This window comes from Phaseolus vulgaris, chromosome 1 (assembly GCF_000499845.2).
Source record: "Phaseolus vulgaris cultivar G19833 chromosome 1, P. vulgaris v2.0, whole genome shotgun sequence".
NCBI classification, from domain to species: domain Eukaryota; kingdom Viridiplantae; phylum Streptophyta; class Magnoliopsida; order Fabales; family Fabaceae; genus Phaseolus; species Phaseolus vulgaris.
In genome coordinates this window covers 6,677,551-6,749,639 of record NC_023759.2, presented here as the reverse complement: position 1 = coordinate 6,749,639, position 72,089 = coordinate 6,677,551, and the positions used below count along the sequence as shown (strand labels likewise).

General features: G+C 31.1%; 5 protein-coding genes and 2 long non-coding RNA genes across 21 annotated transcripts in view; 3 read left to right on the top strand and 4 right to left on the bottom strand.

Moving 5' to 3' along the window:
• Positions 1-7,982: 7,982 nt before the first annotated feature.
• On the top strand, positions 7,983-12,801 carry LOC137815380 (uncharacterized). Its single transcript, XM_068618521.1, has 6 exons — positions 7,983-8,835; positions 8,893-8,997; positions 10,626-10,869; positions 10,953-11,008; positions 11,314-12,504; positions 12,752-12,801. The coding sequence occupies exons 1-6, from the start codon at positions 7,983-7,985 to the stop codon at positions 12,799-12,801; spliced, it is 2,499 nt and encodes an 832-aa protein (XP_068474622.1).
• A 2,708-nt stretch (positions 12,802-15,509) lies between these two features.
• On the top strand, positions 15,510-18,530 carry LOC137813402 (cytoplasmic 60S subunit biogenesis factor REI1 homolog 1). Its single transcript, XM_068615626.1, has 5 exons — positions 15,510-15,796; positions 16,725-17,318; positions 17,414-17,583; positions 17,694-17,906; positions 18,018-18,530. The coding sequence occupies exons 1-5, from the start codon at positions 15,692-15,694 to the stop codon at positions 18,175-18,177; spliced, it is 1,242 nt and encodes a 413-aa protein (XP_068471727.1). The 5' UTR covers positions 15,510-15,691; the 3' UTR covers positions 18,178-18,530.
• A 3,404-nt stretch (positions 18,531-21,934) lies between these two features.
• LOC137813401 (uncharacterized) lies at positions 21,935-30,586 on the bottom strand. Of its 11 annotated transcripts, none has more exons than XM_068615618.1 (6): positions 30,391-30,581; positions 29,183-29,258; positions 28,717-28,963; positions 23,131-24,133; positions 22,529-22,565; positions 21,935-22,358 (listed from the first exon to the last, which is right to left on the bottom strand). In XM_068615618.1, the coding sequence occupies exons 4-5, from the start codon at positions 24,018-24,020 to the stop codon at positions 22,529-22,531; spliced, it is 927 nt and encodes a 308-aa protein (XP_068471719.1). In that variant the 5' UTR covers positions 24,021-24,133; positions 28,717-28,963; positions 29,183-29,258; positions 30,391-30,581; the 3' UTR covers positions 21,935-22,358. The 11 variants fall into 11 exon arrangements, with proteins under 11 accessions (XP_068471719.1, XP_068471715.1, XP_068471717.1 ...); XM_068615614.1 differs by having other exon boundaries at positions 28,862-28,963; XM_068615616.1 differs by having other exon boundaries at positions 28,862-28,963; positions 30,433-30,560.
• A 13,227-nt stretch (positions 30,587-43,813) lies between these two features.
• LOC137813400 (protein ACTIVITY OF BC1 COMPLEX KINASE 1, chloroplastic) lies at positions 43,814-54,073 on the bottom strand. 4 transcript variants are annotated; one of them, XM_068615610.1, is made up of 14 exons: positions 53,539-54,073; positions 50,776-50,982; positions 50,616-50,705; positions 50,361-50,507; positions 49,664-49,828; positions 49,372-49,512; positions 49,096-49,275; positions 48,297-48,492; positions 47,567-47,694; positions 47,221-47,292; positions 45,071-45,183; positions 44,833-44,971; positions 44,679-44,748; positions 43,814-44,127 (listed from the first exon to the last, which is right to left on the bottom strand). In XM_068615610.1, the coding sequence occupies exons 1-14, from the start codon at positions 53,803-53,805 to the stop codon at positions 44,063-44,065; spliced, it is 1,980 nt and encodes a 659-aa protein (XP_068471711.1). In that variant the 5' UTR covers positions 53,806-54,073; the 3' UTR covers positions 43,814-44,062. The 4 variants fall into 4 exon arrangements, with proteins under 4 accessions (XP_068471711.1, XP_068471712.1, XP_068471713.1 ...); XM_068615611.1 differs by having other exon boundaries at positions 53,535-53,946; XM_068615612.1 differs by having other exon boundaries at positions 50,616-50,691; positions 53,539-53,946.
• Positions 54,074-60,281: 6,208 nt separating this feature from the next.
• LOC137815423 (uncharacterized) lies at positions 60,282-61,743 on the bottom strand. Of its 2 annotated transcripts, XR_011081737.1 has the most exons (3): positions 60,912-61,743; positions 60,629-60,811; positions 60,282-60,463 (listed from the first exon to the last, which is right to left on the bottom strand). It is a non-coding gene; the product is annotated as an uncharacterized lncRNA (long non-coding RNA). The 2 variants fall into 2 exon arrangements; XR_011081738.1 differs by lacking the exon at positions 60,629-60,811.
• Positions 61,744-61,973: 230 nt separating this feature from the next.
• LOC137815422 (uncharacterized) lies at positions 61,974-64,388 on the bottom strand. The gene is made up of 4 exons (XR_011081736.1): positions 64,044-64,388; positions 63,791-63,882; positions 63,195-63,386; positions 61,974-62,270 (listed from the first exon to the last, which is right to left on the bottom strand). It is a non-coding gene; the product is annotated as an uncharacterized lncRNA (long non-coding RNA).
• A 4,999-nt stretch (positions 64,389-69,387) lies between these two features.
• Positions 69,388-72,089, top strand: part of LOC137813399 (replication protein A 32 kDa subunit A) — a 4,357-nt gene continuing 1,655 nt past the window's right edge. Inside the window, exons 1-5 of the mRNA XM_068615609.1 lie at positions 69,388-69,704; positions 69,925-70,035; positions 70,562-70,659; positions 70,804-70,845; positions 70,919-70,996. Of these exons, the coding sequence (XP_068471710.1) occupies positions 69,600-69,704; positions 69,925-70,035; positions 70,562-70,659; positions 70,804-70,845; positions 70,919-70,996 (434 nt within the window). The 5' untranslated portion in view covers positions 69,388-69,599. The remainder of the gene's footprint in view (positions 69,705-69,924; positions 70,036-70,561; positions 70,660-70,803; positions 70,846-70,918; positions 70,997-72,089) is intronic.

The window sequence follows — 72,089 nt, the reverse complement described above, 5'->3', positions numbered from 1 at the left end:
TTCCTTCATAGTGATTTTTCTCTCCTAGTAGATCATCCCAGGAACTTTGACCCTGCAAACACTGCACATCCTTTCCGTCCAAAACAATTGACAAAATTTTGTAGTTAACAAATCAAAGAAAAGAACTCCCTCCAGTCAACAAAACACAAACTAGGATCCTCCCGCATTCAGCAACCTACTAGAAGAAAAACAAAACCACGATTTTGTCTACCACAAGTCAAATAATACTATACATAAGACACAACACACAAAACAATTCAATTACCTTTTTCTAATGTAGCTCATATATTTCAAAGGTTCCAAATACCAATCCGAATAAGAAAAATCGATTACATGTTCCTTTGTTAATAACCACGACCAAACTTTCATTTGTGCAATAGTGAAAACTTCCACATGATTGACTCTATCATTTTTAAAAATACAACAATTCCTATGTTTTCAAATCTCCCCAATTATTGCTATCCAAATTCTATTGCTTGTAACATTCAAAAAAGGAAATTTGTTATGCATAAAATGTGATTTCGCATCATAATGATTAACCGTCGACACTCCTAACCAATTATAACACATCCCCCAAATAAGTCAAGCAATTTTGCAATTAAAAATCATATGATTTATAGACTCTTCTTCCACACCACACAAAACACACAAATTATTTAATAAAACAACACCACGTCTAGAAAAAATATCCTTTATTGCTAAAGCCTTTCGTAACACTCTCCAAACAGTTTATCTATGTAGATGGGATAAGCTTACGTGGTTGATCCTAAAGGTTTGTAATTTTCATTAATTAATTTTCTGTTTTCCTCCATTCCTTGTTTGTCAAAATATCAATATTAACTTTTAATGAATATTTAATTGTAGTGTAATAAACAATTGGGAGGGTATAAGTAAGGCTACTATGTTATGCAATTGATTGTAGCCATTATAAGACTTCGCATTAACAGAGGTTGGGAGCAGGTAATCATATTTAAATTATTGTTTATAATAAACTATGTGTACTTTAAACACTAATTTCAACTTATTATGTATTGTAGTATTTTATGGATGATGAACCACTAAATTCGGCCTTATTGGACGATGTGAGAAATGTTTGGGTCACATATTTGATTAGTTTTTATAACACTCTAAGATAGATGATGAATAATATAGGTTTAGTTTATATCTTCTTAATTGTTATGTTATATTATGTGTTTCTAATGTATAAGAAATTAGCCAAATAGATAGGAGTAAATAGGAATATATATTGGTGGATGTAAATGATTTATCTAAATGTAAATCTAGTTTTCTGGATAGCCTTTTAAAATGAACAAGTTAACTAAGACGAGAAAACACATTAAACAAATTGAACTAAAACCAACTCATCATAGACTACGATTATAACCAAAATTGTAATCTATGACACACTATATGCAGCAATTATAGGCGGCGGTTATGAACAAAATCGATGCCTATAATATAATTGTATGTGTACGAGTCAATGCACGAGTCTTCCAGAAGTAGAGTCAAATGTATATGTACTTTTTAAGCTTTGTTATGATCAAATGGTTTGATTTTATATAATGTGAGAAGTGGTGATCGAGACATAGTATTTTTAGAAAATAAAATACTGTGTTGAGATTGTTAGGATGTGCATTGACTAAGGATTCATCTAGAAGAAGGTATCCTGACTCTCTTGATATATTGAAATTATATAGATGAAGATTATCATGTGTTGAAAGCCGAAGGAGGTTCATATGATTTTATTTGTGGTTTGAAATATAATTTGATCTTACAGGTCATATGAATTAACCCTATCATATGAGGTTATCTGCTATTGAGATTATTATGCGCATAGATGTGTGAATTCCACAGTGGGGTAGTATGACATGTGCATATCTCTAAGTCTAAATCAATGCACGAATCTTCTGAAAGTAGAGTCAAGTGTCTATGTATATTAGTCATTAAAAATCTGACAAAAGAAATATGGATTATCATTAATTATTATGGACACTTTATTGCTTTGTGAAAGTGTATGAAAAGTGATAAATTTCTGTTTGTGATTTAAAATTTCAATAATATTAGAAGTTTTAAAAGTAATTTGCTTACCCTTTTGTTTGTGTTGTGTTTATTTTATTTATCTATGATGATCGTGTATTTACTCATGAGAAATGATGTTTAAAGTGATAGAAATTTATTCAGCGTTGATAGAACATTTGATGTTTTGTTTGGATATTTTATTTTAACATATGTAAATATTAAAATTCTTATAAAAATATATATATATATATATATATATATATATTTTGAAATACTTAATGACTAAGATGTATATATGTAAATATTTAATTTAATATTTTATGCATATTATAACTTTTATATCTGGTAAATAGGATCTTAGATACTTTAACTAATTGTCTTAAAAAATTTATTAATAATTAAATTTTACTTTATATTATAATTTATATATTGAAAATTATGCTTGGCATGAATTTTATAAATTACATAAAAAGTATTACATTTTAAAAACATTGAAAGTGTGGATGGAAACTGATCCTTATTAGCATACCCCACTTGGATCCTTGAAATAGATGATGCAATGTGAAAAGACCCTAACTCTCTCTCTCACATAAGTGTCAAGTTCAATGAGAGGGCTTAGATTTAGGGAAATGTCCCTGTTTTAGGCACTTCATAAACAGTGTTTTTTTAATTGCCACTTTGATTTGCTTAAGGTATTCAAACACACATCACAGTGATGGATAATTGAATTTTTTGATAACTTCCATCACTTATAAATAGATTTTAGAAACCTAACATTTGGTTTAATTGTCTATATATCACTCAAAATATTCTTGCTTCATTTCCTTTACATTGCTTTTTTGCTGGATTCGTTTTATCAGATATTGGATAATTTATGGGCTATTAGGTAAAGTTGACTTTGATATAAAATAGTTTTAAGGTTCATGTGTCTATATTTCTTTACCACAATTTTACATTGAAATGTGTGTTTAAGTTGGGATAAACTTAATTTGGATGTAAAACAAGCACACTAAATATATTAATTTTCAAAACTGAAGTTGCATGAAACTTTATGAAAATAAAGTTTTTTCATTTAAAACTCCATTACAATATTTTTATTTTTTATATGAGTATATGTAATAAATTAGATGGATTGAATAAATTTTATTTTTATTAAAATGGATCGGATAAAAAAATTATTAACTAATTTTAATCATTAAAAATTCAATTCAAACTCATCCATCAACTATTCTCTTATGGATAGATATTCAATCCGTATCTATAAAAATAAATTTGAAAAACTAAAAACTAGAATATATTATTTAAAAAATTAAAAAAAAACAAATTTAAACATTTATCTATAAAAAAAAAGTAAAAGTGAACATAAGAAAGATTTAAGTATGTAAAAAGTGGTTGGATATTATAGTATTGATAGGATAATTTATTGGATTTTGAGAAATAGTATATGAATCATTAATCATTCATAAAATAAAATGAATAAATTTGATTTAATGCATTTTTATATTATTTTATTTACAATGGATAAATTTGATAGATTTTCTCGTAAGTCGTGTAGATGAGTGATAGATAAATAGATTATGTTGGTAACGAAAATGTCTTAAATTTTAAAATAACTTTTTTGTATCTTTAATTAATTTTTTTGAAAGCATTGAAAAAGAAATGAGAATTGAAGACTTTTAACGGGGAGAGTTAGATTGGTCACGAGAAGGTAACAGTTTGAGTGTGACGAAAACCCAAAAGTAGAAGATGAGTTGTGAAGTTCGTGAGCGAGTAGTCACAAGATGGAAAAGCACTAAACACGAGACAAATAACAATTTTGAGAAAGTGAAAAACATTTGATGCTTTCAATCACTCCACTCTTCCACATCCATCTTGTCTTGCATTATGTGAAAGTTCCCCATCACACTACCTATTCTATATCCCTAATAAAAGTAAAGGATCCCATCATAGATCTCATATATTTAACAAATTTTGTCTTCTCATAAACTTCCTATACTTTTGCATTTGCTACTTTCAAATTATTTTTTAATGATATAGAGTTTATGAGTCTTTTTCTTCTCTCTATATATTATTTACTTCATTCATTTTTATTCAAGGTAAAATTCTCAATTTCATACTTTTAATTTTTAATTTTTCTTTGAAGTGTGAATTATCTATATATTGTAAAAAAAAATTGAAAATAGTAAGAAGTGAATTTTCAACCTTACACGACTTCTTTATAAGGTGAGGTTTGTATTCACTTGTATTCTATAAAATGTGTTTATCTCTAGTCGACGTGGGATTTTCTTCAATACACATTCCTTACACTAATACCTGTCAACTCATGCTTTGAACTATATATTTATGGGTGTTTCAATAACGACCCGATAGCAGGTGACTTGATAAGTCCAACAAACTCTGACTATGATAAGTTTTAAATGACTCTGATTTCATATTAAGAAGTAGATTTTAAGCTTAACTCAATCTTATAAAACTAACTCATAAGGCTATGTTCTGATCTTATATAAACTAGAGATACAAACATTTCATAATATATTAAAAAATGTAAATTTCACTTTATGAGCTGATTTTGTAAGATTGAGTTAGACTTAAAATACATTTTTAATAAAAAAAATATTTTGTCTACGAGTTTCTTACTCGTATACAAAGATAATATTAACGAAATGTAATGTACATATCATATACAATAAATTACGACTAGACTCTCTACAATAGACGGTCTTATGTATTCTTCATCGGTCATGATTTGAGAGTCAATTCTCGTAAACATCATCTTATAATAGAGTGAATTTTAAATTTAATTCAAACTCAAAAAAGCATTTAATCCACATATGATTTCTAACATTGCATAATCAAGAATATAGATTTGTCTCTCATAAATTCATGTAGATGAAGAGAACTCAAGTATGAAGTAATTTGGATATAATGTTATTGTGGCCACGAATTTAGTTCTAAGAACATAACCCTCCATTGGAAAGAGAAAGGATAGGGGTGTCGTGGATGTGTGGTCTAAGTGGCATGTGAGGTTGTCACACACATACTATTAGGGTTGCACACAAACAGGTCCAACACCATTAAGGCGTGGACCGTTTTGCTTCTGAAAATGTCACTTTTTAAATCACACAAGAATCTAAATCTTAGGCATGTTGGTTTGGTGGTGTCAATGTGTGTGTGAGAGAGAGTCATGGGAGTAATAATTTCTATGAGAATCCACAAAAACCCACTATAGCCTAAAATCCCACTAAAGCCATAACAAAAGTGCCTTCATGATTTGGTGAGTCTTGTTTCCCTTGGCCTTTTGCTCTCTTAGTGGGAAGTGATGGTGAACAAATTTTTTAGCCTACGTCTCCTCAAGCCCTAGAAATCATTATAACCTCTGAATTATCATGCAAGAGATAATGACATAGAGAGACTTATATATATGTGTGAGTACTAAAAATTTGCATGTGAAAACCATACCAAAGGGGTGTTGAAGACCAGAAATTTCATTCCCTAAAGAGTCTTCTAAATTTTCTTGTTTCTCTATCAACCACACAACATATAGTTATAGATACGTATCCAAATTCATCATTTGTATGTGCGGGAGAGTTTGATAGTACAATTTCCATCACTTCTTCTTCGGTCGGAGACTTCGACTAGAGATAAAAATATTTCATAATATATAAGTGAGTATAGATTTTACTTTTAAAATCAATTTTATAAGGTTAAATTAGGTTAAAGTACACTTCTTGATATTTTATTCTATCCATCTTTTTATTTTATTTTTATATTTATTTATTTGGTGTTGTTTTCTGACTTTTCTCCCTTTTGGGTTTCTTTTATTTTTTTAATTTACTATGGACATCAAACTTGTTACTTTGTGAAGCAATTTGTCAGTGTCATTTTCACGTGTTGATAACGACTGCCACACCACCAAGAAACTTTATAAAAGCATTTGCAGTTTTAGAATTTGAAGAAAAAGGCATAAAAGTTAGCTTAAAACATAAAATAAAATTTATCCCAACCATATCACCAACAACATTTAAAACGCTCAATATTGCATTTTAAAGTACTGTATTACTTTCTAACAAAATTCACTTTTCTATGCTCAGCTTTTAAAGTATCATTCTCAACTTGAATAATACTTTTTAACATTAGTTTCTAAAATCCATTCTACATCAATGTAAACCAAACGAGGCCTAAAATAGTTTTTAGAAAGAATAGAAAGGATTTTTTCTTTCTGCACCTTCATATTTGTAACTGTACTCCCATAAATTTTATAATAATTTTACCTTTAGTAAAAGTGATTTTTAGATTACCAGTTTCTTAAGAATTTCTAACATAGAACTTTTAGAAAAAAAATTCAAAACACGTTTTTCATAACATATATAAATACATTTCAGAACAAGTTTTCTGAAATAGTAATTTTGGAACAAATTTTTAAAACATACATGATGATACCTTTCAGAATGAGCTTTTTGAAACAAGTTTTCCAAAATACATTCTAGAGTAAGCTTTCCAGAACAAGTTTTTCAAAATGATAGTTTTTAAAACGAATTTTCCAAAATAACTTTTTTTAACGAGTCGTCTTTCTCTTCTTCTTCTTTTTAGAGAGTGCAGTAGAGAAGGGAGATTCGTACTAGCAATGATAACGACAACGAAAGCATAGTAGTGGCACGGTGGAAAAAGGAGGGTATATCTGTCTTTTATGTTAGTAAAAAAGGGGTGCATGAAGAAAAAGCTGAAGAAAGTTATGCAGGCCAAAAGCCCAAATCAAACAGAATAAAGAAAAGCAGTTAGCATTTACCCAATATGTAGCCAAAAAGAAACAAATAAGGCTTCTTCTTCCTGCACCTCTACGATTTTCTTCTTGCATCCCCACAATTTTATAAATCCCAACACTGGCCTTGATCTTTTATTTGAAAAAGGGCACCGTGGTTCAATTTATATGGCATTGTTCATCTTCTTCATTCATCTCAGGCGTTGGTGGAGAGTCATTTTAGATGTGCAGAGCAAGGTGGAGGAGTGGATTGCATTGTCGAAGTCTTGCTTGGCTTCTAAAGGTAAGAATTGAGTTTTTATTTTAGGAGCATTGGTGGTTATGGTGTTTTTGTGGTTACTGGAAATCAGGATCCAAGAGTGTGCTATGGATTCATCTATCCAAAATTGAATCATTTTGTTCTTCGGATGAGAGAGTGTTGTGGAAGCAAATTTTTCATAAATTGTTAATTTCCATATTGCTGAATGCGAAAGCCTAATTTTTGTCATGGATTGGTGGATCCATAATGCTTTTTTTGAATTATGGATTTCTGAATTTGAAATTCTTATTTCTATTACGAATTGGTGGATCTGAAATGCTTTTTTGAATTATGGATTTTTAAATTCGAAATGCATATTTTGAATTACAGATTGGTGGATCCAAAATTTTACCCGAAGCGCCAATCCATAATTTTTCCGAATTCTATAATCCGGAATGCATAAAAATAAATACATGTTCTCTATTCCATAAAACTATCGGATGTATTGTCCAAAATAATGCGAATGAACTACGGAAACGAAAATCCAAAGAGAAAATGGAACAGCAAATTCGAAAATCAAAAATGTACTTACCTTCAAGAGAAACCACCTTTCTCCCACCAAGTTTCTGAGAACCCACCCTAAACCACCAACAGAAACGTGAGATGGAACAATGTCGCTGAGAGAGTAAAAGAAAGTTCTACAGCAGTCCAAACAAAATAATTTCAACCCAATCTATTATGCAGTGTTTTCTAATTTTTTAGATCTTTCTAGAAAGAGAATGAGGTGTACCCATGAGTTGTATTTTTCTGTTATTCTCTTTTGTCTTTTTCTTTACACAAACAATGTGTATATATTCTGAATATTGTTTGCATAATAATATAACAAACTTTTCCATCATCTTTTGCTTTGTGCATTTCTGTCTTTGCCTTGTTTTCTCACAAAGGAGCTCTGCAAATACCTTCTCCATGTCTGAGGTTCACTCTACTGATCCTGGAATTACAGATTCCAGTCTTCATCCCTCCAGTCCTTATTACATCCATCCCAGTGAAGGACCCAGTTCTGTATCCATTACCCCTGTCCTTACTGGCTCAAACTATCATATGTGGTCTCGACCCATTCGTATGGCTTTAATCTCCAAAAACAAAATGGGTTTTTTGACAGGTGCTGTTATTGAACCTGCACTCATTGATCCTTTGTATCCAACATGGGAACGTTGCAATACATTAATCATGTCTTGGTTGTTCAACTCTCTGTCTCAACCTATTACCCAAAGTGTGATTTTCTTTGAAAGTGCTATAGCCATCTGGAATGACCTTAAAGAACGTTTCTCTCAGGGTGACCTTCTTCGTATTGCAGAGCTCCAAGAAACCATCTACAGCTTAAAACAGGGCGACTGTTCTGTCTCAGAATACTACACCTCCCTCAAATCTTTATGGGAAGAGCTTGATAATTACCGTCCTTTCCTTCCATGTACCTATTCAGTCAAGATGTATCATCAACAAGACTTCATCATTCGCTTCCTCAAAGGATTGGAGGACCGATTCTCCGTCGTTCGTTCCCAAATCCTTCTCATGGAACCCTTGCCGCAAGCTTCTCGTGTTTTCTCCATGATTGTGCAGCAGGAACGTCAACGTTCTCTTCCTCTTGTTGACGCAGAAGCCAGCGCATTCATCAATTTCAACTTCATCCCTTCCGATAAGGGACGCGGTGGTGGACCTCCAAAATCTCATCCAGCAAACAATAATCGCAACAATAGTAAGAGATGCGTTTACTGTCACCACACCGGCCACACCATCGAAGCGTGTTATGCGAAACACGGTTACCCACCGGGTCATCCCCAATACCCGGGTCGTCCATGATTCAACTTGCATGAAGGTGTCGTCAACAATCTCGCCAACAATGCCGTCAACGATCTGACCAACATTGAGGGTTCTGGTTCTAACACCACCAGCGTTGAAGGTTCTGCTTCTAATGGACCTGGTATTCACTTGTCACATGCCCAATATCAAGCTCTCGTTAGACTCCTCTAGCAACCGCAACAGCATCTTGAGACCTATGGTTCTGGTTCTGTCCAGCTCTCACGGGCCAATATCACCCAAACAGCTTTTGTTGACCCAATGGGTATTAGCATTTCTTCTACTTTTTGCACCACATCTCTCACACACCCACATCATATTTTGTTCAATAGCCACACTATTCCTATCACACACTCACAAAATAATTCTTGGGTCATCGATTCTGGTGCAATTGATCATATTACCTCCTCTTTAAATTTTTTTCTTTATTACTCTCAAATTAAACCTGTCCAAATCAATTTATCTAATGGTACCCATGTGTTTGCACATTTTTCTGGCTCTGTTCAAATCAGTCCAAACTTTGTTATTCATGATGTGCTTTACATTCCCAATTTTAAATTTAATCTTCTTTCAATTTCTAAACTCATTACTTCTCTTAATTATTTTTTGATATTTTCTAATGAGAATTATTATATACAGGAAACAAGATCATTGAAGACGATTGGTTTGGGTAAATTAAAACAAGGGCTTTATCACTTGGACATCAATCATCCTGTGAGTTTGACACCTCTTGACATCCATAAACCACCACCCAAAGTCTCCATCAATACTTTCACCACCCCCCTATCACTAACACCAATCTTTGGCATTTTAGGCTAGGACACCTTTCCGGAAATCGTCTCAATGTTTTGCACATGACCTTTCCTTTTATTTCTAAGAATATTGTTGACAATTGGGACATTTGTCACTTAGCTAAACAAAAAAATCTTTCATACTCTCCAAGTATCAATAGATCTTGCAAATTATTTGATTTAGTCCATATGGATATTTGGGTACCCTTTTCTAAAATTTCTATTCATGGTCATAAATATTTTTTAACCATTGTTGATGATTTTAGTCGTTTTACATGGGCTGTCTTATTAAAATCAAAAAGTGAAGTCCAAATGCATGTCCAAAATTTTGTTGCTTTAATTGAAACTCAATTTCACACCACTATTAAATGTATTCGTCCGAACAATGGGCCTGAGTTTTTTCAAAAGAATTATTTTTCATCCAAAGGTATTTTACATCAAACAAGTTGTGTATATACCCCTTAACAAAATGGACACGTAGAAAGAAAACATCAACACATCCTTAATGTTGTTAGGGCATTCATGTTTCAATCTAATCTTCCAAAACATTTTTGGTCATATGCTATTAAACATGCAGTTTTTTTGATAAATCGTGTTCCTTCTCCTGTCATTCAAAATAAAACTCCTTTTGAATTATTGCATAATGAACCTCCTGATTTTTCCATGATTAAAAGTTTTGGTTGTCTTTGTTATGCATCAATAAATGCTCCTCGTAAAAAATTTGATGTCCACTCAAGACGTGGAATTTTTTTGGGCTTCCAAACAGGGACCAAGGGCTATGTCATTTTTTATATCAACAACAAAGAAATTTTTATATCTCACAATGTGCAATTCAATGAGAAAATTTTTCCTTTTTCATCCTCTCAATCCATCAGTGAACCCATTGAAAACCACACCAACCCTCTTCATATTAAAACCAATTCAACACCAGATACACCTTTTCCTCTACTTATACCTCCAGTTTTCCTTAAGCCCACTAGTCCTACTTCCTCTTCATCTATTTCCCCATCCCCGTCCCCTGACCAACACACCTCTCACTCACCGGATTCCATAGCTTCAGCACCACCTCCACCCTCACCAACACCACGACATTCCAACCGCCTCACCAATCGTCCACGTTATCTCAATGATTACTATTGCAACACTTCTTCAAGTGATTCTGCCTTTACTTTAGCACACCCTAACCAATCCTCTTCACTGATCAGGTATCCTATCCAGTCCTTCATCGATTATTCTCATTTGTCTTCCTCCCACTCTCATTTTCTAATGTGTCTCCATACTGAGCAAGAACCAAAGACGTATCAGGAGGTTGTTACCCAACCTTGTTGGTAGGAAGCTATACAGGTTGAAATTGCGGCCTTAATTGACAACCAAACTTGGGATATTGTGACTACACCTCCCTCTATCAAACCCATCGGATGCAAATGGGTTCAAAATAAAGAGAAAACCTGATGGGAATGTTGAACGCTACAAAGCTCGCCTGGTCGCAAAAGGGTATTCCCAAATTGAAGGGGTTGATTATCTAGAAACCTTCTCCCCTGTTGTAAAAATGACCACTGTCAGAGTAGTCTTAGCCTTGGCATCCATTTACAATTGGGAATTACAACAACTTGATGTCAGTAATGCATTTCTTCATGGATAAATTTCAGAGGATGTTTATATAGTGATACCTCCTAGACTATCCAATTATTCTTCTAATCAATGCTGCAAACTCAAGAAATCTCTCTACGGACTGAAACAAGCGAGTCGCACATGGTATGAAAAATTATATCTTTTACTGCAATCTTCGGGATATGCTCAAGCCCATGCTGATCATAGTTTATTTATAAAAGATACTGGTTCTATTTTCACTTCTCTCATTGTTTATGTCGATGATATTGTGCTCACTGGAAATTGTGCTTCTGAGATCACTAAGATTAAAGCCACTCTCCATTCTCATTTCCATATAAAGGATCTTGGCCAGTTGAAATATTTGTTGGGAATAGAAGTAGCTCACTCCAGCCAAGGCATCTCTCTTTGTCAACGCAAATATTGTCTGGACTTGATTAAGGATTCTGGTCTCATGGGTTGCAAACCCTTTTCTACTCCAATGGATGACTCCTTGTGTCTTCATCAGGACTCTAGTGAGCCTTTTCCTGACCCTTTGTCATATCGACGATTGGTGGGACGTCTCATATATTTAACTACCACTAGACCTGATATAGCCTTTGCGACCCAACAACTCAGTCAATTCATGGTCACACCTACTCAGACTCATCTTCAAGCTGCTTTAAGAGTAATTCGATATCTGAAAGGATGCCCTGGAAAAGGTTTATTTTTTAGTCGCAGGTCTTCAACACAACTTTTTGGATTCAGTGATGCTGATTGGGCCACATGTATTGATACACGACGTTCCATCACTAGTTACTGTTTTTTTATTGGCAATTCTTTGGTGTCATGGAAAGCCAAGAAACAACCTACTATTTCTCGATCTTCCACAGAAACCGAGTATAGGGCCCTTACCTCTGCCACTTGCGAGCTTCAATGGCTCTCTTTCCTTCTTGATGATTTGAGAATTCCTACCACGAAGAATCCTGTCCTCTATTGTGATAACCAAAGCGCTTTATACATTGTTGGCAATCCCGTCTTTCATGAAAGAACAAAACATTTAGAGATTGATTGCCACATTGTTCGTGAAAAACTACTTAGTGGACTCATGCATCTTCTACCAATTTCTTCCTCACATCAGTTAGCATATATCCTTACTAAAGCCCTTCCACCACGACTGTTTCACTCCAATTTATCCAAGTTGGAGCTTCTTGACATCTTCAAACCTCCAGCTTGTGAGGGGCTAAAAGAAAGTTCTACAGCAGTCCAAACAAAATAATTTCAGCCAAATCTATAATGCAGTGTTTTCTAATTTTTTAGATCTTTCTAGAAAGACAATGAGGTGTACCCATGAGCTATATTTTTCTGTTATTCTCTTTTGTCTTTTTTTTTACACAAACAATGTGTATATATTCTGAACATTGTTTGCAGAATAATATAACAAACTTTTCCATCATCTTTTGCCCTGTGCATTTCTGTCTTTGTCTTGTTTTCTCACAGAGAGGAATGGAACGACGCTGCTGAGAAAGAGGAATGAACGGCGTTGCTGAGAGGCAAATGAAGAAAAAAAGAATTAGTTTAAGTTTAAGTGCATTTTAGGATTTTTAAAAAATAATAGGGACAGTTTTATCTTTGCATATTATGGGGTGAAGGGAGAAAAATGTATGGGTGCACCAACAAATAGAGGCATCTCCGGTGGAAGCCTGAATCAGCTTTCAATCAAGGATTCAGGTTCAGATGTTTCTGTGTTGGACATGTTTGCTAGACATAGTAAATTGAAAAGGATACAGAAAAGGGAAATGAGGTAAATGTTTAACAATCTACAAGAAATTGACCATAAATATTCAGCTCTATGACCAAAAAACAAAAGAAATAAAGTTCACCAATGCAAGTCACCTTGACACATGAGAGCATGCACCAGCTCCTGAGTAATTTTTGCCCTGTGCCATGTAATCATTGAAATTGCAGATTCTTCTTGCAGTTCATTTTGGTATCTGATGTGCATAAATCAGAAAATGAAAAGGTCAGCATTGAGTGGCATCAGTGTCTGAGTCACAAGAATTGAACAGCATCAAATGAATGACTCATCTTGTCATGCTGCAAAATTCTAAAGTTTCATGTGGAAAAACATGGCATTCATCATCATAATAGGACAAGAGTGATTAAAATTCAGCCAGCAGAATTCCAATTCATACATTTGAGTCATGATCATGACTCGTGGAAACATAAATGCTCCTAGCAGATACAAGTTTTAGAAACGTAAAAGATTAAAAAAACTAAATTTAACTTATACATAAACTAATTCTTAACTAAGGGATGATTTTTATTTTATTTTATTAGTATTTATAGAGCAAACTTATCAAACAGATCTAAAAGCCCCTGTTATGTTCTTCTAGATTAAGTATTCTATGTTAATGGTCTAAGTTTGTACTAATTGTAGTACAATTTGATCTACAAATTTGAAGTTGGTTCATACATAACAATTATTCAGGATCTTATTAGTTCAATTCTCCTCTTTTCCCATTTACCATCTAATCCTTTATATCAGCATGGTATCAAAGTATTAACATCTTGCAAACTTTTTCTGCTAGCAAAACAAATTCCATTAAAATGGAATACATGAGACTAGAAGAGAATAAGATATCCTCCAAAAGAGACAAAAAGAAAGCTGAAAGAAAACACAGGAAGAAATCCTACAACCAAAAGAGAAAGGAGAAAAGAAAACCAGCATAGGCTTCCCAAAACACTTGACATAACACTCCCTAAATATAACATATGCTAAGTTGGTGCTCACTTTTTTTACATGATCTTGAAGAGATTTGTTGGAATTTTTCTGTGGGAAAATGTTGGGATGATTTGGAATTAATTAGCCATAGCATCTTATATAAGAAAATCAAGATACCACTTTTTTAGTGTGACATCAATATCCTTCCCAAACTTTCATTATTCTCATCACTTTTGTAGCAAGGCCTACTGATGGCTATAATTTGAGTCCTTCCTTTTCCATTTCTGGTCATCTACTTGAAGAGATTGACCATGCTACTTCACATGCAACTTGTCTGCCACTGAACACAAGTCAAATTTCCTCTTATCAGTTCTTTCTTTGTTGACAATATCAAACCTCACAATTTTCACCTTTTAAGCCTTTCTGCATCCTTTGCTATGGAACCAGCAAGAAAATGCAAGCTCATCATCACAACTCATCATCATAGCTCATTTGACCAAGCAGTTGTATTATGCTACTGTGTAAGGCATGCACAAACCAGAAGTTACCAATTTGCATCTACAGCACTAGTTCAAACATCACAAACTTTCATCAATTATTCTCTTCTTTCTTAGTGAAAATAACTACTTACTGATCAATCTTACATTCATACCCCTGCTATAAGGGCTTATAAAATCTTTTCTTCACAAACATGATAAAGATAACATATACATGATATGTAGAACCAAAAGGGGCAATGTAAGACCTCAAAACCATGCATGTATTAACCATGTTGACATATAGATATATAGCCATGAACTAATTATGCATAAAAATTCTTTTGAGCATATAGTACTTTGATGTTACTCTAATATTTAGTTTATAAAATTTTATTTTTATTACTATTATAATAGTCCCTAAAATTTATAACTTATCATCATTACAGTGTCTAAAGAAACCAACTACCAAAATCTAACTTCACTAACAAAATTTCAATTTCAGATATTTATTTGCCATTTTTCTATTTTCAGCTACAACTATAAGGGTATAAGGATGTCTAACAAATTCAGATACCAAAATAATATATTTGGAGGTGCATCATGAGTTTTTTTGGTGCAGGGTATTTCTTCCTGCACCCCATTAAAATTCTTCCTGCACCCATCAATATCTGAAAAGACTATTTTATCCATTTTTAAAATGACTTTTGTATTAGCATTTCTGGAATCTTTCTGAATGGAGTTTATAAATGTATTCTGAAAAACGTTTTTTGAAATTTCGAAAAAGCATTTTTTGGAAAGAATTTCTCGAATAATATTTCCGAAACGTATAAATACATTTTGGAATGTGTTTTTCGGTATAAATTTTATAAAATGTATTTTAAAAAGAGATTTCCAGAATAAGACCAAATTAGATGAGACATTTTGGTTATTTTACCTATTTGATGGGTGCAAGAAGAACTTTTCCGGGGTGCAGAGAGAAACACCCTTCGGTGCATGAGGAAAAGCCCAAAATTAAAAATAAAAAAATAAAAGGCCCAATAAGAATGTTAAACAAGGTCCTAAACGAATGACGCAAGCGCTGAGAACAAAACCTTCTTCGTCTTCATTTCGCCGACGGTTCTTGAATCATCTTGCTCACGCGCGTGTGTATATATACACACTCTGGTTCTGCTTTCGCCTTTTCAGTTTCATCAAAAAATTGAAACAGGAAAAAAAAATTGTGAACATCTTCGAAGCATGCCAGGGTTAACGTGCAACGCTTGTAACGCGGAATTCAAGGATGACACAGAGCAAAAGCTCCATTACAAGTCCGAGTGGCATCGCTACAATCTCAAGCGCAAGGTTCTGTTCCTCTTTTCAACTTTCACAATCAATTTGTTTATGTATTTATTTTTATGGTTCAATCCAGAGAGATTGAAAGGTTTGAGAATATGCAATGAAATAGAGTTTTCGCTGTTAGGGTTGTTATTTTACTAGTTGAATTCTTTGGAGAGATGTGTCTTGGGTTTTGTGTTATTTATTTATTTATTCATTTATTTGTTATTATTTTGTAAATTTTGTTTTTTGGGTTGGGTTGGATAAAGCTGCTTCGAAGCAGTTGTGTTAAGAACATTTCACGGAGTAATTGTTGTGGTATATTTATGAGGGGCTCTAGGCTCTGTTTGGATAATATGCTGGAGCGCTTATGAGAAGAAAATAAGAAAGTATAATTAATTGAGTTTTCTTGTAAGCTAAAATCAACTTACGTAATTCTTTATTTGGAGAAGTTAGATGAAAAAACTGAAAATATAGAAGTTAAGTGCTTAGGTTGATTGAGTTTAGGTTTTTGGAGAAGTTCAATTCATTTTAACTTCCAAGTTTACTCAATTATTTGATTAGGGTTGTCAAGCTTGCAAATAATTAACAGATTAGGGTATATTGCACACACACGTATATTATGTATATGAGATGTCAAGTTAGAGGAGTAAATTTATCTCAGATGATTAGGATTAAGAGTTAATTTAATGATCATATGATCACTTGAAAAAGAGATGATGTGAGGAAGCAAATTTCAACCATGTAATTGATATGGGTGATTAAGATTAAAAGGAATTAAAATAATTTTAACCATATATGCGTGATTGTTGTATGACTAAGATATACTCCTATCGTACCTTAACTATATATAACCCTCCAACAAGGGAAGGGAAGGATTTGGTGAGTATTGGGGGGAGCTTGGTTTGTTTCCTTGAAAATATTAAATTGATGTCAACTTTTGTGATACATATAGGTGGCTGGGGTTCCTGGGGTGACAGAAGCACTATTTCTGGCCAGGCAGTCTGTTATTGCTCAAGAGAAAAATAAATTGAGTGAGACACCCATGCTCTATAGCTGTGGTCTTTGTGGAAAAGATTATAAAAGTTATAAAGCTCATGCTGAGCACCTTAAATCACGTGGTCATATGATGCGGGCCTCTGAAGGAACTAGTGGTGCTGATGAGAAGGCAATAATTAAGCCACTTCCACAACGTGTTGTGAATAGGCCTCCTCCTAGAAGAGAGGTGGATAACTCTGAAACTGAAGAAAGTGAAGATGAATGGGAGGAGGTTGATCCGGAAGATGATTTGGTCGATGGGGCTGCGAAGTCTTTGACTGATTTGAATGTGAATGGGCATGGTGAAAATGTTGATATGGATGAAGATGAAGATGACAATGATGAGGATGACTTTGAGGAGTTAGATCCCTCATGTTGCTTTATGTGTGATCAAAAACACAAAACAATTGAAGACTGCATAGTTCACATGCACAAGCATCACGGATTCTTCATTCCAGATGTTGAGTATTTGAAGGATCCAAAAGGCCTCCTCACATATCTTGGCCTTAAGGTATATTTCTGTTCTCCCCCCACCATCAAACACATACAAACAAAAAAAAAAAGGTTTGGTTTGATCTGGTTGTAATTCTCTTTTCCATTTTCTAGGTCAAGAGGGACTACGAGTGTCTGTACTGCAATGAACGACGTTATCCTTTCAGCAGCTTGGAAGCAGTCAGGAAACATATGGCAGCAAAAAGCCATTGTAAAGTGCATTTTGGTGATGGTAATGAGGAGGAGGAGGTAGAGTTAGAAGAGTTCTATGACTACAGCAGCAGGTTAGTACAGTTCCAACTACTTTGATTTCAATCTCCCTTTTTTGTAAACTATCTCTATAAAAATGGCAAGGCTTATACATCAATCTCCAATGTATATTTTTTTTGCTCAGTTATACGGATGATCAGGGCAAGCAGCTCATTGTGTCTGGTGAAACAGCTAACAATGTAGAACTTGTTGGTGGGTCTGAGCTCATAATCACCAAGAAATCTGGTGATAAAATTTCAACCAGAACACTTGGTTCCCGTGAATTTTTGCGTTATTATCGTCAGAAGCCCCGGCCATCACCAAATAATATGGCCATTACTGCTGCATTAGCTTCAAGGTTCACCTTCTAACCACTGTTCTATTCTTTGTAATGCTGAAGGACATTTGATGATTCAAGCTAATCGTAGTCACATGATGATGAGGGATTCTTTTTTCTCTTTAATTTCAGGTACAGGAGCATGGGTTTGACCACTGTCCAATCAAGGGAGCAAATTGTGAGGATGAAAGTGCTGAAGGAAATGAGTAGGTCCGGTGTGGAGAATATGCGTTCCAAGATAGCAATGAAGAGTAATGTTATCCGAAACCTGCCGAGTAATGTCCCATATTAGTCCTCAGTTAAGTGGTGCTGTGTGGTAGTCATTGCTACCAGTTTTCTTTCTGAAGCATTTTCAGATTTCTTGGTCTTATGAATCATCCACAAGGAATCCAAAGGAACTAGAGTGACTTTATGTTCTAATGAGGCATTAGGTACACTACATGTTTTTTCTGTTGTTGGTAATGGTTTCATCAATATCTGGACGATAAGGACAACCCTTTGATTGGTGCTATTTTTAGGTATTGGTTACAATATCTTTTCACTGAAACACATGGAATTTATTGGTTATATTTGTAGACATCAAACTGATGGGACCATATTGAGTGGGAATTTTAATTGTAATCCTGTCGGAATTACAATTTTCAATTTTGATCGGTGTTTACTTCTCTTTTTCTTGTTTTAGGCTTTGAGAATAAAATTAGATAGTGTTTTCATTTTCATAAATCATATGTATTTTTGGTTTTCTTTTTTCAAAATCTAAGTTGTTATTTTATGTCATGAAACCATATGGATTTCAAATGGGAAGAAAAATGAATGGATTCCAATATATGAAATGGAAATGTTACCTGGGATTTTACACTTTGAAACCAATAATTGTAGTTTTTAAACATCAACATATGCGAAATTGCTGAGTCACATTGCTCAAGGTTTTTCTTTTATTACTTTAATTTTCAATTAAAATTATCTAAATACGTTACTATTATAAGAATCAATAATGCTAGTGCACATAATAATTTAATATTGAGCTTGAAAAAATATTTATATCATCAAAATAATTCAGTTCAGTATTTAAAAAAATATTTATATCATCAAAATATAAAAATACATCAAAATAATTCAGTTCAGTATTTAAAAAAATATTTATATCATCAAAATATAAAAATACTTACATTGGTTATATTAAAAACTGTTGTTTATTACTTTTGAGTATAAATATTATACAGGTACTAGTGAATAATTTAAAACCTTCAACATGCATAGAGATTAAATTATAAGCTAATTTATAAAAAAAGGTGACTTAAATTATTAATTTGGAAAAAAGGTTATAAAAAATAAATTTTAGATTACATAACCTAAATGTCGAAAATAATTTTAAATTCTAGACATTTCTAAATTACAACTCAATGTTTTCAAGTCCTAAAATATAACTCTAGAATATATAATCTAAAAAAATTGTTTTATGTAAAAATAAAAGTTTAATCTAAATTTTTTTTATATAAAAAATAATTTTTGGTAACTTCTAAATTACCCACTTCAAGAAATTTTTAAATTGTAAAATTAAAAAAAAAATTATACTAGAAGTGAGGCAGGCCTTTTCATATTTATGGGGGTGTAGAAGGAAAGTATAAGGGTGCAAAAATGAAATCCTGTAGATTATGTCATAGATTTTGTATCAAAACATGCCACCGTATTTAAAACTGATTTTAACCTAAACCAGGCATGCTCTTACTTCGCCAATTTGTTTTAAAGTTTACTAAAATTAATTTTTAAAATTAATTTTACATCGTGATAATTAGAATAGTAAGAATCGCACCGATTCGTTTGAAAACACTTTCTTTCACAATAAATATCAATAGATGAATCGTTTTATAACCTTAATTGTGACCTAAATCCAACGAAGGACAATAACTTGTGTGGATAAGATTATCTTTAAGCGTATGATTAAGATTGGATTATAACCTTAATTGTGACCTAAATCCAATGAAGAACAATAGCTTATGTAGATAGGATTATCTTTAATCATATGATTAAAGTTGGAGGAGTATTTAAGGTGAGCTTTGGATTTAAATCTAGTTTTGTTACACAAAATTCATAGTCATGTATACATTTATGGAAAATCAAAATTCTTGAAAAAATTTATGCATATTTTCTGGTCTGGTTAGAGGTATTTTAGGCTAAATTTGTCTAGATTATCTCATCCCAACCTTTAACAGGCCACACATTTTTTTAAAATAAAAAAGAAAAAATTTATCACAATAAATAAATTTTAAAATAATAACTTCATAAAATATTTTTTAATCCTCGTAGACTAAAATAAGAGGTTGTCATTTGTGCTATAAAATAGCATTATATAATTATATAATTCATATGTAGTCATGTATTTTAATATTAATCTTACTTTTAAGATACTTTTAGATTATGTTTTCTTACTTTTAAAATATGTATATATTTAGTATTATTTTCATATTTATCTCACTTAATAGATACTTCTCGATTGTGTGTGTTTTTTTTAAAATTAGTTGATGCAGTAATGATATTGTTATATTATTTATCACACTTTATAGATACTTTTAGATTGTGTTTTTCACTTTTGAAATAAGTAGATGGGTTTTTTTTATGCAACATTAGTTATTTGTTAGTGATTTTTTTTTTTGGTATTTTTTTAAAAGGCATTTTAAAATATATTCTTGTATTTGTTATTTTTTATTTTACTTTTATATAAAATTATTTAAGTATTTTTTTTACTTTATTATATAAGATTGTTTAAGTATATGTTTATACAAAACTTTATATTATTTTTATATAATTGTTGAAATAAATATTGAAATTTTTCAATTATTTTATATAATCCATATAGAAGATTAAATTTTAACTTGATGTGATGAATTAAAAAAAAGTACAATGGTGATTTGAAAGAAGAATGACAATAGATACTTGAAATAAAAAATCCTGATAAAGTATTTAATTAATCTTTAATAGTTTCATAAAAACACATAAGAATTTGAGTCACATTTAGTTAGTGTCAGCTTCATTCAAAATTATAACACTTTGATGGAAAAGTTATTGGGGAGAGAGTAAGGAATTACTTGCAAAAAAAATTACAACATATTTGATTGCATATTTTACTTAAAACAATAAAGATTAAATACTTTTTTGTCTTTATTAAGTATAACCTTCAATTTGAGATGAGACAAAATGTTAAAGAGGAGAAAGAAGATACTTACAATCTTATATGTTTATGTGATATTAAATCAAATTATGAGTAGTTCACCAAAAGCGAAGGATACTTACCTACCATGTTTAATAAATAAATATAATCTTTTATTATGGAAGAGAGATTCCAAACAAGAAAAGAAATAGAGATATTTGTTTAAACTATAAAACTTGTGCAATTAAATTAATCATTAAAATCTTTATAATAAGTTTTTTTTTTCTTTAACAGATCCAAGAAATTTAATTACTAAGGTTGATAAAAAGAAAAAATCTACCATAATCACAAATGATAATAAAATTAAAGATATGATTGAAGAGGTAGAGGAAGATGATGAAAATGAAATACAAATGAACATTATATTAGAAAAAGATTATTTAAGTGACATTAAACTTGAAAATGATAAATAAAATCATAAGATTAGAATATAAAATTTAAATATATAAATAATATTTTACATTTTATTAATATGTTTTGATTTTGACTTCATTTTCATATCTGATATTTATAATTTTTTTCATGTCACTTATTCTTATTTTAAAATATCATATTTTATTTATTATGCATCTTACAATTCAAAAAATATATATATATAAACGATATCTGGATTCGATAACCATTTTTTAGACCATTAAAAAATGATTGAGATAATTATATACATGTTTAAATTAACAACAATTATAGATTTGAAATTGAAATGTGGTGGAAGGAATTGATTTTACAAGTCTATAAATGCTATAGGCAAAGACTACACAATTCTTACATCTCCACCAAAACCTTAAAAACTTAGAAGTTGATTTTGTAAGATATTTGAACATAAAGTTGAGGTAAAACCAAATTGAATCCAAACAGAAACCACCTGTATGCATAGTTACAAATGTAAGTTCTCACATTTGGAGTCACATGGGCAATTAGTAAATGGAAATAACAGTGACATAGAAGCTAGCATCTGTGTTATTCTACATATCACAATCAATTTACTATATCCTATATGTACAGCCAAAATAAGATTAAAAAAATTCATTATTCCATAGTTATGCAGCAGAATGCTAGCTAAATCACTGTAGCTGCCTATGAGGAAATTTATAAAAGAAATGAAACTGAGTATGTGACCACAAGCAAGTGTCAGATTTATAGAATCCTCCAGTCACCATATCTCAGGGTAAAAGCAACAGAGGAGCTAAATGTAATCTTTGCATGGCAAATCACAATGTTTGTTCATGTCCCTTGAAGTTTTTGATTTACTTCAATTCACACACTGCCTGTAAACATTGAGTAAATTCACAAGTCATTTAAAGGTAGTGGAACAAAAGCCCTCAGCACCATTGTTGTGCACTTTCAAGACAAGGAAATCTACAATTAGCAGTGTGTTTAAGTCATCAAGAACTTTTAACAATAACAAAAATGATAATCTTGAGCAGTCAAAACATACCTAATTGTCATAAAAGCGAGACCGACGTCTATGGGATCTGTGAATGACAAGATTGAGATGAGGATATGGAAATTCTAATTCAAAGTTCAAACATCAAAAATAAAACACTTAATCTAACACAGTAACCTGTCAAAGAAAGTAGCTTCAAAAACCAACATTGATAAAGAAAAAAGCAGCACCATATCATTCTCCTTTTTAAATACAATAGCAGGTAAAAAACTATCAAAACAACTTGAAATAGCTAAGTAGTACATTAATTTACAACTGCAACATTTGAATGAACCACAAAAACTTATGTTGCTAACAATGCATAAGCTCATGTTTCTTTTTCAATCGGAATATTTTGAGAAAATACACTCCCTTTGCAGTAATGCAAATGAAACACCATTCATTTAGAAAGTTAGATTATTGACATTGGAAGATGGTGACTTGTTTAGAATGTTAAGCTTCAGAAGAATTCGTCTTTAGCAATAGAACACTATTTATCATGGTACCAAAAGAAACATTGAAAAAGTTATGCATGCAAGTCTACCAGAGCCTAAGAACCCAGAAAGTAAAGACATGAGTTGTAAAAGTGAGTAAAGAAAGAAAAGTCTATACACCTGCGATAACCAGCGCTACTCCTTGAAGAACCACTAGTACTGACAAAATCATCATCAGTCTCTTCTATCCTATAATCTGCATACTCCACAGATGCTACAGAACCTTCATCAGAATTTGAAGTATCATAACTTAAACGAGGATTACCCCTTCTTGTGTGACTGACTCTTGCCCTTCTTCTATTTCTTGATCTTCTGAAGTTATCAAAGTACAGAATACACGAGGTCCACCAGTTTCCCTCATCACCAGGGAAGTCCTCAAACTCATCTCTAGCATCGTCATCCCCATACTCAATCACATAATCTCCTAGAACCACCCCTCTGGGAATTTCTGAATGAATAGTACTCAAAACATCTATGATCTCTGATGATTGTTGAAAATTCTCCCAATCAAGTTGGCGGGCAGGATCAACTTTTGATGGACGTGCATGAGGATGTTCAAGCTGAGCATGTTTTTGTAGCTCCATGTAACTTCCCATGAATGAACATTGCACTTCATCACAACAGCGCTTCTTCTCATCAAGATGATCACGAGCTTTATCAACAACAATCCACCCAGAAACCTCACCTCTACACAAGGGGCAAGTCAGATTGCATTGACCATTTGATTCCTTAGCATTGCTATTTTCAGTATTTTCAGCAGAAGCAGTTGTAGACACCAGAGAGGTTGGAGAGGTTGGCACACCGCTTGAATTTTTGAAGCGATCCAAACAATTAGAGTGCAATTGATTTGTGTCACAAACAAAAGCACGACATCCATTATCATAGCATGAACATTGGAGAAGAACACTATTATGTGGAAAATCCAAACATATAGGACAGACTACATCATCCCAGTTTATACTCAATTGAATATCCTCCATGCTTTTTAAACTCACAAGACCCAAAACCATATACAGGTCCCTTATAACAAAACCATATGTTTGCTAGTCAATTACATGCTCCTTATTCTTCAAAATCAAAACATGGAGATGAAAACTTGAAAATCTATCAAGAAAACTGTATCCTGAAAAGAGACAAAAAAAAAAGCAACATAATTTAGAATATATAGCAAAGGTACTTCAAATTTAAACAACATCAAACATTTAAGTGTGCAACTGCAAGCAAACGCATAAAACCAATCAGAACAATGTTTCCATTAAGCATTTTCTCTTACTGGACTAAATGAAGAATATCAACAAAAGAATGTGTTCAACGTGCCTATTAGAAACATTTTAGTATTGTCATCTAGAATATCTTGTAAAGCCGTCTTTTTCTTATCAACCGTTTATATTTCAGATAGCATATTTTCTATATTTATAGATCAGCTGAGAGCTATGAAGCTCGGACATGGCTCCTCGATGTCATCTGTGTTCAACACCAACACATGTCAGACACTTAATTAAAGTGGAAAATTTAGAAATCATTTTTTTGCAACTCCAGCACTTCTTGGAGAAGATCCAACACAGTTCCGACACAATGTTAATGGAGACAAACATGGTGATTTCTTTAAGTTGAAAAGTAAGAAACTTATTGTGTAAGTTTCTATTTCTTCTTTAAACAAAGAAACAGTTTATTTCACATTTACATTTTGCACTTCTTCTTCTCTATTTAAATGTCTCTAGATGAATCTAACATAGAGGATGTCTTTTCAATGATGGTGGTGATCAATAAGGGGGTGAAATGTCTTAATGAATTAGAAGCTCTTTTCACTTTTAGGATTTTAGATGGATGGATTAGATCCATTTTTGTATTAGGAAATAATGTGTTCAGATTTTTATGTTTGACTAACTTTTATATGGATGATTTTAAATATAATCTTAATTGTCAATTTAAATAATTCATATTAATGTGCAATGTGTGTGTGTCACCATATCCCATATCTTGGATAGTATAGGTGTTGCAAGGGACTGCATTATGACCGATGTTCGTGTTTGTGTCCATAATTCATAGGTTGAGAGTGACCTCCCAAGCTTCGTGTTTCTCCAAAATTCCTTATTCTCAACTTGGTAACAGAGTGGGATTGGACCTGCTTTGCCTGTCACTCCCAGCTATCATCGGTCCGCCATCAAGATCTTTGACAACCACCAGATCTAATGTGCCTTGTCAAGCAACACACAACCCTGGTGGTTGCTGAGGCAAAAACCTCTGCATGCACCTCCACAAGCCACCTCTCTTTGGTTCTCAGTCAGGAGTGTGAAGTCCATGCACTACCATCTGGTTAACTGAACAACCTTGTGCCTCTCGTTACAGCTTCTACTTCCTGTTTTAACCCAAATTTTGGGTTTCCAACCTTGTCTTGGAAGTGGGTTGGTGTACGCCCCCCTTTTTTGGCCTTTTTAAGCAATGGAAGAAGTTTGAGTTTCTACTTTATGCATGGGAACTCTTGGAACTTTTAAAATATGCAATTCCTTTTGGCAAAAGGCTATGAGTATCTTTTTCAAATGATATCTAGCACCTCTACGACTCTACCAATAAGGTAGCATCTCTTAAGCAAACAGACCATGATATGACCTCCTTTATTGCAAAAGCTCAAGTTGTTGTTGAAGTGAAGATGTTCCTAGAAACTAATTCATTAGAAGAAATTAAGGAGAAATTGGACAAGTTGTACATGGTGATGATTCTTTGTGCCATGAGTTCAGACTTTGATCACATTCCTAATTAGATTGTGGCTAGTCAAGAAGTTACATCAATAGTGTTTGACAACAAGACTTTTTCGTGTTCCAATTGAATCTTTTGTAATAGTATGCACTCAAGGAAGAGGAAGTCATAGCAATAGGAGGACGTGGTGGTATAGGTGGACATTCTCAATGCTTCTACATTAATATAATGCCAAAGAATAATTTTCTTCTGATTTTTCTTCTCTGAGAAGCTCACAAGGGCATTCTACATCAATTTGTCCACGCACATCATAGCAAACTGCTAGAGCAGAAAAAAAAAATACTTAGTCGTGTACCTTACTGCTTGGTGTTAATGTACATGTCCATCATTGGTGTGAAGTCATCCTTACTGCCTTTTTATATATAAATAGAATGTCGTCTTCGTCTCTTGAATACAAAATTCCTCATTTCATTCTTTTTCCAAATAAACCTTTATTTCATGTTTCACCATATATTTTTGTCTTCAGGGCTCTAGATAAAACTTTTTGCAAGAACCATCAAATGTGTTTTTCTTGGTTATTTTTGTCTACAAAAGGGGTAGTGTTGATATTCTTTGGAAACAAAATAATATTACATGTCAGCTAGTGTCATCTTTGAATAGACTTTTTTTTTTCTTCCATGCAAGATGTTACCTTTGTCCAACAAATCTAACCTCTACTATTGATTGATCACTTCTCCTAAAATTCTCAATCTTGATACAACTCCATGTCATTATCCTACAGATTCCGAGCCTTTACCAACTTCACCACCTCTCATTCCACACCAACGTCAAATACAAGGAGCTGGTCACAGTTTGCATGGTGATTCTACTTCACGTCCTTCCCTATCATCTACCCATACTACAGTTCCAAGTAATAGTGAAGAGTTTCATTGGACAATTGCTCTTCCCAAGACAATTTCTCTTCCCAAGGGTATTCATCTACTCAAAATTCTCACTCTATTTACATCATTTGCCCCCTTCCTATGTTTCTTTTGTTTCCTCTTTCTCTTCATGTAATATTCCAAAAGATATAAATGAAGCACTTGTTCATCCTAGATGACGACAAACCATGATTATTGAAATGCAAGCTCTAGAAAACAATGGCACAAGGGAGTCAATCCCTCTTCCACCTCAAAAACAATTAGGCATTGTTTGCTTCTAGTCATGACCTCTCCGAGAGGATTGACGAACGGGTGCTAAGAGTGTTTGCATCCACTGATTTGGAGGTGCTTACGTGGATGGGAAGCAAAGTGACCTTCATTTTTCATTCTACTCTTATATGAAGGGATTGAAGATGATGTCCACGTAAGACCCAAGCAATATTTACTCACATACCCGGGCTACCTCTAAGACGAGACATTGTCACTGCATGCATGATTTGAACCAAAATCGACTTCAACTCATGTGTTATTCAAGGGAGAATCGATTTCACTTATGTGTTATTCAATGGAGAATTGATTCTCACTCATGTGTTACTCAAGGGAGAATCAATTCTCTCTTATGTGTTATTCAAAGGAAAATCAATTCTCACTAATGTGTTATTCAAGGGAGAATCGATTCTCATACGCTTTTAAAATCGATTTTAATTTTCTTTGTATTGCATGGAGGATCGATTCTCTTGTTAAATATTACATAAATTTATCTAACAAAAATATTTCATTATACTATTAATAACAACATATAATTCTAAATAATGATAATGATAATAATAAAATAAAATTATAAAATAAACAAAACATATATAGTTATATAAAATAAAAAATGTATATAATAATCATTATTATTTTCATAAATTATAATATATTTAATAATATTATTTTGTATTATATTTTTAAAATTTTGAATATTTCAATTATTTATTTTATGTAACAATTTGCAATTTTTACATATATTGATAAATTTCCATCCAAAAATATTGAAAATAATGTTTTAATTACAATAAATAAAACTTAACAAATAAAAAATCATATTTTTTATTTTTAATTAATTATAAAAATAATTTCTTTATGCTTTGATAATATTATTTTATCACAACTTTCAATCTTCCGACAGTTATGTAACTCGTATTTTTTTCAAAAATAATTATTCAACGGTACCAGAAATAATTCTAAAAAAATTAATTAACTCATATCTACACAAAAATATATTATAATTCATTATTAAAATATTTTTTAATAGTAAGGGTAAATTTGTACACTTATATTTTACAGTTTTAAAAAAGTTCTAAATTTCTTCCCAATCATGACATCACTCACAAACTTTAATAAATCATCCTCACAAATCCACTCTAACATCCCTCAATCCAAACAACCTCACAAATTCTCTCTAATCCTCACACATCCACTCCCTCAAATCCCCTCCCCAATCCAAACACACCCTTAAAGTAGGGCCCAATGGTGAAATTGATCACCTTAAGCCTAGATTGATAGTCAAGAGCTATACTTAAATATATGGACTTGATTATGATGATACATTTTCCCTTGTTGCTAAGATCACTATTGTTAGACTCTTCCTTCCTAGAAATGGCAGTCATTCGTCATTAGCATCTCCATCAATTAGATAGAAAAAAAAATGTTTTTCTTCATGGTGACTTAAAGAAGAGAACTATATGGAACAACCTCCTAAGTTTGTTGCTTAAGGGGGGTGGGTTAGTTTATATGTTATGTTGATCTCTCTACGGCCTTAAACAATCCCCACAAGCTTGGTTTGCAAAATTTAATCACGTTGTGTTGATTGTTGGACTAAAGGTAGTGAGGTAAATCAATATCACACTTCTAGTAAATGTGTTTACTTAATTGTGTATGTTAATGATATAGCTATTGCAGGGAATGGTGATGCCAAAATTCCCCTGTTGAAAGACATTTATGCAGCCATTTTTCAAACAAGAGACCTTGGATGCTTGAAATAATTCTTTGGGGGATTGAAATCGCTCAATCAATGGAAGGGATTGTTATTTCCCCATGGAAGTACCTTTGGATGTCATGGAAGAGACAAGCTTGACTAATTTCCAGCTGAATTGATAGCCCTATGGACCCTAATCATAAATTAATGGCAAAACAAGGAGAACCTTTATAAATACAATGAGATATAAAGACTTGTTGAAAAGCTCATTTACCTCACAATTACTAGACCTGATTTTGCTGTTGGAATTTTTAGTCAATTCATGCTAGCCCCTCATGTTGACCACTAGAATATTGTAATTCACATCCCTTGGTGACTGAGAAGACCCAAGGACAAGGATTATTGTAAGAAGATAAAGAAAGTAACCGAATTTTTGGGTACTGTGATGCTCATTGGGGAAGGTCTCCAACAGATAGGTTCCACTACTAGGTATTGTATATAAGAAACATAATAATGTTGTTTGATCTAGTGCTAAAGCTAGATATAGGGCAATGGTTTCAATCACAAGTAAACTTCTGTGGATCAAACAACTTACCCAAGAACTGAAATTGTGACAATCAACAAATGAAGTTGTATAGTGACAATCAAAATGCCCTTCACATCCTCTAATCCTGTGTACCATGAAATAACCAAACACATAGAAGTTAGTTGTCATTTTGTTTGAGAGAAGTTGTTGTTCAAAGAAATTAATACTGAATTTATCAGCTCCAATGATCAAGTTGCAAATGTGCTTGCTAAGTCTTTAAGGGGCCTCAAATGAAGTTCATATGTTCCAAGTTTGGTACATACAATACAATATGTATGCTCTAGTTTGAGGGGAGTGTTAGAAAATGTTTATTCTTGTCTTCTAGAATATTTTCTTGTAAAGCTGGTTTTTTTATGTATCTGTCAACCATATAGGGTCCTAGGGTGTGGTTTTCTTATCAACCTTTTCATATTTCAAATTGCATATTTTCATATTAATAGATCGGCTGAGAGTAATCTCTCAAACTTCATTTTTCTCCAAAACTACTAATTCTCAACTGTGCCCTGTTAAAAAACCTGAACCTATTCAGTCTAAAGATAATAATATGATTACATATTCCTCTAAGTTCCTCAGAGAAATTAGTACAAAATCAAAATTCAGAGATCAAGTGCCCTAATACTAACTGATTGACCAATAAACTGATATACAGATACAATCCAGAAGCCAGAGAACAGTATCATTTTAAGAGATCATAACCAGTGAAAGAAATTCCATAAACAATACTTCATCCAAATCTGAAATTTTAGGGAAATAACAAAAGAAGAACACCTGTCAACACATAAAACAGCACAAAATCCACCTACAAAATGATCCCATACTGATACTAAAACACATAATTACCAGATAACAAAGCAGGTGATGCAGATGGATAAAAAAAATAAATCCACCAAACAAATACAATGAATTAAAGAACTCATACAAAAACCATCCAACATCCATTTTTTCTGAATAAAAATAAAATAGACAGCTAAATTCCATTATTATTCCTATTATCGTACACAAAGGACCAAGTTGACCAATCCGAAATAATAAGTATCCCAAAGGGATGGAAAAAAAATGGTGAAACACAAACCTGAGGAAGACATAAATTGAAGCGGACCCAGCAAATAATCAAATACCCATAAAAGAAGAAACAAAAAAGTGACAAACTTTGAGACAACAGTGATCAAAGTACATTGAAAAAACAGGGTCCAAGGGGAAAGGGAAGGCCACCAAACCTTAAACACGAGAATTGATAACAGAACAGAGAAACCTCGTACGAAGGGATTGGATTGGATTGGTGTTTGAGTTCCAAGTGTTGTTGTTGCGATCTTTGGTGCAAATGGGGATGCCAGTTTCAGCACTAGTGTGAAAAGGTACGCGCTTTCTCTCTCTCCTCTCACCCTTCAAACTACACTCTCTCAATTTCTTCTCTTTTATACTAACATTACACCATTTAATAAAACAAATAATTAAATAGTTTTTTATTTTTAAAATAATTAAATAACTTTTTATAATAAAAATATAAATATGCATGTATAAAAGTCTGTATTATTAATCGAATATTATATAAAGAGATACTTACGATACTTTTATATATAATATTGGACAAAAAAATTCAATAAACACAAAATAAAAAGATGTTTTGACTATTTTTTTCAAAATTTATATTACCAACAAATAAAATTTATTGTTCATATCATTGTAATTCTTTGAAAAATTAAAAATTGTTGTGGAATCAGCAAATTATTATTTTTAATTAAATAAAAAATTTAAAACTTGTATATTTTCGATTCATGCACTATCTAGCCTGTATTTTATAAGTAAAATTTATATATTTATCGTCATTAATAAATCTTAGAATTGTTATTATAGATTGCTACAAATTATTTATGTATATAAAATATGACTTGTTTAATTTTTAAAGCTAAGTACAACATATTGATTAAAAATAATTTAAATTTTAATATAAATATAAATTAAGGTTATTTTATTAATTATTAAACTTAATAATCTTTTAATTATATATTATTCTGAGTATTGACTTTTCAATTCAACATAAAAAAGTACTTTTAATTTTAAAGATCATTTACATTTATTTCTATTCATTACAAAATTAATCATTGACTTCTTTGCTTTACCTCTTTCAAAAAAAAATTAATAGGTTACTTGACTACTTTCAATAGAATGTTTAATTAATAAAATATAATTCGTGTCATAAATATAATTTTGGATTACTTAAATTAAAAAGAGTTTAGATAAATAAATATTTTAGTTGGTTAAATGATGAATTTATTTCAAGAGCTTGAGTTGCAGTCAACCCTTTATATATATAAAAAAAAAAACGAATTGCTTAGATTTCTTTTATGTCTATAAGAAAAATTATAAATTATTGAAAAAATAATAATATTATTACTTAGAATTCTTCTTATATGAATTTAATAATAAATTCTTATAAGAATATTTTGATGTAAGCTAAAAGATCTTAAATAAAATAATGAGTTTCATCACTAGTAAAACACTTTTTAATGTTAATAAAATGTAATAAATCATAAAAATAAATAAAATTTGTTGAATATTGAAAATTTAAAATTTAAATTTAAATTTATTAAAATCTAGGTCTTAAAATATTGTAACAGTATGAAACTCACGTAAAATAAACTGACATAATATGACTCTCGTGTTTGAAATGGCTAACAAGTTTGAGTGTTTGTATAATTTAAATATTTATCCCAAATCAATTAAGAACTAACATGTGTTTTATTTTTTTAAAAATATTTATGAATAAATTAATTTTTTTATATGACATATTATATATTACTATTTTTTATTAGTTATATCCCAGTTCTAAAATGGTATTAACTAAACAGTTAAAAACTTAAAAAATATTGAAGATCATAAATTGAAAAAAAAATTAAACACATTACAAGAAGTATAAACAAAATACATCCATATTTCAGTGAAGACTAAAAATGCTTTTTATAATTGTTATTACTATTGCTAAAAGTGATTTTTTAAACTAAAATTACTTATATATTATTTTATAATAACTATATCAATAGATAAATTGGAAATTTTGTCAGTTTATATATTGACGGTAAAAAATAAAATATTTAATTATAGAACTTTGATTAATAATTGCAGATTTAATATAAAAACAAGATTTGATAAATAGTACTTAAGTAAACTTTAATGTTCTTCTTTCAACATTAATTTCTTCATAGCATTTTTTAATCGGATTTGAAATATTCTTTAGGTGTTGGAATTGGATTTGAATCTTAATCTAATGATTCCTTTTATACCTAATAAAAGCATTAATATTTTATGCAAATGAAAATTCTTTCGTAATCAAATAGTCAAAGTCAAACTTTTTTTTATTTATTTTAAACATACTTGATAATCACGACAAAAATACGGTTCCATGAATACGATTTACGAACAAAATTATCAACGTCATTCAATAAAAGAAATACAATTTTTTTATTAAAAAAATGTCATTTTTAACTGAAGTTTTATTTTGATTGATTAAGTTTTAAGTATTTTAAAATTTATATATTTTTAATAATTTTTATTAAAAAATTGTTTTATTAAATATTAACAATATTTTGTATTTTGGTCAAAGTATTATATTGTTTAATTTTATTATTAATGGGATAAGGTAGTTATTATTTTTTATTTAATGTCTCCAACGATTCAATTATTTTGCATCTTATCTTTTGAATCTAGTTCAACTCATTAGTCAACTAGTTCTTGAAGAAAGAATCAAGTTAACCGACAAGTTAAAAGAGATAAGAAAAGAAGTAAGAAAGTAAACTAATTAATAATACAATTTGCAAAATTCTAGCTCACCAAGTGGTTAGTGCTCGCGTGAGTAGGTTGGTTCTTGTGTTGGGTGGTGATAGTGACACGATTTGTTGCACATTTGAAGGAAGACCCTTGTCCTACTCTTGTTCAATGTTGCCTTCATGTGGTTTGGATTGTGCAGTGTTTGGCTGACTGTAAATTTTTCATGTACTGGGAGTTCTTTAAGCGGCTAGGGTTGTTTTTCTCCCTAATGTTGTGGAATGGGTTCTCATTTTCAAATTTCTTAGAGATGTCTCAAGGACTAAGGTTTCTCTTCACAAGCCAAGTCATCTTATGCAACTTAAGCACAAATGAAGACTTTTGCACAAGCCTTGAATAATGTTTGTGGTATCCGTCTTTCACAATTGTCTTCTCCTTGCATTAAGGAAGATTTGATATTTATTCAAATTAACAAAGGGTTGTTTCTCGCAGGTCTTGAAGACTGTAAAAATCACCTTCATGGAAGAATAGTACTATCCAAAGGTAAAAATCACTCCACATGGACGTGTGCAAAAAGTTGGATCTTACTTGGAAATCTCTGAGATCTTGAAAAGTTATTCCTCTAGGAAAATGGTTTTATGAATTATTTTCTTCTTCTTTTGAAGACATGAGAAGAGTCCTAGCAATGGGGTCTTGGAATCTCAATTCGGGTATCTGGAGAGTCTTTGCTTGGACCAAAGACTTTGTGCCATCTTCCATGAAGCTCACCAAAGCTCAATGTTGGGCCAGGATTCGTGGTCATTCGATGGAATATTGGCAACCAAAACCAATTTTCTCTATAGCGAGAGAGATTAGTACTCATCTTTCTCTCGATAACTGTACCATGAATAAATCAAGAGATTTTTTTTCGTAAAGTGTTGGTTGATATTGATATGATATCTGCTTTGCCTTATCAAATTTTAGTGGAAAAACCTGATTTTGCTTTTATTACAAATATTGAATTTGAGAAGGTGCCTCCATTTTGCTCTCCATGCAAAAACTATAAGATATGATATTTCTAAATGCAAATGACATATTGACAACCTTAATAACAGAGTCAAACTGCCTACTATTTTTTCCAAATATGTTGTTGTACGGTATAAACATATGATTCACCAGACCAAAAAAACTAATGATGTCCCTTACAAGAAAGTAGTTGGTGTCACATAGAAATAGAATTAAGCGATAGAGGTACAAATATAAGATGTACATATTCATAATCCAAGGGTGGTGTAAGTTGAGGGAGCTACTATTGATCTTGATACCCTTGTTGAAGTTGTTGTTAGCCAAGTGGAGGTTGGATCTCTTGTTGGTCAAAAGTTTAAGAAATCTGCTGAAGAATTATCTGTTGTTGATAATGTATATGTTGTTGTAGTTGTTGATATAAGGGCTAGTTCAAGATCTCCGAATGATATTCTTGTTGATATTCCCTCTTTGGAGAATGTCCATAAATCGGATTATTTGCTACACACAAAAAAAGACTCCTTACCTCCTGAAAATTTTGGTGTTTTAGATGGATTCTTTCATCTCAAATTTGCAACTAATCCAACAAGTCCTAAATTTGTTTTTGTCAAATGGGTTACTTTTAAATTTGTTCTCACAATTTGACCTTGCAAAATTGTTTTAAATCTCTTTTAGGTGAAGAACAAGAGGATCAATATTCATGATCGCTCATCTTGGCAATAAATATTGTAATACTCCAAAAATACATCTAACTATTACAATACAAGTTCTACATGTTTCTACACAAGCTTGGAGTTTTCCAAAACATTCCTAATACATGATTAGGACTTATAGAAATACAAATATTTAAAATTCATAGCTCAAAACAAAACTCTAAAGTCTTCCATGCTCTTTTGCGCATGTATGATCATCTACTCGTGTACATAGTACAATCATCGCAGTTCACAAAACAACAAAAAAGGTAAGGGTAAACTGGTGAAAATAAAATTTTATAATATACAAAATTAAATCAAAAGAGCAAACCAAATTACATGGATCAATTTCTCAATTATTCATTCTTCTTCAAATCCCAACATAAAACAATCACATGGATCTCACATGGATCTACACATCCAGGATATTCAACAAACAAAATAACAATTGACACCTTCCGAATGGCTCATATTAAGTAAGTCCTACCTGAGACTAACACCTGATCCAATATTCAAGACTTAGATTAACAGTGAATCCAAGAGAAAGGATCATGGTAAGTTCAATACAACTCAAGTCGTGCATCTCATATGTTACGGTGTGCATCAACTCCCCTATCAGTTTCTCACCACCTGATATCTTAGTTTATGTGACTTAGATCATCAGTAAAGCTAGGAGATCTTTGTTACCACGTAAGCATCAATTCTTAATACACAAACAAACATCACTCCATAAATTATATCAAATGTATAAATTTAATTCCATACAATTTTCATCATACACTATAATTGAAAATGCAATCCACAACATTCAGAAGCCTATTTAACATGACAAAAAAAATAACACTTAAATATTAAACCATCAAAATCTAATATGTATACAAGTTTAAACAATATATAAACAAAGGACATCCATACAAGATAATTTGAATATTGGGAGCACATCCCCTCCACATCCATATCTTCTAGTCTGTGGTACTATTGAAAACTAAAGTTAGCTTCTATTACCTGAAATTCCTTATTTTGGTGGAAATTCTACCTCAAACAAGAGAACCTCCAAAATTTAGGAACTTCGAACAAGTTATTCAAACATTACCAAATTTTAGTATGAGCTTAATCAAGTTAAGAGGAATTTTTTTTTAATTAACCTCATTAAAATTGATGATTAAATCATAGAGAAAATAGAGATTAAGGGTTCTTTAGAGAAAAAAAATGAAACTATTCTATTTGAAAATTTATAACAATCAAAACATTAAATTCTTGTGAAAGGAGTCAATAACCAACAAACTTTCATTTAAAATGAAAAATCATACTCTCTTAGTGTAAATTCAGAAAAATAAAAACTTTAATATTCTTTTATAAAAATTATATTTTTTCAATCTAAAAGTTATTTAATGTGCAAAACAAAATTTCATAAATTAATGTTTCATTACGTCAATTTGTAAAATTGAGTTTGTAAAATAAACTGTTTTATAACATCTTTTTGAATTAAGATTAATATTAAATGTAAAATGGTCCTCTAAAATCATTATTTTACTCTGAAAAGGCAAACTAGCCGTCTTTGTTGACTGAGTTATAAGGTAGATGTTTTAAGTAATATTATCTCTCTAAATACTCTTTTAAACTTTATGTTAATAAAGTCATCTTTCTCTTTTTATTATAATAATATATTGTTTTGAAGTATCATGCTTCTTTTCTATAGGTCTCTTATTTTATTGTTTATTGTATTATATCAGCAATTTTTCATCAAATTTTCTTTAACTATTTTGGCTCGTAAATAATAAATATTATAATTTTTTTCTCATTCAACTATTAACTTATAACTTTAAATTATTACAATTATTCATATCGAAATTTATTAAAATTTAAGAATTTCTAAGAATAATTACAAGAGGATGAAATAATTTGTATTTAGTTATACTTTTTAATAAAAAATACATTATGTTAATTTTAATTTATATAAAATAGGATTTTTTTTTTCTCTGTGGGTCAAGAAAAAATGTATATTTAAATTGACATTAATATCACTCTAAATATTAATAGTTAAAACTTTGATTAATTTAGATACCAATTTATAAACTATTTTATAAATTTTTATTAATAATAAAAATATTTTATATATTAATAATTTGTTTAGTGTCTAAAATAATATCTAATTAAGATAATATAATATTTTTTTATTTTTAGACTTAATTGATATTTAATATTTTTTTTTTAGATATGTGAAAAGTTATCCTTTTAGTCTCTTATTTATACATATAAAAAGAGAAACCAACATGGTGAATAATTAGCAAAGTTGGGTTATTTTCTATATTTATCAGTTTAGTTTATGATTACTTTTTACAAAATTATCTTTACTAGAATATCACATTTGTAATTATTATTTTTTTCTTATATAAAAAACTTAAACTCGAATTCTTATTTAAGATACTAAATTCAGTACACGTGTTTTTAATTTCTTTTAAATATTCAAAGACTAGGATTAATCATTTTGAAAAAAAAATCATTTTTTCTCCAACTGATTCTAAAAGAAGAAAATTACTTCCTCTACCCAATTTTTATGTATAAAAATGTTCTTAAATAAAAGAGGTACAAATCAAAGCATATTCTAAATTTCCTTTTCCATAACACGTTTTCATATCAGGATTTTTGGAATATTTTTTTGAATTTCAAGATTATTTTTTTAAAATAAATTTTGAAATTTGTTTTTTATAAAAAAAAAAAATTGAATTTATTTTTCCATAGTAAAATTTCGAGTTTCCAATTCTATTACAAAATTCCATTTCTAGGACATACAAAATCTATTCCAAATTTCTTTTTTCAAAATGTATTTTTGAATTCCAAATTCAATTCTAAAATTAATGTAAATTTTGAAAATTTAAAAGAGAATCGGGTGCCATCACAATTTTTAAGGTGCATACAGAATTTACCTTAAATGAAATATACCATTTTATTTCCAGTAAGCGATATCCAAACCATATTTTTAGAGTCAATTAATACACTTGAAAAAAACATTTAAAATTAAAAGAACCAAAAACAGACAGAAAATAAAATAAAAAAAAGCAGAAGTAAACTTAAAAAAATTAGAAAGTAAAAAATATATTTTACTTAGAGCATTGCTTCTTGGCATCTCTTGCGTGACAGCATAGACATGTCCATACCTACCTCAGTTTTCAGTTAGTTTTTTTTTTGTCTCTCTCTCTTTGTGGTCATGTCCTCCTTTTATAAAAATAAAATAAAGTTCGAAATTTTATAGGTGTGCACTTTTGACTTTTTTAATTAAAATTAGAATTTTATTGTAGTAATTTTGCATTGACTTTTTTATTATGTGTTTGATTTGGTGTAAGCAAAGGAAAAGGAGACATAAGATGAAATGTAATTTTTTTTACACAATATGAAATATAATTTTTATTATTTAGGTATAATTATCTTATTCGTTCTAGGGTCAATATTAAATTTAGTAAACTGGTTTTTAGACAAATCAATTTGGTTTTTATGTTTTTTAAAATATATTCAAATTGGTCAGTTCTATTAAGTCGCATCTTACAGCGTCAAATGTTGCTTATGTGGTGAGAAAAGTGGGATTGAGAGATGTGAGGTGTCAAGTGGTGATGTCCCTTAAGGTCGTAATCCCTGCATCGTCGCCAGCAGCATCTTCTCCCACCGTTGTGGCTTCTGCTCCAGCGATCAAGACACCGTTTGGTACGACTTAATAGAAAGAACCATTTTGAGTATATTTTAAAAAAAAACATAGGGACCAAATTGATTTTTTTAAAATTCACTCTACTAAATTGAATATTAACCCTAAATGTAAGGACGGATAAGATAATTGTACCTATTATTTATTTGAAAATACAAAAGAACATATGCAGAATCTACAAAAATTATTCACAAATCATCACAAAATTAAGGGAGGAAACACTTATATATTAACCAATTACACACGAAAAAAATTTGTTTTATACAATTAGCTTACGTATTAATGCTTAATTTTACACACTTAAATTTTATAATTAAAAAATGTCATTGAATATATAAATTATATTTCAAAATTACCGTATTACGCATGACCGACAATATTCTAGAAGTGACGATAAAGAACTATTTGAGAAGGTCAACCAAATACATCTTGAAAATCCAGATCAAATCATTGTTTAAGAAATACAATTAACATAACTAAGGTTTATAGAATGTTTATCTAACACAAAGATTGACTCAATAATTTGTATCAAAATTGGGTCCACCAGTACTGAGGTTTGTTTGATCCTATGAATATATGAATGAACACTAAAAAAAATCATCAAATTGAAACCAATTTTAGAAACAAAAAGTAATTAGTTGTTATAGTGACTAAATTAGAGACCATTTTAGGGACTAAATAAATTTTTTATTTCTAAATTAGTTTCTATTATTGTTAAATGGTTTCTAAATTGGTATCTAATTAGCAACCAAGGTTTTTGCTACCAAATTTAGAAACTAAATATTGGTAGTTAATTATATACCAATTTAAAAACTATTTAACAATAATAGAAACTAATTTAGAAACCAATTTTTTTTTTCTAAAATGGTCTCTAATTTAGTTACTATTGCAACTAATTATTTTGGTCTCTAAAAATTAGTTTCTATTTGATGATTTTCTTGTAGTGGAATGATAGAAGTATGTATTTAATAACATTTATAGTTTCAACTACCGAATATCGAATACTAATTTGAACGTTGAAAGACCTTTTGCAAGTACCCTCTCAAGTTTCAGTCGAGACCCGCCTATGACCAAGAGTCTGAGTCCTAGAATATAAAGGATGAGACATTTTCAACCCATACAAGAACAGTTACAATTTAAATGTTTTCTCATTTTTAATTTAACAATTTTGGTTCTTCTATTTTTTTAAAACCATGTGATTTTGGTTCATTACTTAACTAATCATCCTATATAGGGCCTAAACATTACATGTAACCAGCTTAACAATTGAATATTTTCTCTCGGTCGCGCTTTCCTCTTTTCCTTTCTCGTGTTTGGTACTCAGCTCTCAGTCGGGAGTGCATCTGCAAAAGGTTATCTGAAGATCAAGTAAGTGTTTAGTATTTGAGTGTGGTTAGTATATTGATCAAAATGTATCTTGTATAACATGCTTATTTATAGAGTTTGTAATGGATTTTATCGTTGATTGATCATATTTAATATGTATTATAACTTAAATGAAATTATCTGATTTATCGCGTATCTTCTTAATTTATCTTGGTGTGTTAACTCTTGTCGGTCGGACGACCTTCGATACTGGGTGATGCTGGTTTGTCTGACCCCCCACTGGTATATTAGTCTCCCAGACTTGAGGGAAAATCTTCCAGAAAAGTTTAGATGTGACCATTTGGTGTTTCGAGGTTGGAGGGGACAATATTGATCATTGATTACTACAAATTTGGCGTTGATTGGATGCGTTTCACAATAGTTTTTTAAAGTTTAACCTAATTGCCCAATTTGAGTGGATCTAATGGTTCAACTCATCGTGTCATTTCAAGTACAATTTGTTAGACCGGTTAAATAAGAGTGGATCTAACAGTTCAGAGGGAGACAACATTTTGTGTTCTCGTGGTAGGACCTCTATAAATAGAGGTTCATTTCAAATGTTATCCTTTGCTTATTCTTTCTGATTCTGAATATTAAGTGATATTAAGAGTGTAGAACTGTGGTGAGATGTTTTTCACTCTCTTCTAAATGTTAGTTATGTCTTCTTCTGAGTCTTCGTCCTCTCCATCTTCTTCTACATCTTTTGGCAAAGTCTTGGTTATACCAGGTAATGACTAGGATGGGTTGGTTGGTCCTAGTGGGGGAGGTCGATCTTATTAGTTGACCGCTTCATCATGCTGGTTATGATTGGGTAGACCTTCGTATCATTGAACAAATCACTCAATTTCGATGTTCGTCCTCGATTGATGAGTTCATATCTAGAGTAATCATGTTAAAGCCTGACTCACCGACGGACGTGGTTACAACCAATAACTGTAGTCTTTCTGAAAGTGGTTATCACGGTCGAGAAGAGGCAAACCAAGATTTTATTTATGTTTATATTTGTCTTTTCACTGACCTTCATAATTTCCTTCATTTTGATGAGTTTACAATGGGAGTCCTTAGGATTCTCAATGTAGCTCTGACCCAGCTCCACCATAATTCTTGGGTTGCGTTGCAAGTCTTTCAGTTGATTTGTGACTTGTTCTGACTGAGGTCGTCTCCTCGGTCTTTCTTTTTTTTGTTATAACTCTCATCCAGCTAATCCTGTGGGTTGGCTTTCTCTATCAAGTCATCTGGATAGTATACTTTTTACTCCTTTTACTTCTTCGTATAAAAACTTTAAAGGTAGATACTTCAAGCTTTTTATAGAAGCAAACAGGAAACCTTATTTTTATGATGTCGAGAGAAAACCAAAATTTCCTTTTTACTGGATTTGGTCTCCCACCCAATATAAGTATTGACCAAGGTCGTTTATGCTCTTCAAGGCAAAGAAAAGAAATTTTCTCTATTTTTGTCCAACTTTATTTATAGACATAATGGCTCAAACCACTCTCTTCCAAAGGGGCTATCGAGCTTGTTGGTGGGTATTTTTTTGTTGGAAAAGATTTTCTTGACATCCAAAAAGTAAAAAACTTACACTTGACATTATTATAATAATATAATAATTTTTTAAATTAAAAAAAAATATATATATATATAATTAAAATATTAATATTTTGATATGTAGTGAATGTTTGACACTCTGTTATGTGTGTTATGTGTATGGTGTTAACGTATCATCACCTTTTTTGTTGGTTGATTTACTTTGAAATGTGTAAACATAGTAATGAAGTGTTGATGTGGCTAGAGGCATGCAACTCATCATATTGATTAAATTTGAAGCATAACGTGAAGGGTATGAACCACATTATTGTTTTTTGTTGACTTTGTGTTGGTCAATTTTGCTACCATCTGAATTTGTTTGTTTTATTCTTTGTTTCTACAACTTGGCTATATATCTTTGGAGCAATGATTATTATTATCACACATCATCTAAGTAATAGCGTTGCACTTCCTCACAATTATGTCCCTTTCTATCAACCTCAATCTTAATATTTTTCCCACTTGACCCTAAAGGCTACATATCTTTAGAACATTAGAAGAAAAAAACTCTAGAAATAATATTCCTTAAAATTAAATTGCACTTAAGCAAGATTAATAAGCTAGTCCATCCTAGAACCGTTGCTTCTAATTAAATGAATAATAAATTAAAATAAATTTCGAAATATCTATATCATCCTTTAAAAGAAAACAAACACTTAAATTCAAATGTTTTATTTCTTATTGATAATCATTACTTTTTTTAAATACATTTTACTAGTTTTAAAATAATTCTTTTTATAACTTAATCCTAATTTTAAATTACACTATCCAAAATGCATTTTTAATTAGAAATATATTTTGAATTAAACAATTAAAATAGTCAAATAAAGATTAATTCCAGATTTTGGAATCCCACAAATATATAGATCATTCAATATATGAAAGGTATTTTTGATATTTCTCATTATCCATGGAAGTGGTGGATAAAAAAAACAGGGAGTACGAGAAGCAAAAGCCTAAATGGAATAGTACAAAAGAACCAAAACAAAAATTTGAGGGAAGAATGAAAACAAATTGGCAATTGCTTCCTGCGACCTTTTTAACCTGCTGTTTTATGTGAAATAATAAAAATATTTTTTTTTATTTTTTAAATAAGAGGGGTTGTAGATCAAAATACAGTCTTTGAATTTGATATTTCAAAAATATATTTTCAGATTTTGATTTCCAGAAATTTTCTTTTAGAATTCTTTTTCTAGAATTTCTAGATTTCTTTTTCTGGAATCTCCTCCGGAATTTCTGGATTTTATTTTTTGGTTATTTTTTCATAATGTATTTTTTGTATTTTAGAAGTGTTTTTCTGAAATATGAATTTAGTTTTTCAATTCTATTCTAGAATTTCATTCATGGAACACAAATCTATTCTAAAAAAATTTAAAATGTATTTTTTAATTCTAGATTTTTAATTACGAAATGAAAAATAATTTTGGAAATTCAAAAATTGATTGGGTGCAGATAAAAAATCATCAGGTGCAGGAAGTTTGGGCCAAACAAATTCAACCTTAGGCCCACAATGGCCGATATAATTTCAAAGTAATTGAGGACAATTTCTTTCAGAACGCCCATATTTTCTTCTTATATACATATGAGAAAAGTCCAATTTTGTCCATGAGTCAAACATATTTCAAAGTGCATAATCCAAAAATTCATTCGAAATTATGAAATACAAAAATTCTAAATTACATGATCCAAAATATGTTTCAAAATTATACAATTCAAAATATATATAGATTGCATAATTCAAAAAATACATTCCACACAATATACATATATATATATATATATATATATGTATATATATATATATAAAATGAATTATACAATTTGAAATGTATTTTCTTATACAGTTTAAACCTTAATCAATGTAGAATAAAAACATTTTAAAGAGTTATTCTCAAATAAAAATTATCCTTAAGTAAAAACAATTTTAAGAATATTTATCTCACTGAACCATGCATCTTACTCGAATCATATATTATGGAGGATTAATTTTACTTTGTAATACTTTTGAAATATATTTGTATTTTTTTAATTGTAAGTTAAATTGGACTAGTCCAAATTTTGTTTCTCAAACATTTGAAATAGCTCTCCTTTTACCATTTCACATACTTGATTTTCCTCACCATTTAGCTATTTCAAATTCAATTCATCGTTTCCACTTTTATTCCTAAATACTTCTATGGTGACTCAATCAATTTTAAAAAGCAAAGAATAAAATTAAAATAATCCAAAGCTAATTCAGTACCAAAAATCAATACCAACTCAATGGATAAGTTAAGTTGGATTTCAACAGATCGCTTAAAATATTTAAGCGAAAGCATTTGAGTTGGTCAATCTGGGTTCATGCGTATGAATGTGAACACTCTTACTTGAAAGTCACGCTAACTGAATGACCATATAAAATTGTTTTAACAGTGGATGAACATTAAACTTTTTCTTTAAGCCATTCATAATTATAATGATTTTTACTAGTTGATATTACATTTCTTTCACCAACAGTATTATAATAAAACATCAGCTAGATTTATACAATAAATAAAGTTGAAGGAGGCTAAATGACTGTATCCATTTTTTGGACTTTCCCCGTGAAATTACAACATGATATTTACTGAACAAATTAATGTTTCCTAGACAAATGTAGTACTGATTTTGTATACACATTCATTCAAAAATTTATATATAGTAAACCTTGGGCACTATAATAAAGAAAGAATTGAGAGAAAATATAGAAGATGTGTAAAGTATACTCATCTGACTAAACCAGTATGTGCAGGCAGCCCAAAGATTTAGCTATCTATCAGACAAGATTGACTCACTCCATGAAAGTAGGAGATCCCTGACAACTGTTGGTAAGTCTGCGGAAAAAAGATATCATATTAAGCATGCATCATGCAGTCATAAGTATTGGTAGATTGATTGTGCTAAAAGATATAATCAAGTCTTCGAAGAATTTTTTTCATACAACTTTTTATTAGGCTTTGGTTTGGTTATCTTAAAAGTTATATCTTAAATGTAAATCTTTAATCACATATGGTAAGTTTGTTGACCTTTAAAATGACAATCTCAAACTTTTTACCATAATTTATGATTGGTAGAGTGAGTGAAATTTTAACAAAGAAATTAAACTTGTTTATTCATTCTCAAATCCCTTTAAATATCACGACTTATCGATTTCATCTCTTTAAATATCACACATTTTGCATTTCTTTCCTCATTTTTCAGAGCCATGCAGACACTCAACGGATAAACCAAATAAAATCTAACATAGTGACTATATGGGAACAAAAAACTACGAGATCTAAATAAGAACTTAAAAATGAGGGAGCAAATGATAAAATCGTGATATTTTGAGGCATAATTAAGTTTAGTTGAATTAAATCAATTTCAAGTTTCACTAGATCTTTACCTCTAGCTACTTCTACGGCCACAGAAGGGACGTCTATCTGATCTTCAACCAACCTATACACATCAACAAGCTGTAGAGAATACGAGTCAGAATTCTCCAGCACAGAATTAAGGACCTTTAGGGGAGTGGAAAGGGTCATACTATTAACACAAACCTCTTCAATATGAAGCTTTGAATCCTCAGTCAAAGCAAGAAAAAGTTGTCTACGTATCCCTTCATCGACAAAGAAAAGGCGAGCTCCATCTTTGATTGTGTCAGTGAGGTCCAATTTTCTTTCAACTTTCTGGATTTGCCTGTATGGATGTGCCTCTAATGAATATTACTGAATGACTTAAAAGTAAAACAAACATGCAGGTTTTTTTGTCAATGATAATGTTTTAAGAAATACGAACGTGTCTTTCACTTTCAATGCTGGATTGTTACTCATTTTCGCCACATTTTCCTTTGCAAGAACAATAAGGTTTTCAAGCCGTTTCCACTGGAAAAGACCATCTTTGAATAGAACCTGAAACAAAAAAGTATATCAACTGAGGAGCAGCATAAGTTTACAATTACATAGCATAGATTAAGTTAGTATTCAGAGTCTTAGAAGAAGACAGAATTACAAAAATACTTTGATTGGAATTTGGATTAATTTTTGTTTGCTACTTAATACGTGATAAAGATATCTCTCAGATAGTGCGAAAATTTCACAAAGAGGTCATGTGGCTTGACGGAGGTAGCAGAGTTTCCAGGCGCGGAAATTTCAAGAATTTCAAATCTAAAAAAATATTTATAACCTACACTCAAAAAGATTATAGATTATATAATTTATATAATCGATTATCATTTTAATATTTACATTTTTATAATAAATAAGTAAAAAATATTAAAATAATGCATTAAATAAATTAAATTATTCTAAAATAATTTTAAATTTTCATTTTACAAATTATTTTTTTAAATATATTAATATACAAAAAAAAATTATTATACTATAGCAATCAAATCATATACTCTTTTCACTCAAATTCACTTTCTTTTTCATAATTCAAACAAACTTACTTTCCACTCTTTTTCCTATCAAATATAACATTTTACTCTCCCCCAAATCCATCTCCAAATTCAAACAAAGCCTTAAAGAAAAGGCTGAAAAAAGAAAGATTTATTGATTCTGTTCAAATATATTATGCGATTAAGTTGGTATTTCTATCTCTCATATGCTGACTGAAAATTTCACATAGAGGTCTACTGTTCTTTGACCCAGGTAGCTGAGGGAAGAGAGAAAATGGACAGAACTTTACAGCAAATTAAACTACCATACCTGACCCAACTGTATAAACATTTAAAGAAAAGGGTAAAAAAAAGAGAAAATTTAAGCCCCTCTTTTTGTGTTGCGGATGGAAATGTGAGAATTTATGTGGTTTGTTTTCAATGATTTAAAAAGACTTGCAAGGATGAAAGAGAGGTGGGCTTTCCTCAATTAAAACATTAAACCGATGAGATTTGAGAAGTCAGCTCTTCATGAGAGAGAAAAAATAAATATATATTTTAATATATATTTTTATTTTGAAATATAACCTTTTTATTTATTAAATTTTTTATTTAAAATTTGTTTTAATTCTAATTTGTATTTATATCAAATTAATTTTTAAAAATAATATTATATCAATCAAATCATTCGCAACAAAATTCTTCATTTTCATTTTCTTAATCCACTTTTCCTTCATTTTTTCCCATTTCCATTTCCTCAAACTCACCTCCTTAGTCCAACCACACCCTTATTGATTCCGTTCCAATATATTATGCCGATAGATCCATAAAAAATGGTAAAGTTGGTATTTCTCTTTTTTGCACTATCAAGGCAAGGGTTGCAAATCAGTGTCTGGAAGCATATATCCACTATAGAGGCTAGAGTAGCAAAAGCGTCTTGAAAACAGTTTTGATAGGTAGTGGGACTCAACATCTTTGAATCGGGATACCACAGACTCAAGATACTTACGATACGGTTGTAACTTCGAACCAAGAGTCCTATAATTACCTTTGATTCCGTCCATTTAGGTAGTTCATAGCAGCTAGAGACCTAGGTCCTAGCCCACAGTTAAAGTATGCGTGACAGGGAATACAATACCAGAAGATTCACTATTCGATAAGCCGATATAACAAAATCACCTTTCACCACTATAACACAGATGATGTAAGATACCGGATTAAAGACACCAAAAGACATTATGCCACAGTGTACAAATCTAGCTATCTGCTTCAAAATTAAACCCATCGTGTCAAACTACCATTTTCTCCAATGGCCGTTATAAAGCCATATCCTTAGCTTATGAATTCAAATATAGCAATTAAAATGGTTTTACTTCATGGAAGTATGTCACTATGGGACCCCTTTGTCATCTTTCATTCCCAATCTTTTTACCTAATATGATACTTGAAATTGTTTCAATATTTTAAATATAGGTCGGCACAAATAAGCTTCTTTTAATTTGAGGATTATAAATTATTCAGAATAATATTTATACGCATAAAAGATGCATTTTGAACATAATTTACTAACCTGTATGAGACGTTCACGTAGAGCTGGATTAGGGTCAGTCAGTAGTCGCTTAGCCACATAAGGATAGGCAACCTATTTGAAATACTGGTGATCATTAGACTGAAAAATAATGTATGGGGGTACAGAATGCAAAACCCAAAAAATAAGGGACGACACAGTTTCTCAAACTGATTCATTTACAATAATGAACAACAAAAGGATTTAGAACTTTACTACCTTTGATACCATATATTATACAGCTTTCTTTCTTCTGATGCAACTTAAAAAATTGCCTTATAAAAATAAGTAGCATGCAGTTATCAAATAAACTTGAAATCTGGACAAGTCAGAAAAATGGAGTCTTTACCTCAAGAAATTTGAAGTCAGGTTTCAGCGTAAAACAGATGCCTTCTTGGGTCAATAAGGATCGAATTACAAGTGAAAACCTTTCTGGGATTCGAATGGGATAATTGTAAACCAACTGGTTAAACTTTCCTGCAGTATATTTCATTAAAATTTGATCAAGGCGTGAAAAAAATTGAAATCTAAATGCAATTAACATGTTCCTAGAATACAAGAAATTTGAAAAACCAAACTTAATCACTATAGAGATACTAAGAGTTATGTGCATGTTTGGTTTGACGTTGGAACAAACTAAATGTGGATCCATGATATATATAAACTAAAACTACTTTGAGTTTCCGCATCCAAAAAGGATACGAAGCTAAAATGCCAAACCAAACATGGACTTCAGTGTAAATAAAAAGTAATTAGTTTTTTATTCCTGTATACGAGAACAGATTTAGTCCTCCATAAATATGATGACAACCTCCATAAAGTCCACTGAGGGAAAATGTGGCATTAAGAGATAAGGATAAGATGGAATGATATAGCCAAGCAGCTTGCAACTACAAGTCAATATCTCTTCATGTTCCAACAGTATTCATTGTGGCTTTTTACTTTAACTACCCCATTTAACAACACAAGAAAATTCAATCTCAAATTAGAAAATTTATTTCATCGAGCATTGGAAGTTAGGTCAAATGGTCACATTATAGTAATGGCTATTTATATCAAATAATCAGGAAGATGCCTACCAGTGACGCTACGAAAATTGAAATCTGAGAGTCCTTTTCCGGCAGAGTTCTGCCAAATTGCTTCCAATGCAGGAATTATGGGATTGACATCAGTCCCTGGTGTCAGGAAGCCTAATCTGGTGAAATCATTAGCCATTTCGGCATAGTCCTCATTCACAGCGTGGACAACAGCATCAATTAAAATCTGTTTATTTTGCTGAAGAAATGGAAACAGATCACTGTGTTGTCAGCCGCGAAAAAAGCATGAAGAACGAATCAAAGAAAATTTGACAGTGCGGAAAGTTTAATGTTTAATATTCTTTTTATTTTTTGTGTTTTATATTTTCTCTTTTTGCACTTTCCCTTTAAATACATCTTAGTGAACAGAAAATCAACCGAAACTACTGTGAAATCGTGTTAATGGGGGAAGTATAGAGAACAGAAATATTAACACGATTTCACAGCAGTTTTGCATTAAGACAAATGATATTCTTCTCTCACATCAAAGAAAGGTAAGGGAGATCATATTCATTACAACAAAATGACATGTACAGGCAACATGTGGGTTTAAACTAACATGTATGATAGCTTTAGGCATATGATGCAATGGCAAAAATTATCAGAGATGAAGATAAACAAAGGCCTGGTTGGTTAGTCCACCTACTTCTGTGTGACGTAAATCCACATTTGCCTGATGGATGAATGCAACTAAACATTTCATTATATGCCATTATTTTGTAGCACACCAAAACAATAATTGATTGGTCAGAGTGAAAAAGTAATGGTCATTGGCCTACATGCTGGCCATATGAAGAATTACCTGACTGAGAACAGCAACATTGCCAAAGTCCACATATGCAATTCGCCCATCTCGCATGGCAAAAATATTTCCAGGGTGAGGGTCTCCATGAAATAATCCAAATTCCAACAATTGTCGTAGGGCAGCACTCACTCCAATTGTTAAAAATCCATCAACATCAAGACCAGCTTCTTTTATAGCCTGATTCACAGGAGAATTATTATCCACGAGACAACAAACCATACTGCTTCAAAAAGATACACATAGTATTATCATCCCTAGTCCAAATAAACAAACCTGTGGATTGGTGCACCTGATACCATCAATCCATTCCATTACCAGCACACGTGGACCAGAAAATTGTTTGTAAACCCTGGGAATTTTGACAGTAGGGTCATTTTTAAAATTCTCAAGAAAGTCTTCAAGATTTCGGGCTTCCTGAAATAGATAGAGAAATCAGTAAATTTGTTTACAACAAATATAAAGTGAAAGACGCTCAAAATGCCAAGAAGCACATACTGGGGGCATTGATAAGTTCAAAAAACCCATTAAACTACCATGACAAACTCAAGGCAGTACTTAAAGTTACCAGGGTATAATCAAGCTCTTCCAAAAGCTTTTCACCAAATTCATCAACAATCAGCTCAGCATTACATCCCAGTTTCTGTATACTGATGCCATTTAAGAATGAAGCCAAAGTGCGGAATAGGAAAAGATCCCGATATATAATGGGCTCTATCCCAGGCCTCTGAACCTGCAAGAATAAAAATGTCTTCAGAATTGATTTAATATTGATCTAAAACTTTATGCTTTCCCCTTTGTTTATATTTTAGCAATACATTTGAGCACTTTAACCATATAAAACCATATAAATGTTTCAGTTAAAGCCATATATGACAAAAATAATTAGTAAAACGTCAAAACAAGTGGAAACTCGGAAGAAGGAAAAAGTCATAAATCATATATCACTAAATCACTAAATATGGACAAAGAGTCATATACATTTGGGAAAAAAAAATGAAGTCTACTGATTGGGAACAGTATGGATAATAACAATGAATCAACAGAACAAAATAAATATGTAAAACTGTTGTCATTGTCAACACATTGCTTTTAGCAAGAAATTCAGGTCACCACAGGAAATTAAACTGTTAAAGGCAATGACTTAGATGCAGCAAAAAAGAAGATTAAACAAAATAATTTAGCGGATAATTTGAAAAACTTTTAGCTAATCAAGCAATGCAAAATGAAAACAGAGTTATAATACAAGGTGAGATAAATAAAACCTTGATAGCAACATCCTCGCCAGTGGCACGTAATGTTGCTCGGTAAACTTGACCTAAACTTGCAGCTGCTATTGTCTCTGATGAGATTTTGCTAAAAACAGCTTCAAGGGGTTGACCCAGATCCTCCTCTATGATTCTGAAGGCAATCTACAACATTTTTAGGTCATTCATCAGAATTATAATGTCCATGGTATGCTAAAAGCTTAGCATAAATAGAATTAACAAATACAGTTGATGCACAGTGGTAACTTTTACTTGATTGGGAAATGAAGGAACATCATCTTGAAGGATGCAGAGTTCATTCATATAATCTTCTCGAATGATATCTGGCCTGTTTGCGAGGACCTGTCAAACAAATGATATCAACTCCCTAAACTAACCATTGCAGGGATGAGAACAAAACTGCACAACACACCTGACCAGCTTTAATAAAGGAAGGCCCCAGATCACACAAGAGGTTCCTAAGCTGTCGAGCACGATATGGAACAACCTCTTCATCCCTTCCAACCAGGAAATCGTACACCAAGTTAGACCAGTACAAACCCAGATTCCAAACTATCTCCACTCCCCGCAACATAAGTGACAAAGTGGATCCTCTTGATTCTAAAACCTTATTCCTCACCTAATAAGCACAAGGAAAATGTCATCAAATTTAGGTAGCTCTAAATTAGAAAGAACCATGCAGTAGATTGGCATGCTTTGGTTTTCTCTGGCTTAAAAAAGCTACCATCCCTCTAAAAAACGGGATACTGAACCTCATTTATGACAAAACTTATGTCCATTTTATAGTAGCATGTGTAACACACTTGTCAGTAGTCATGCAGATAATCTGAAGTTTAACATCTTATACCGTACAGTATAGTCTAAAATAAATTACTTTAACATCTTCTCAGTTAGGCAAATACCCCTTTCATTTGGATTTGGATTCTGGAACAATGAGTTAAATCCCAGATAGAACAATGTTCTAAATCCCAGATAGCAGCGAGTAGCGGCTGCTCCAAAAATGCTATAACAAGATACCCACTATTCTGAATAATTTTAGAATTTACATATTGTATAATATATACATATAAATTCTCAAAAATGATGAAATTTACTTAATAACATTCATGATTAACAATAAAAAGTCATAGATGTCTCAAACAATACATACAAGTAAATGCCAACAAAAGCCAAATACAAGGTCCTTAGAAGTTAGATCAGAATTATAAGTCAAAATCTTCGAATCAATTCTTCTTTATCAATTTCACTATCATTTACTTCTATAATATTTCAATTTTGGAATTAAAATCCCAAAAATAGCCTTCCATAAAAACCCTGATGTCCCAGTTCTGAGGTATTTCTTGGAATCAACACATAGTGGCACTACACTAAACCACTCTGTTACCGAAGCCCCTGTAGTTGGCAGGGGCCAACTCTGCACTGCTATAATGCGTTATTTAAAACCTTGTTCTCAAAAGTAAGAAAAAGGGTGTTATTCATAGGGAAAATAGTTGCAAAGTTGACAATCCCATGGATAAAAATAAATAGATAGTAAGAATCCACACATTAACTCTTTACTAGCTAACGTTTAACCATCTAAATCCAAGACCTCGGAGTACTATGATAAAGTAACTTTGTCTAGCACCCAAAAACTAAACTATAAACTTTCATATAAAGCAAAAGGTATGCAGAAGCATCACTATCTGAAGGGAGATTCCAACTAGGTTAGCACCTCTATTCTATGTAGCACACAGACACTGATACGACATGAACACGGACACGGAGATACGTATAGTCTCTAAAATGTAGCACACGGGGACACGGATCCATATATTATATAATTATGAATTATATAAATTGATAACAAAGATGTATATGCACAAATATGTTTCAGTTTTTTTTGTAACAAAAAGATGTTTCTCATGACTAGTTCAAAAGGATTTGTTGCTTATTTTCATAATCATAATAAAAATTTATTAAAAGTATTTCTCCTTTTTAAAATTGTGTTAGAACTGTGCTAAAATTGTCAAAAATCCAACAAATATTTTTTGAATTTGACACTTCACGGATGCATGTCATACGTGTCTTACGAGTGTTAGTTTCTGATACATGTGTCCGACACGGACACGCCATTTAAGAGGCGTGTTCGAGCCTCATAGCCTCCAATCCAACCCTGTGAATCATGCGATGAAATAAACATTCCTAAAACTAGGTTACTTTTAACCAATTGCAACTGATTCCTGGACTGTAACTAATTGTAAATGGTCACTAGTCCAAAGACACAAATGAAATTTAAGCGTCACATACAATGAGTAATAAATACACGCATCCATTTAAATTCAAAAAAAAAAGTAGCCTATGAAATAATCATGACAGTATGTTATCACGTACCTTACCAAACAGTTTAAATCCATGAAATTATGAAAATAAGACCTATAACGACTGATTTTCAATAACTTTACTGCTATATATTTTGTGACTAATTAAACATGTGTTTGTAAGTTGGATGACAATGTTGATTGTTAACATGGCTAAATAATGTATACAAGTAGGGAGCAACTTTTGGAGTTGAGTTAAACTCAAATTAAAATTCTAAGATAGTGTCAGTAGTTAAAATTAAGCCTATAAGAACAACCGTTATTAACTCATAATTGGACCACATGCACATATCTAGTCTTGCAAACTTCACAATCAAAATGTCCGGTACAAACCATGCAAATCCCATATTAACTAGTTCAACTCATGGACTAGATTTTGAAGTTGAATCAGGTCAAACCCAAATTCTAAAAGACTAGTTTAATGAATAGGCCAGATACAACTCCAGTTGCAAATGAAAAAAGGCGGTATCACCGATGCTTGCCATAGCTGCTTCAAAACTAAAGGCGTGTCCGGAGACCAATTTGATCATGATGAACGGAAGTTTTAGCCTATGTTTGGATTAAAGTTTGGAAAATACTCTTACAAATTCAAATGCACTAAATGAAGGAGAAATTTGTTAATTTGAGAGTAAATACAACACGTTTGCACTCTCCCAACTTTAATGCAAACACGCACCTACACTTTCCAGTGAATAAACTTATGATGACACGGGTTTAGTTGAACCTAACTGATATCCTAACACTTCAAAAAATGATATCCAAAAAACGAGGCACTTAAAACGCAGAGAGAGAAAGAGAGAGGTTGAATGCGTACGTACGATCTCGGGCGAGTACTTGCGGAAAGGGATGCAGACGCCACGCTCGATGTCGAGCTGCTCCAGCGCAGAGCTGCTCACTCCCTGCAGCGACCTCGAAACGGCGCCGTTCGTCGCGGCGGAACTCGAAACCCGCAAGCGCTGGGCCTTCTTCGCTCGCCGAAGCGAAGATGGAGCAATCGAATCCAGGGTTCGCGGCGGCAACAGCCGAGTGTCGCGACGGAGAAGGTGAGGAACCGTGCACGAGGAGCTCGCGTAGATGGAATCCATGGATGAGCGAAACCTAAATCAAAGCTGAAAGCCTTAAACTGGGAGCATTTGCAGGTGATTAGAGAGTTGAGATTTCAGAGTAGATGAAGAACCGAATTGGGGCTCTGAAATTTTGGTTTTCCATTAAAACACGCATGTAATAAAAGAATGTGGTGTTGCAAAGAAGAGAAGAAAAGCACTTTGCGGGTTCTGTGGTCCACGTGGCCGAACCAAACATAACCACATCCACATTTTTTCCTTAGATCGAAAAGTGTAAATTTATGTGGACACTTTTTGTGCTGTGTTGGCTACTTATCTAACTATATTTTTTAGTTTCGATTATTTTCATTTATGTAACTAGTGGGATAGCGAAGGAGATAAACTTTATTTGTTATATTACAAATAATTAATTATTAAAAAACTGTAATGTTATCACATTAAAAACTATTTAAAAGATTTTTTAAAAATTGTAAAAAAATAACTAAGTAAAAGAGTTTATAGTCTAGACAGATTTATATGAACAATGTTTAATTAATTTAACTTTTTTATCATAGTAATTTAAATATTAATACATTTTATGCTGAATGTTTTATGGTATTTCATTCTACAATTTAAATACTAAGTGTTTTTTATGTAAATATTAACATGATTTATGTAAAATGGTTTTTATGTGTAGTATATTTTTATTTAATATTGTTATATAATTCGATGATTTAAATATTAATGCATTTTCATATAGAATTTATATTTACATCGTATAAGTATAAACCATTAATGGACAGTCTAGTGGTTCAATAAGAACAAAAAAGTATGTAATGTGTTTTTCTATATTAATGTATAAAATCACTTGATCAATTCTTTGCAAAGATTAATATTTTTTCTTTTGTTTTATCATTTGAGATTATGTCGTTCTCTTTGTTTAATTTGGATATACTCATCCAACGATTATTCAATAGGTAGACATATTCCCATTGACACTCTAATATCTAATTAGTTGAGATTTTGGTATAAAATAAATATGTAATTACTAAACGATTTTTACCCTTTATATTTATTGTATTCATATTTATTGTATTCATGATGAACATTTACTTGAATGAATATAGGTTAACTGTTACAATTGTCTTAATGTTGTGATTAATGTTTTAAGTATGTGATAATCTATTTAATTGTAATCATATCAAGAGTTTAAAAGCATGTGTTTGAAGGTATAATAATTTGAGGTTAGTATCATCTCGATCTTTGAAGAATCTATGTATTAATTTGAAAATATTGTAATCCATGATTGGTATCATTTTGAACTACAAATAACGATTTGAGGTAAACAATCACATGTATATATAGGAGTGATATAATATACATCACGGTTCATGCCTTTCTAGTAGCAGTGTAATGATTATGTCGTGAAGATGATCTTGAATTGGGAAGCAAGAACGTCTCTATACCATTAGATTTAAGAGATATGGTGGATGAAGTGTGTTGTGAATGTTGGGTTACCTCCCTTAAATTTCTATAAATAAATACTAGGTTACTTATGTAGGACCATTTGCAATCTTTTGAGTGACATAATATTTGTTTGTAGAGATCTTATTTGAGCATTAGATGAATTATGTCTTTGTCTTTGTGGTTTAAGGAGTTGACTAGAGGGTAGTTGTTATATGAGGAAATGGAGTTGCTATCTCTCGTTGTTCTAATAATGACTTTGCATGACGTCATTATTAGTCATTAGTGACAAGAGTAGTTAGAGAGTAGTGGATCCCGAAGTTATGGTTGAGAGCAAACCAAGAATGATATTTTGTTATAAACAGGATATGAATAGGTGTATCTACATGTGAAGGAGTATTTTCTAAATATAGGTGGTCATCTTCGCTCTTTCACAAATAGTGTTTTTTTTATGTTAGAGAGCTCTAGACAACATCTTGTTAGTTGCTTGTTATTCTCTCTATAGGTAACAATCTAATAGGTCATTTTTGTTACCCATTAATAGTATTTTTCTTTTTTTTCATCTTAGATATGTTTTTTTTTTACTTTGTAGTCTTTGATGTTTTAAGATTTATTTTCGTCAGATAGTTATTAGTTTATTGTTTTTGCCAAGTTTGTGAACATTTTTTTAATTCATCGATCTTAGTTAGAAGTTTTAAACCTAATTGACTTATTTTGTGCTTGAGTTAGTAATTTTTTCATGAAAAATTAAATACTATATCAGTTTTGGTATAATGTGTTGGACATCTCAAGGATTAAACTTCGGTGTTTGATGAAGCCATGATTAAAGACTTGTTGCTTTATGTGTATTGGTAATTTAGTTTTTATTTTGTTTGTCTTGGTTTATATTTTGTCTTTAGGAATGATGATGGATCCAAGAACAAATTGCTTTCAACTGGTTAAAAAGTTTTTCAATTGGTTAAAAAGTTTTTCAACTAGTTTTAATTTTGTTTTTTAAAAAGTTACAGTCTTTCAATTTGTTATCTTTTAAATCAATTGATTGAAAATACAAAAATGTTTTTAGATTTTTCTTTATCATGTTTTATATACTGAAAACCATTTTTTTAATATGTAACATAAGAAATGTTTTCAGTTTGAGTACATTCTATTTGAGAAAAATTAGTTTTCATGCATACTACAGTTTTTAAGTGATTTCGACTTTTTAACAAGTTGATTTTACTTAACTTCACCCTTTTGTTTTAAAACCGTTTATGTTAAATCTCAATAAAATGGACTACATTATTTAAAAAAAAAGGTATTCATACAACTTACATTTTTACATTTATTAGAACCTTAGTGAGAATTTTTTTTGAAATAATTAGTCCTTTTGAAAGATATTTGAGTATTCTTGGAGCCAAATCTTCATCAACTAGATAGAGGTCATAGATTCTTCACTACATTTGTGAATTGGAGGGGTCTTGTTGTATTTATTGGTTCACGATCAAGGTTTATTCGTTTCCTTACGTTTTTTTTGTAATTTTGTAATTGTTGGGGCCAATATAAGGTTTCTTGGTGTGTATCATGTTGTGTCAGGGTGTTGTAGTGAGTGGTGTTGTTCTTGTAGTGTTCAAGAACTGTTTTTATTTTTCTTGTAAAAGAATTGTGTTGCTTTAGTGAAATCCACCTTGGTGTGAGGTGAGACATAATGTAGCTCTTTTGTTAGTGAGACAATATAAAATGTTGGTGTCTTTTATGCTTTCTTTATCATTGCTTTAAATTTTCTCTGCATAAGTTTATGTATTGGTATAATCAATCGGTTATTTGTAAAAATCAATTTGTTGTTTTTATCCTCTGCTGATTTGTTTGTTTTTCTGGAATAACAAAAACAGTTGTGATAAGAAATATTGAGTGTTGATGACTTTTTACGGCAAGTGCATCGCGTTGTCAGAAGAAATAATTTGTCCCTAAGGACGGATATCGATCCCACAAGGAATAATTGAATTATCAAGTACAATACTCGCTAAATATAAAATAGAACAATAAAAAGTGTGTTGAAAGTGGTTGTGTTAGCGATGATTAATAAGAAAATAGGCACATAATCAATTGCTTGAAGTTGAGAAAATAGGGATTAGGTTTCATTTTTTTCACTCTCCTGTATTTTGATCAGCATGTTAACATTAAGTTCTTTGATTGAAATTGATGCTCATAGAAAATTCATTTATATCAATTTATCACATATAAAATTATTAAAAATGTTTCCTAAATATCGATTTCTCGCATATTTATAAAAACAACTTAGAGTCACGCTCAAACATTAATAACAATTAACATTTCAAGTATATTTCTAGCATTCAAATGTTAAGTATTGTTGTTTAGGTCAGAACCCTAAAAATACCTTTCCGTCAGATTTAAGATTCTAGATCAAGAGTTAGAAACAAAACAACAATATCAATAATTAATCAAGAACAAAATATTATATCATGTTTAAATATCACCTCAATACATAAGAGCTCGAACAGATTACTCTCAGTCCCAAAGGGTAGAATTAGTCACTCATCTTCTAACACCTTTTATTCTCCCAATTGGTTACAAATCACAATATGGTGTTTTCCTCTCAATCTCACACAGTAGGATTGTGCCTCTAGCCCCCCATCTAACATAATTTGCCAGGGTTAGGTGACTTACTGCGTCCCGCTGATGGGCTTATTGATAAAAACATAAAAATGGCCCAACTTATCTGACGCATTCTCGCTCAAGTGAGAATATCTCGCTTAGGCGGTGATTTCCGAAAACTTTACTGAAGCATTCTCGCTTGAGCGAGATCCCCTATTGCACAATTGGCTTTTTTGGCGCTTTTATGCATTCTGAGACCTTCCAACTTTCTCTTTTTATCTTATATCATTCCTCTTTATGCCAAATCTCCATTCTTCCCTGTAAACCTAAAATTAACACCAAATTTGGGAATAAAATGCTCTTATTCAAATAAAGATCATAAAAACTGTAAAAATGTATAAATTCATAAATTAAGGATTATTTTATATGTAATTTAGCAATTAATACTCATAAGTGCCTATATTTTAATATGAAATATTACTGAAATTAGGCACTTATCAAGTGTTACATTGTATATTAATATTGATTGTATTCATTCATATTTGTTATTGATTAAACAAGTTAAATTGAAATAAAGGTTTTCTTAAAAACATTGTTTGGTACATTTGAATTATGCACTAATCTTGAAATTTGTAAAATCTCTTTTCTGTTATTCTTAATAAGAAAAATAATTTGTAATTTTAAAAAATAACCTGTTGAAATTTTTGAACATAGGCTTTGATGTCTGTAAGTCCAAGTGGATTGCTTGAAGGCTCTACTGCTGGTTGAGTGCGTGTGTTTTGTGTAGTTTGAATTTGTTAATCCACTCATAATTATGATCAAAGATTGCTTGATTCAAGTTCTTTTGAAAAAATATGTTTTCTAAAGAAAGTGGAAAATCAACTTGTTGAAATTTCGATTCAACCGGTTGTTTTACACTTAGAGGTTTTTGAAAAGAATTTGAAAAAGCTTGAAATTGGTTGACTTTGTTGTCAAGCCAACCGGTTGTTTCGAAAATTCAACCGATTGATATTTTAAAATCCTTAACAGAATTCTGTTAAGTTAGTTTAATTTGTTTTAATTGTTTTAAAACTGATTTGGCTCTTGCATTAAAAGTTTTTAACAACTAATTGGAGTTTAAATAATCTATTTTACGCTATTGGTTGTTAAGGAATCATATTATCTCTTTCAAATCACTTTTTCCAATATTGATTCAAGTTTTGGATTCTTTTTAAGAGTGGAATATGATGATTGTACCAGGTGTAATCATTCATTTTCTCTCTTGACTTTTGTATTTATGTAAGAACTGGTGTTGTGCAAATCCGGAGGCCGTTCTGAGATTTGTGGTGTTGTTTGCCAAATGTGGTGTGTGTTCTTAAAGGGTTTAAGATCACCACTTTGGTGTATCTTATGTAATATAGGTTTGATTACATAGTGAATTCTCAGTGTTTAGTTGAGGACTGGATGTAGCTCTTAGTTAAGAGTGAACCAATATAAACATCTTGTCTAAATCTCTCTATCCTTACACTCTTTAAATTGCTTTAACTTTGTTTTTATAAACTGCTGATAAATAACCGGTTGATTTTCTGGAATCAATTTTAAAAACAATTTTCTTTTTGGTTGATCTGATTTCTCATTGATTAACTCTTCATAGTTTTCACTCTACCTTCAATACTTGCGAAAATCTTTTAACAACAATTCACCATCCCTCTTGTTTAAGGCCTACAATTCTAATAAAAAATAATGCATAAATTTGTTTCTTAAAATAGATTCAAATCTTTTCAAACTGTTTCTGATTTACAAGATTATGTTTTAAGATTTGTTTGATAAAAAAATTAATCAATTTTTTTTAATAAAAATATATTCATTTTCTTAATCAATGTTCTTCTCTATAAAATCAACACTATAAAAAAAATGTATATTGTGGCGGTTATTTTCGTATATTGTGACGGTTATAACCGCCACAATATACGTTTGTGGTGGTTTCAAACCGCCATAGAACTGGTCGCCACAAAGTTTAATGTGGCAGTTTTACGCTACCCGCCGCAACACCTGCCACTTTAAACATAGTGTAAGTTGTGGCTGTTTTTATATGTATGTAGTGTCAGTTATAACTGTCGCAATTTACATTCATTGAAGAAGATTTTGGTGTCATAATATACGTAAGTAGTGTCAGTTATAACTGTCGCAATTTACATTCATTGAAGAAGATTCTGGTGTCATAATATACGTAAGCAGTGTCAGTTATAAGTGTCGCAATTTACATTCATTGAAGAAGATTCTGGCGCCATAATATACGTAAATAGTGACGTTTTTTACTAACGTAATTTTAATTCTGAATAAATAAAATTTAACCACCACTTTTTTATAATCTGTTTTATACAATTATAAAATTTAACCACCACTTTTTCATGATAAAATAAAATAATGTATAAAGTTATAATCATCCATTCTTTTCATTGAAAATATAAACACACATAATAATGTCCAAAAATTTATATGTAATTGAAAATTAAAACACATAAAAAGTTCATACACCCTAATCAAGTTTAAAATTACAACACATAATTGTTCAAAAGTTCATACATCCCTAATCAGTTTTGCTTTCAGCACTTGATCCTATTACTTGATTAGGTGAATGAACACCACTTCCATAATCTGATGCCTGAAATAAATAATTTTAAGTTAATGAATGTGTATGTTTATAATTATAAAATAAAAGACACCAATAAATATTTAAATATATTAATAACTCATTGGTGGATGCATGTTACACTTGATCCTTCACCATGCAAATACCAAGTTTTGTAGTTCTGAGGGAAAGTTGTACATGTTAAGTGTTCTTGAACTACATCCATTGTTTTCCACTCTTTGAAACCACACTTTGCACATGGACACTTAATTACAGGACTATTAGCATGTTGAAATGCAATATCCAAAAACACATTCAACCCATTTGCATACTCAATGGTGTTTCGTGGTTTACAAATCCACGATTTATCAATTGGCATGACTACACCAAAACAGAAAAATAAAACATTACTTGTCTAGTAATGTGTACATATATTATATATTAAACTGAAGTAAAAAAAAGTTAACTAAAACAAACTTACTTGGAGTGATGGTTGTGAAGCTGTGAAGTTGCTAGAAGATTGTGAAGCTGTGAAGTTGCTAGAAGATTGTGAAGCTGAAAAATGTCCATTAGACACATCAAAGATAGACGTTATCATTAGATTACTTCAGCAATCAAAGCAAAAAAAATAAAAAATAACAGAAAAGAAATTTGAAATAACAGAAAAAAAAATCAGTTGGGCAATCTTCCTCTTACATGTCAGTTTTATGATGTCATGATCTTAATAAAATAATATAACACAACCTGGTTTTAGTTACATTCATTAATTATTAAAAGCATAAGATAATTACATTTAGAAGCATATATGGATTTTTAGGCATTGTCAGCACCTTGGTATGCTTTTCATGACAGCTACACAAATTATACAAATAAGAAGTAAGGAGCAGAGGGTTGCAGCAGGGTTATACACCACAAAGAGTGTTGTGTTTAAGATGTAGCTTTCAAACTTATAGGAACCTTAAAAATACCACTATACCCCACCCCATAATACCGAAAAATATGTATTTGCCTATTTATACCCCTGCTGCACTCAATTATACTTAATTAATTGTCATAAAATGGAATTAAATTTTAGGTGACCGATTCGTATTCGGTCACATAGTTATAGGGTTCGATCACATGTGTATATGCCTATCTGTCACATAGTAACAACATTCAAGAAACTTCTAAAATTATTACAAATATCCCTTCACACTGTATTTTTGTTTCACCTTACAGAAGAAATCCAAATAATACTTGTTGGTATCTCTTTCCCCAAAAAGGATATAAAAATAAGCTAAAGTAATTTTAATTATAATTCAATTAAGTTAGGTCAAGTTATCAAATTCAGTAATTTTAATTATAAAAAATTTATCCCTTCCAAATAAAATTTAACGTTCTTTAGTATTGACAACATGTTAAGAATACTTATGATATACAAATAATTAATATTAATATGAAAAAACATAAAAACAATTGTAAAAGTATTAGATGTTATGAATTAGGTTAACTAAAAAATTTAATACAACTCACTCAATCTAAAATAAAATAATAACCTACATGCATAAACAACATATAATAAACTATATGAATTGTATTAAGCAATATTCAAAATATATTAATTTATAAAATCTTATATAATTGGTGAGTAATTTGTCTTTGAACGTACCCTTTTGGGTGCTACCTCAAGAGCAATTCTTGTCCTTGTTATGACTCCTAATTATCCTAATTAAGATCACCAACCCCAAATTCAGCCATGTGCCTAAAAGTGTTGGAATTTTCTACTTGGAATGTGAGACCAAAGGTATACACCTGTATAAGTACCCGAAACAGTCAAGAATGTTGGTTTTCCAAAGAAGTCCTGATTCACAAAATGATTCAGATTAGTGAAAAAATACAATAATCGCCTTACACACTATAAAGCAAAACTGCCTCATGTTCCTATAAGTATAATATCTTAATCCAGAAGTAAATTCTTGAACTTATAGGAAACATTCAAAATGTTCTTTAATATTTTCATTTCATAGCAAACAAATTTGGTCAGCACATTCAAGAACAAAAAGGAAATCAAAATATCTGCATCCAAATCACAGTGAGGCGGTGTACACTATGCCAGAACAAAAAATATTTTTTTTATTGCCAACAAAATATATATAAAATTCTGTACAGATTTATGTAATAGATAGTTATTTTATATATATTTTGACCCACCTAAAAAGACTATTACTACTTTTATACCATCAATCAGATTACAAAATTATATATTGTGTACTAAAAGCATAAGCTATACAAAAAACTATTCTTGGGGTGCATCCTAGTAAGCAGCTTAATTATGTACTTATCATGCTAGTGTTTATGTATTACTTGTTTCTATAATTGAAGTATTAACAAGTTCAAACTATTTTCATATAAGCCATAGCCTATCCTGAGAGCTTACTGAAATAACCTGAAATGTTAAAACAATTTACAGAGGAAATGATGTGTTATCTTTATTAGCTTACTCAAATATTCTTGGTAAACTATAAATAAGTTCTTCAAATATTCCAAACACACCTTAAATCCTTAACCAACCAACCAACCTCTGGGATGTTACTTCTGAACATGTAATTTCTGAAGCATTTTTTCTCAAATTGAATAACATCTTTTCACAACATTCTTCTCCAAATTAATTAACCAAGCTTCATATATACAACAAAAGCACTTGTAGACAAATAACAAGTTCTACCATAATTTATTGCTACATATATGTTTGAAATCTGAAGGAAGGGTTTCAAGTTTGTTATACATCTGGTTTGGAGTTTTCCAATTGTAATATTGCAAGTAGCATATTCCCATGATGCTCAACCTCTTTCTTCCCTCTCTGCCCACTCTTCACCCTAACCAAAACTGTCCATGCCAGTTCCTTCAATTACACATGATATTGACACTGCCTTCTTAATCAAATGGTACAGATCCTCTGGAATTTCAGGCGCAAGTGCTGAAAACAAATACCAAAACACTTTTCATCATCATTATCATTAGTAGGATAACTATAAACACATACTCATTTTTCTTCGTATCTCACTGTCTTTTACCATTCACATCACTCAACATCTATCACTTTGTTTCATTTTCTTTCTTTTTCCTTCTATCTCTCTTCCTTACAACTATCCAGTAGCATTCTCTATAGGCAAAGACACAATAGAAGTGTTTTTGTTATAACCACAAAAACACTAATAGGCAAAGACACGATAGAAGTGTAGGCACTCTGACTGTTCCTTGTTTAGTTTACAACACATTCCTCAAAATATCTTCGTATACATTAAATCCCAAACAACATGTTGCAGAAAATATTTCTCAAGCTATGGAGTATTTGCAGAGAATACCAGTAGAGAATTATACCTTGGAATTTTAGGTTGCTCTATATTTGATAACTTGCTTCAATTGCTCTCCCCTGTCTCTGTGATAACTTGCTTCAATTGCTCTTTAGCTACCTAGTAAAAAGATGCGGATACACAAATAGAACCACATGACAAATCCTAAACATCAAACAAAGCACGAAACATTAAAAAAAAATCTACGAAGCAAGCACATCCAAAACATCAATGAAGCCGATGGTCGACATTAATAAGAGAACGTGCGAGCATTTAATTACCTTAAAATCGGGCCTCTTCACATCGGAGGCGTAATTTGAACTTCTGAAGGCGATAGGGTTGGTCACTGGCAGCTGACTGTGTTGAATCCTTGCAAGGAGGTGGCGATGGCGGACGCGAGAGTAGGGTTTCGTGACAATAAACGTGTGGAGGCAGAGAGCGCTAGGGTTCGTGTGGAGGCAGAGAACGCTAGGGCTTGTGAGGAGACAGAGAACGCTAGGGTTTGTGTGGAGGTAGAGAGCGTTAGGGTTCTCCACAAAGCGACGAGAGTCTTCGTGTGGAGGCAGAGGGACGAGAGTGTTCCTGTGGAGGCAAAGGGACGAGAGTGTTCGTGTGGAGGCAGAGGGACAAGAGTGAAGAGCGTTAGGTTTTCAAAACTGAAATTAAAAAGAAATATATTTTCTTAAGTTTTCAAAAAAAAATTCAATTTTCAATTTTTAAAATTCAATTCAATTAGTTTTCGTGAAAGTAAGTTAAAAAAAAGGAATAAAGTAAGTTTAAAAAAAAAATCTATTTTCAAGTGAAAGTAAGTTTTCAATTCTGAAGGAAAGTTGTGACAGTTAAAAATGACATAATTTAAAAGATAATTGTGGCGGTTATTAATAACCGTCATATTAAAACCGCCACTTTTTACACATTTTTTTGTAGTGCAATCATTTGTTTTGAAAAATAATATGTTAAAATTTTGTTTGAATTGTTGTAAACAATTAATTGTGAAAATCTTTCTAAGTACAATTCACCACCCCTCTTGAACTTGACTTTCCCTTAATTCAACATAATGAACCTTAGTGAGACGTCAACTTATTCTTTCTTATATGTTTATGATTGTTAGTATTCTAGAACTTAAAGTGACTCTCTTGAATATTATTCTTGTACATGCACTTTTGAAATGATTTAGGTCATTCTTAATTTTTAGCTACTTGGTCAAATTGCCTTTATTTTGTATCATTCACCTTTGTATACCCATTCGAGCTTCATAACCTTTTCTTTATTGAGTTTTAGCTCATTGCACGCCTTTAAACATGAAAAACCATGATAAATTTGACTTGTAGTTTTAAGGAGTTTTGGAATCATCTTAGGAATTGGTTTAAAGATAAGTGTGGGGTGTTACCTTGAGCTTTATGAGAAATAAATGAATGTGAATTTGTACTACAATGAAAAGTTAATTTCGAAAGTAGCTTGAAAAAGAGAAAAACTTGGGAAAGAGAAAATGTGGTCTTAAAAAGATAGAGAAAAATAAATAAAAATAGAAAAAGTGAAGTTGAAAATGAGGATTTTTTGTCTGTGAGCAAAAGAGGTAGCTTCCTACTTATTTTATGAGTCTAGTTCCCCATTTTTCTTCAAATACTTTCATGTATTTTAGCCTTGAATACTTTAATTTATCCCACCTTTACCCTCACCACATTAGAAGCCATATAAAAGTTCTTTTTTATTTTAAGTTGCACGTGTTTCGAATAGTGGAAATTAAAGGCTTTTTGAGCCTATGATAATACTTATATTCATTATATGCTTTGAGTGAAAACACCAGCCTAAACACTCGAGAGAATGAGTGATACACATACCCTAATTAGGCTACCAGTTCTAGTTCGTAGCTTAGATTGATTGAAATTTCTCTTAACTTTGGTGTTTGAAACGTGTCTTAACTGGTTGGTTATTTGAAACTTTGGTTCATGAAAATTTTCTCTTGTTGCTCACAATCATGGTCCTTAAAGTTTTATGAAAATATAAACATTTTCTTCTTTAGTTTCTTCTTATTTTTCCCGAGAGTGAAAAAAAATGTTTGTGTGTAGGGTGTGGCAACTCACAATTTTTTAATATTTTTCTAGAGTAATTGCATTTTCTTGAGGTTTATTTCGCTCTTATTTTATGTTTTTTAATTAGATTTGCATTTTCTCCAAAATAATAGAGTTTTTTTACAAAAATGTCATAAAAATAACATTTTAATTTTCTATTTTGTTTGAATCATTTAACACGTGCTTTCCTACTTTAAAAAGACAATTTTGGAACTAACTTTAACCTTAAAAAGATTAAATGAAGACATTGAAGTAATAAAGACTGAAAATCGACACTCAAAGAGAAGAAATCATATAAAAACCGGTAGCAAACAATCAACAATTCCTGGTCAACCAACACTAGACGATCAACATTGCACTTTGAAGAAGAAGCTGAAGTTAGTAAGTTTTATAATCAATTTTGGGCCTATTGAAAATCTCATTCATTTGTAAAGATCAAAACTATAAAAATGGAATAGAAGTAACACTTTGGACTTAGTTAGTTAGTAGATGTGACAATTTTCATTTATAGTTTTTAGTTTTTTGTTTTATGATGTTTTAAGCTATAGAGTAATTGACTCTTGTTCTTCTTGTTTGCTCATTTTCTTCTAATTTCTTCATGCGTTTTCTTAGTTCTTATTTCGAAATGAATTCAATTCTGAAAATGAATTTCAACTATTCAATTACCATGTGAGACAATGCTCTGTTTTAGCGTTTTTCTCTTCAAAATCTATACAAAATTATGTTTTCGTTTCAAAATGAGTTTTTAAGGACATACAAATTGATTGATTATATGTTTCTTCATTGTCAAGAAATCCAAATTTTGTTCCCTTGCATTTGAAGTAAAAGAACACTAAACCATGGTTTCAGTCACAGTTTTTCATTGTTGAATTGGGTTTCACTTTTCTTTACTACATTTCTTTTCAATTCAGACTTTTTTACACTTTTGTCATATACATTTGAAGTTTACATTTCTCTTTCGCTTATAATATATTCTAAATCATTCTTAGTTTACATTTCATCATGCCTTATTTTACGTTCACAACTTTTACATTTCTACAATTTATGTTTTTGCCCTTTACATTTCATACAATTAACCTTTTGATCATTTACTTTTCTCGCAATTTAGTTTTTAGTCATTTATATTTTTTTTCCAATTTACTATTCACGTTCTTGTTTATCTTATTTTCATTATGTCAAGTATAACTATTAGACAATCTAGTTAGAGATTATTAACTAAAGTGTTTAACAATTGTACTTAATTTGTTTCTGTTTATTTTACTGCAATTTATTGAGGCGCTTTATCTTTCCTTTTTCCTTTGTTGTAACTGTCTGATGATCTAGCAAACAATGGTTGTCTAAACTGTCTAATAACTTTACTTAGTAGTTTAATTTACAAATTTTCTTTCAGGTTGCCTTTTTTGTTTTAAAGTAAGTTTACTTTCAAATTCATTCATGAATTTACATTTTTTCTATGTTATTTACATTTAACGTCTACTGCATATTTTGTTACAACTGTAATTTTAGTTTTTGTTCACTGTATTTATATTTCTAGTTGATAATATGAATTTTCTTTTTAGTACTTTACGTTTTTTATTTACATTCAAACCATTTACATTTATGGTGCCATTAGACGGTCTATCAAACGATTGTCTTGTTAAACGATCTATTGTACACTTTGTCTTGCATTTTACTTTCCATTTACATTTTGCAATCCAAATTAAATTTCTCCACTTCTTAACTTGCAAAGAAAAGGATATTAAACAATAAGTCCAATTAACATGTTTTCTTTGGGATTCAACCTAGATTGACCCTATATTACATTAGGAGAAAATTTAGTATTTTGTTTTAAAAGTTTAATGTGTCTGGGTAGTTATCACCCCCGCAATAATGTCACTCTGATTTTGAATGTCGTTTGGAAATCACAACTAGTAAGTTTTCTCTAAAAATATGCAATGTAGATCAAAACCTAAGTTCATTCTCAAAGGATACATACAATTGTATTTGATCTTTAATAGTCTTCTTGTACATTATTTTTTTTTGGGATTTTATAATGAAAATGATATGAAAACATAAAAAAAGAGATTGAAAACATAAAACAAGTAGATGAAAGGTCAATTAATATATTTAAGATATATATCATTCATCTTATCATAGTTCTCTAAAAATATAGATCCAAATTTGAATAATTAATCGAATTAATCAATCAATTTAATTGAATAAACACCACTAAACCATAAATCGAATCAAATAAAAATATTATTTAATCTAATTCATATCTAATTATCAAATTAATATTCAATCAATTCCTAATTTTATTTTTTACAAATATGAAATTGGAAAGAAAAAAAAAACAAACTTGGAGCATTAAATGATTTGTGCAAAACTCAATTTTATTTGTATAATCTTGATTCTATAAATTAATGTTAAAAAATTAGTTCTCCATGTCCGAAGAACAAAATGTATACAAGAGAGAGAAAAATAAAAGACAATTTGAAAACTGTAGAGAAAAAAGAGAGAAAAATACAATTTCTAAATTTGCAAAACTAAACCAAATGATTCCTCTCTACTTGTTTAAAGCACATTTAGGCTACATATACTCTTTACTTGATTGTAAACATGAGCTCTAAGGGATTCACAAAATCAATTACAAAATTTGAAGTTAATGCAAGCGAAATAAAATTTTTATGTTTTTTTTTTCAAAAATTCAACAAATTTGTCTCAACTTTTAAAAATAACATTTTAAGAAGTAGACTTTAAACCCAACTCAACCTTACAAAATTACTTTGTAAGGTGATATTTGTACTCATTTATATATATATTGTGAATTTATCTTATCTCTAGTTGATATGAGATCTTCAACATATCCTCTCATGTCGAGAGGCTCCCAACTTGTGTGTGAGACTAAATATTTATGGGTGGTCCGATAACATTCAGATAACGGGTGACACGATATACCCAACAAACTCTCAATAGAATAGACTATGATATCATCTTAATAGGTGACTTAAAGTTTAACTCAAACAAAAAAAAAATCGACTTGTAAAGTGAAATTTCCATCCACTTATATATTATGAATTAATCTTATATCTAATCGATGTAAAATGTCCAACATAAAACTCCAAATCCAACTAGTCAAATGCCTATTTTGAAACCTTACTCATGTAGAATTAAATACAATGGAAATCAATAAAAAAAACAATACGTACATAATAAAGTTATAACCAAAATAATAAAGAAAGATAAGAATAGCTAAAAATATAAATTTAAAATAATTATATTCAACTCAATTTATTACAACTAAAATGAAAGTAAAACATATTAAAAGTATTATCAATATAAAATAAAACTATATATATGTGTCATCAATGTTACAAATTAATTATTTTAAATGAATAACTAAATTTCCTAAATAATATTTATTTTCTTTAAAGAAAAACTTACTGAGAAATTGGCACAACTAATAAAAATTAAAATCGCCTCTGCATAATAAATGTATCACTTCGAAAACTAAGTTATTTAAGTAAACAATGATGTGTGTATATATATATATATTAAAAGTTAATTATTCTTTAACTAATTTTATTTCTTAATTTTCTTGGAAAACAAAGAGGGAGGGCTCGGAAGCGGAAAGTTGAAGCCCTATTCAGCGGGAAAAAGGAAACGTCCTTGGCGGGAATCAACATAAAAATAAAAAATGACGCGCAATTTTTGTTAACTCATTCTTAGTCTAGCGTAACAGAATCATCCACTCTTTCACTTCCCTCTCTTTTTAGGGTTTCGAAGATGTTCTCCAGCTCCCAATTCGATGCAGCCACAGCCTTCTCCGGCGGTGGATTCATGTCCTCTCAGCCGTCTAACCTCAACGATTCCTCTCCCGCACCGTCAAAAGTATGCAATCTATCTCTCCTTTCTAATTTTCCATTTCTCTGCAAAAAGAATCACCAAACGGAGCACGCACGCACTTAAGATGATTTATTTTGTGAGAAATAAGTCGAACGTGTTGGTGTTAACCTAATTTGGGAAGTTATAAATAATAATAATTATTTTTTTCGTTTTGAAAGCGAAAGACTGTGCTCTACTAACTGTGTTTGTGTTTCGCTCATTGAAGAGCCGCGAAACTCAGGGTTTGGTGCCGGTGACGGTGAAGCAGATAAGTGAAGCCTCTCAAACCGGTGACGAAAAGTCGAATTTCGTGATCAATGGTGTAGATCTGAACAATGTATGCCTCGCGCTTTTATTAGTCAGTTTTTGAATGATTTTTCTTTTATTTTTCAAGAATCGTTAGGCCGTGCTTCTTTGTTTATTATGTACATGCGAGGAGAAAAACATGGTTAGTACTGTCATGCTACTCTGTTTCGAACTTTGGAAAAATATACCATATAGTTTTTATTTGAGTTTAATTTTTATGTATTGTCTGCATAACACTTCTTAAATCTATGTAATAGTTTTACACTTACAATGGCTATAATTAACAGTTATAAACGGATGATCTATGCTTTCCAGTTTCTTACGTTGACCATGCATGAAAATTAAACTCTTACTTTACATGCTTTAATGTTTGCTTTAGATTGGAAATATATGCATTGACTGCGTTTTTGTTATTATCATGTATAGCATGTTTACGAATTTTGTTAGAACTACGCTAAGAGTAAGATCTATAATGATTTTTGATTTCTTGAGAATGTAAAATATTGTATATCGACAATGCCTTATTGAATTCCTTGTTTTACATTATTTTGGTTCAGGTAACACTAGTCGGGATGGTGTTTGAGAAAGTTGAGCGAAACACCGATGTCAATTTTGTTTTGGACGATGGAACTGGACGAATAAAATGCCGAAGATGGTATTCGATGCATTATAAATGTTATTTCATATTAAATTAGTTATAAAATAATGTGTTTGTATTGCTTTGCTTTCTACTTTGGAAAATTTTCCCCAATAAATGTTGTGGAAAGTGGTTTGAGTTATTTTTTTGTTCTTTTATCAGGGTTAATGAGACTTTTGACACAAAGGAAATGGAGGAAGTAATGTAAGTTCATGAATATGTAAGATATTAGTCTGTAATTGTTGTATTTCTAACCTTGAATTTTTTTCAATGATAGGAATGGTATGTACGTTCGTGTTTTTGGGCATTTGAAAAGCTTCCAAGGTGTTAGGCAACTTGTTGCTTTCTCTGTCAGGCATGTGTGCTACTCCCACTTTGTGTTATATTGTAACAATTGTGCAGTGGCTGTGTATTTACGAATTTTGTATGATAGTTTAGGGCCAGATGAATACGATTTTCTCAAGTCTTCAATGAACACAGGTTCAAGTTAGTTAGTGAGAAGAGTTAATCCTTGTTTATCCCATTAGTCATTACTTTAGGGATCTAATCTAATTGTAACTTGGAGTGAATTTACAGAATGCGTTATACACACCTCAATAAGCACTGCACAGGTTTAAGTCAGTTATGGAGAAAAGTTAATCCTTGTTTATTTCAGTAGTCATTACTTTAGCTATCTAATTGTAACTTGGAGTGAATTTGTGATTTACTATATCTAATGTTAAGGGTGTTTGTTATTGAAGAATGGGGTGGCTGTCATTGTGGTTTGTCAGGTTCACCAATACTGAGACACTATAATTATTTATTAGTTAAAGATGCTGGATTATTCAACAAATGTAATATATTCAGATTTATAAAGATGTAGATGGATCTGGTGAAGCACTGTGCATCTTTTTGGGGGCTCTGGCCCTTGCTCCCAGGATGAGGTGTTTCAATCAAGGCACGACACTGATTTGTTTAGATACACACTTTGACTTACTCAAGGCTTCCACAATTAAAATTGAAAACGGAAGGGAGGAGACGGACAAGGAGTAAGATTAGTAGTGGGTGCACCTACTCTAAAATTGACTCAACAACTTGCATCCTCTCTTTATAATCTAGTAGAACAGTTGCAAAAGTGTTCTTCCTTGGCTTAGAACCATCGCATATAATAGAACATCACCGATTATTGATTTTGTTAACGATTCAAAGCACCTTTGATGCTTTGGATGTATTGATACCTTGCTAATAGTGGGTTTGTTCTCTGAGCTTGGGAGCTGTTGCTGATATGCATTAGGGTATTTAATGGACTACATTTTCTCTGGGGTGTGTATGGCTGTTTTAAGAGGTTTTACATAAAACTCTTGTGATGTATCGGAGGTTCTTATCAGATGCTAGTTTCTTCTGTCTGCCGTGTTCAACATTTAAGCATGTACTCTCATATTCAGTTATATTTTTCTTTTGTCAAACAA

Coding starts and splice junctions, on each gene's coding strand:
- LOC137815380 (XM_068618521.1), top strand. CDS start 7,983: ATGTCTGAGGTTCACTCTACTGATCCTGGAATTACAGATTCCAGTCTT. Junction 8,998..10,625: donor TTCTGCTTCTAATGGACCTG/GTATTCACTTGT, acceptor TTATACCTCCAG/TTTTCCTTAAGCCCACTAGT. Junction 10,870..10,952: donor CAATCCTCTTCACTGATCAG/GTATCCTATCCA, acceptor ATACTGAGCAAG/AACCAAAGACGTATCAGGAG.
- LOC137813402 (XM_068615626.1), top strand. CDS start 15,692: ATGCCAGGGTTAACGTGCAACGCTTGTAACGCGGAATTCAAGGATGAC. Junction 17,319..17,413: donor TCACATATCTTGGCCTTAAG/GTATATTTCTGT, acceptor TCCATTTTCTAG/GTCAAGAGGGACTACGAGTG. Junction 17,907..18,017: donor ACTGCTGCATTAGCTTCAAG/GTTCACCTTCTA, acceptor CTTTAATTTCAG/GTACAGGAGCATGGGTTTGA.
- LOC137813401 (XM_068615617.1), bottom strand. CDS start 24,020: ATGGTTTTGGGTCTTGTGAGTTTAAAAAGCATGGAGGATATTCAATTG. Junction 22,566..23,130: donor AGTAGCGCTGGTTATCGCAG/GTGTATAGACTT, acceptor TGTCATTCACAG/ATCCCATAGACGTCGGTCTC.
- LOC137813400 (XM_068615610.1), bottom strand. CDS start 53,805: ATGGATTCCATCTACGCGAGCTCCTCGTGCACGGTTCCTCACCTTCTC. Junction 49,513..49,663: donor AAGAGCTTGATTATACCCTG/GTAACTTTAAGT, acceptor TATCTATTTCAG/GAAGCCCGAAATCTTGAAGA. Junction 47,695..48,296: donor CAATTTTCGTAGCGTCACTG/GTAGGCATCTTC, acceptor AATATACTGCAG/GAAAGTTTAACCAGTTGGTT.